Source organism: Lepidochelys olivacea (assembly GCF_965140295.1).
Source record: "Lepidochelys olivacea isolate rLepOli2 genome assembly, chromosome: 2".
Classification (NCBI taxonomy): domain Eukaryota; kingdom Metazoa; phylum Chordata; order Testudines; family Cheloniidae; genus Lepidochelys; species Lepidochelys olivacea.
The window spans coordinates 219,089,855-219,161,943 of NC_140412.1; the positions used below are offsets into that span (position 1 = coordinate 219,089,855).

The window sequence follows — 72,089 nt, forward strand, 5'->3', positions numbered from 1 at the left end:
TGTAGAAGCTGTGGCGTATACATGATGCTGGAGGGGGTACCTGAAAAGAGTTTAGTCTGCATGAAGTGCCGCCCAATAGAGCAGATGGAAAAAAATATCCGAGGATTGGAGATGCAGGTGTAAACTCTGGTTGTGTTTAAAAGGCGGTTCGAGCGGATGATGGAGCAAAGACATGAGGCGGCTGAAGGCAAAAGCTCAGACTTGCACATGGAAGCAGGACTGAAGAACTCTGAGGGGATACTGCTGGGTGAGGAAAGTGGACAATGGAAGCATGTGACTAAGAGAACCAGGCAGAGGAAAAGACAGGCCAGTGAAGGAAAAATAGAGCTCAGGAACAGGTTTGCAGTGTTGGAAAATGAAGAAGGGGCACAGCAGGTGGTCATTGAAGGTGAGAGGGCAAGGAAGAAGAGAAGAGCAGCTAGTCCTCTCTTTAGGGGGGAGGGATAGCTCAATGGTTTGAGCATTGGCCTGCTAAACCCAGGGTTGTGAGTTCAATCCTTGAGGGGGCCATTTTGGGATCTGGGGCAAAAACTGGGGATTGGTCCTGCTTCAAGCAGGGGGTTGGACTAGATGACCTCCTGAGGTCCCTTCCAACCCTAACCTTCTATGATTCTAAGAGGGCAAGAGACAGTGGAGATAACAACACCAAATATGAGCCCCAGGATGGATTGCAGAGGATTGCAAGGGACAGTAGGAATCGAGAGGACTTGCAGCTAGAGGGAACGGGGATAGACTGGAGAATTGCGCCATAGCCAGGAAAAGGCAGGTCTAAGTGACTGGGGACTCCTTACTGAGAAGCATACACAGGCCTGTAACTAGAGCTGATTCAGAGAACAGAAGGGTGTGCTGTCTGCTGGGTGCTAAGATACGGGATGTGGACCTGAGGCTGAAGAGGATCCTAACAGGAGCGGGAAAGCGTCCACTGATTGCCCTTCATGTGGGAACAAACGATACAGCTAGATTCTCGCTGGAATGTATCAAGGGAGACTATGCCAGGCTGGGGAAGACACTTAAGGAAATCGAGGCTCAAGTGATCTTCAGTGGGATTCTGCCTGTTCCTAGAGAAGGGCAACAAAGGTGTGACAAGATTATGATGCTCAACAGATGGCTCAGGCACTGGTGCTATAAGGAGGGCTTATGTATAAGGATGTATGGCCACTGGGAAGCATTCATGGACAGAGGACTGTTCTCTTGGGATGGACTTCATCTGAGTAAGGAGGGAAATAGACTTCTTGGATGGAGGATGGCACAACTGATCAAGAGAGCTTTAAACTAGGAATCTGGGGGAGACGGTTGGGAGATGTCCAGGTAATCTCCATTCCAGATGTTAACATTGAGAGGGAAGAAAATGAAGTAAGAAAGGATACAGCTGTGGGTAGGAGAATGGACATAAGGAGGAAGGGTAGTGTATATACCAGTCTAATAGGTGATACCGGCGGTAGAATGTCTGTACCTAATCGGGTAAAGAATGTGAGCAAGGCCAAACAGCAAAAATTAAGATGTTTGTACACTAATGCGAGGAGCCTAGGTAACAAAATGAACTAGAATTACTGGTGCATGAAGTGAAACTAGATATGATAGGGATAACAGAAACATGGTGGAATAGTAGTCATGACTGAACTACAAGTATTGAAGGACAGAAAAGGAGTACTTGTGGCACCTTAGAGACTAACCAATTTATTTGAGCATGAGCTTGAAAGCTCATGCTCAAATAAATTGGTTAGTCTCTAAGGTGCCACAAGTACTCCTTTTCTTTTTGCGAAGACAGACTAACACGGCTGTTACTCTGAAAAGTATTGAAGGGTATGTGCTGTTTAGGAAAGACAGAAATAAAGGCAAAGGTGGTGGAGTAGCATTGTATATCAATGATGAGGTAGACTGTAAAGAAATAAGAATTAATGGAATGGATAAGATAGAGTTTGTCTGGATAAAAATCACATTGGGGAAGAAAGCTACTAGGTCCTCCAAGGGTTTCATTTTCTTCTGACAGGTTTCAGAGTAGCAGCCGTGTTAGTCTGTATCAAAAAGAACTAGAGTACTTGTGGCACCTTAGAGACTAAAATTTATTTGAGCATAAGCTTTCGTGGACTACAGCCCACTTCATCGGATGCATAGAATGGAACATATAGTAAGAAGATATTTATACATACAGAGAACATGAAAAGGTGGAAGTACCCATACCAACTGTAAGAGGCTAATGAAGAGGAGCTATCATCAGCAGGGGGAAAAAAACGTTAGAAGGGATAATCAAGATGGCCCATTTCAGATAGTTGACATGAAGGTATGAGGATACTTTTCATGTTCTCTGTATGTGGGAGTGTGCTAATAAAGTTTGTGGATGACACAAAGCTGGGAGGTATTGCCAATACAGAGAAGGACTGGGATATCATACAGGAAGATCTGGATGACTTTGTAAACTGGAGTAATAGTAATAGGATGAAATTTAAGAGTGAAAAATGCAAGTTACATTTCAGAGTAACAGCCGTGTTAGTCTGTCTTCGCAATTAGGGATTAATAACAAGAATTTCTGTTATAAACTGGAGACGCATCACTTGGAAGTAACAGAGGAGGAGAAGGATCTCGGAGTATTGATTGATCACAGGTTGACTATGAGCCGCCAATGTGATATGGCTGTGAAAAAAGGTAATACGGTCTTGGGATGCATCAGGTGAGCTATTTCCAGTAGAGATAAGGAGCTGTTAGTACCGTTATACAAGGCACTGGTGAGACCTCATCTGGAATACTGTGTGCACTTCTGGTCTCCCATGTTTAAGAAAGATGAATTCAAACTGGAACACGTACAGAGAAAGGCTACTAGGATGATCTGAGGAATGGAAAACCTGTTTTATGAAAGGAGACTCAAAGAGCTTGGCTTGTTTAGCCTAACCAAAAGAAGGATTAGGGGAGATATGTTTCAGAGTAGCAGCCGTGTTAGTCTGTATTCGCAATAAGAAAAGGAGTACTAGTGGCACTTTAGAGACTAACCAATTTATTTGAGCATGAGCTTTCGTGAGCTACAGCTCACTTCACTGGATATGATTGTTGTCTATAAATATATCAGAGGGAGAAGAATTATTTAAGCTCAGTACTAATGTGGACACAAGAACAAATGGATATAAACTGGCCATCAGGAAGTTTAGACTTGAAATCAGATGAAGGTTTCTAACCATCAGATGAGTGAAGTTCTGGAACAGCCTTCCAAGGGAAGCAGGGGGAGCAAAAGACATATCTGGCTTCAAGACTAAGCTTGACAAGTTTATGGAAGAGATGATATAATGGGATAGCCTAATTTTGGCAATTAATTTATCTTCAACTATTAGCGGTAGATATGCCCAGTGGCCTGTGATGGGATGTTAGATGGGTGGGATCTGAGTTACTACAGAGAATTCTTTCCTGGGTGTCTGGCTGGTGAGTCTTGCCCACATGCTCAGGGTTTAGCTGATTGCCGTATTTGGGGTCGGGAAGGAATTTTCCTCCAGGGCAGATTGGCAGAGGCCCTGGGGGTTTTTCGCCTTCTTCTGCAGCGTGGGGCACGGGTCACTTGCTGGAGGATTCTCTGCACCTCAAAGTCTTTAAACCATGATTTGAGGACTTCAATAGCTCAGACATAGGTTAGAGGTTTGTTACAGGAGTCAGTGGGTGGGATTCTGTGGCCTGTGTTGTGCAAGAGGTCAGACTAGATGATCATAATGGTCCCTTCTGACCTTAAAGTCTATGATTCTATGATTTCTGCATCTGCAAACTGACTGTACAGTATGTGCTTATAAAGGAGAAATACGCATCTCTGCAGAATACAGCAGTTTTAAACAACTTCTATTCAGAACCAATAGCTTGTTAAAAGATACCTTAATCTATTGTGCTACTGTTCTTTTAATTCTGTGCAAAGATATGCTTTGAAATTGTAACAAATAGAAACAAAAATTTTTCTGTTCATCTGATATTGATATCTTACGCTCTGTGTATGCTCCCTTTCTGATAGTTTCTTTTTTGTGTTATTCTGCCTTCCACTACAGAGAATGTTACAATTTTGGTATGACTCATAAGAATTTAGAAATGCATTTTCACCTCCTTCCCAGGGGGCATTGTTATCTGTTAACAACTCAATTGTCTGATCTAGCAGAAGGAAGCTTACCACATTTATCTTTTGATGTGGATCCCATTTAAAGCAGAACAAAGTATCAACCTAGTGATCCACAGTTGCAAAGAATCAAATACAAACAGCACATTTTCAAAAGAATGTTCATGGATTCTGCTTCAAAGGAAGAATACACATTCACTGCAAAAGGACAGAAAAATAACATGATATTGAATCTGTTGATGGGTTTGTTAAAAATTAGTGATATAAATGACAGCAAAATTAATGGTCTGTTTCCCACTATTATAATTTAGATTTACTTCAAGTAGAAAAAAATAAAGCAAGAAATTTTGGAAGAATGTCCAGAGAAGCTAATCTACTTCAGTTTAACTTTGGAAGAGGAAGATGACAAGGTAGTGGAAGGTAGAATGCTGTGGTTGATGCTTCATTAGCAGGAGTCATTAGACCATTTTAATTTGCATATGATGAATCTTTTTCTTCTCTTTTAATTGAGGCATTTTTAGTAAATCATATTTCACAGTAGTCGTCTTTAGTTCAGCACCTGAATTCAAAGTCTCCTGGCTGAAATTACTTTGGTTGTTCTGGCTTAGTCTCATGTGGACCCAAAGTTACATGAGACACTATTACCACAGATTTTGGCACAATTGTGATGAAACCCTTTTATGTAGAAAGGCCAGAATTAGCATAGGTGCCAGTGAAGAGTGAAATGCTTTCTTTCTGGGAGAAGATGCTTTGGCATCGTGACGCTCACCCTTATGCCTTGCTTGGAGACGGTAGTAAAAAGCTTGGCTTCTGAGAATGCTCACCTATACTTCAACCTGAAAGGAAAAACTTTGTTTGAAGGGAAGTTGCTAAATGAAATAGAAATGTGCTTCTTAAGAGATTTGCTACAAAAATTATTATGTTTGACGTACAAATCAGTGAGGTATTAAGCATTACATGTTGTGCCACAGCTTCAATATTATGTCAGACTCCAAAGAAGTTTCTGAAAACTGATTTTGATCAAGAGCTTGTTAATACTTCTCGGCCTTTCAAGGCTTCCTCACCCTTTCAGCCTACTCAGCAGGAGGGCTTTTTGCAGCTAATTCCATGGAAGCCTTTGGTTGAGAATCAAAAGAGAAGGAGACTCCATTGTAATACGACTCCCCCGCAGAGTGCTAATCCCAAGTCACTAGAGCCAAAATCGCATGCCATGTAAAATATGCATTCATTTCCCTAAATGAATCCAGTTCAGAGCTGTAGTGATGGCATATCGCCTTAGCCATAGGCATAGGAGTTGAGAACAAGCTGCTGATGTGATGTTCCTGGCTGGGACTCCAACACTTAGAATACGCATTAGCTACTCAGATACAGTCTTTTGGCTGCTTACATTCATACCCATCTGTCAGGATGGCACTACGCCTGCTAACATTGTGATGTGTCAGTTTTAGTGGGTCTCAGGGTAAATCAAAGATGCACTTACGTGGACAGCTTGAATATGGCAGAAAGCGTAATCTCTTCTGAAGAGTCTCCTTTCTCCAGGATGGTGACATATGCCTCTACATTTGATCACACCTATTGACACTAATGTGCAAAAGACATGGTACCTGAAGAGATTAAGAATTAAAACACAGGGTTTGGGGACACTTGTCGCTGCAAAAAAGAAAAAAAAAGGTTATATTTTGCTGGGCCCCTAAGAGATCACATGGATATCAAGACATATGTTATACCAGGCCTGGAGTAACAATTCACGGACTCTCCTCTTTGCAAAGGGAAATAAAAAACAAGTGCTTTTATGAAGAGGTCATGGTGACAGAATTGAGGACACAATCTCAGAGATTAATAATCTAGACTAGTCCATCTCCAATTGCTCAGTGCCCTTTCGTGCAGTTAAAAATTTGAGCTACACAATTTGCTTTTCCCTCTTCACAAAATGTGGCTTGAATAGAGACTGGGAGTGGATGGGTCATTACACAAAGTAAAACTATTTCCCCATGTTTATTCCCCCCCCCCAACTGTTCCTCAGACGTTCTTGTCAACTGCTGGAAATGGCCCACCTTGATTATCACTACAAAAGGTGTCCCTTCCCCTCCGCCCCCCCGCTCTCCTGCTGGTAATAGCTCACCTTATCTGATCACTCTCGTTACAGTGTGTATGGTAACACCCATTGTTTCATGTTCTCTGTGTATATAAATCTCCCCACTGTATTTTCCACTGAATGCATCCGATGAAGTGAGCTGTAGCTCATGTAAGCTTATGCTCAAACAAATTTGTTAGTCTCTAAGGTGCCACAAGTACTCCTTTTCTTTTTGCGGATACAGACTAACACGGCTGCTACTCTGAAACCTGTCATTGTCAGAGTGTGATTTTTACAAATTTGTTTTGCTATTCAACATTTAATGATTAATGTTTTATATAAACAAACCTATGGACTGCTCATGAGCTGTTCGCTTTGAGTGGTGTGACTGGTCCTCTACGTCAACCTGTGTAAACTATGTCTGTGGTTTCATCAGAAAATGAGCATATTGTGATCTTGCCCTAGGCAGCCATGAATAAGAAGCCTCTTTCCCTTATACAGATCATACAAGGGAGACCTGGAATCAGTGCAAGGGAGCATAGGGACCAATACTAGGGGTTTCCCAGGCACATATTACCAAAGAAGGTTGGGAAGAAGTGGAGCCATGGACCTTGCTTCATTATGTGTTGAACAGTGGAGCTGGATGGCTATGTGGGAGGAAGTGTGATTTACCCTAGAACAAGGTGACACAAATGAGATGACCTGCTGAGGTCCCTTCCAACCCTGATATTCTATGATTCTATTCTATGAAATTACTCCCTAAACCAACACAGCTGGAGACCTCCAGGGGGCATTGTCCCTCCTATGGTTTCCATTGTCCTCAGTGCAGGGTTATAACAACACATCTCAATCCTAATCCTTTGTGATTAAATGAATCTTGTCTATTGGCTAGAAACCTATTGACTGAAAACTCATTCAAACAAGGTTTCTTTTGGACAAATTTTTGTGAGACATGAATAAAAAGGCATGGTGAACACAGCTGAAGCAACGTTCTCTATGTTTGCTGAGCGCTAGGCAAAATATATATGATTTGGGCATCTCCCTTCAGTGTGCGCAACTGCCCTTTGTATGTGCAGCTGGAGCAAAGCTAAAGATAAGAGCATCAGAAATGGTTCAAACTGTTCTTAATCCAAAGGTCAAGGGTAGAAGGATGACATAGTAAATTGCAGCCAAGGGGAGGTCTATTAGGTTTAATTTTTTTTTTTAAAGTTGCAGATTTCTCTTTTGAGACAATTGTTATGGAGATAGTATCAGTCTGTTCGTGTTAGCCTCTCTTCTACACAGGCTCATTGGTGTATTCTCACATATGACTGAGCTGCATATACACTCATCTTTTAATGCATGCTTAGTTGAAGGATCATCAGTGAGGCTGTGTAGTGGGTCAGGGCTCACCCCTGCAGCTCCTCCTGCTGGTCATCCAGGGAATTAGCATTCCCACCTCTGGAGCGCCCTCTGTAGGCCCATGTCCTGCTTGCTGCTGGGCCCCGAGTCCCTCCTAGACCCCAGTGCCCCCTTTCACACCAGGGTGCTGCCACCTGCAGTACCCCACACAAATCTGGGTCTCCCCTCCCCAGAGAATCCTCACCTCACCTCAGGCTATGGCCACTGCCAGTCATCCCCTAGCCCCCATTTCCTGGGGCTGACTGCAGTGTAAGCACCACTCATCATGGCAAGAGGGGTTTGGACCTGCTGTCTTTGCCTACCTTTGGCTGCCCCCTACAACCCCAGTATCTATTTGGCCTTACTCTAGGCCTGCAGTCTGTGGGGTTTCTAGGCCGGAGTTCCCCAGCTCTACTCCACCTCAGGTACCTTGGTACACTCCCAGCAGCCAGGTCCCTCCCTCTCAACAGGCTAGAGAGAGTCCTTCTGCTTCTGGCTTCCCTGGCTTTTATAGGGACAGCTGGGTCTGTTTGGGGCATGGCCACAGCTGAGGCTGCCTCCCAATCAGCCCAGCTTTTCCCCTGCCCCAGCCCCTTCCCAGGGCTGTTTTAAGCCCTTCCAGGCAGAAGCAGGTGACCACCCTACTACCCTCTGGTTTCCAGATACAGCCATAAAGAATGACAGGGAAGAGGGTAGTATTAGCTTTCTTGTGGTAGCTGAAAATGTGTTTCTGTTGAGCTCTTAGCTACTTATATAGTTCCACTATTGTAATATCTGAGCACCTAACAATCTTTACTGTATTTATTCTCAGAACATCCCTCTGCAGTAGGGCAGTCCTATAACCCCTGTGTTTAAAACCTGGAGTCTGATCTGCTTGGAATATCTGCTGAGAGAATTTTATTTTGGAATCAGGCTCTGCAGTGATTTCCCAGAAATATTTTTAATGAAATAAGCGAGGAGGGAAATGGAATTCCTGTCTGAATTGTTCATGAAATTGAGTTCTGCCACTCCAACTATTATTGAACTGTTCTGGCACCATTACTTGGAAGTAACCAATGTATCTGACAGGAAATACTCTCCCTGAAATTGTATGTGATCCTAACTCCTCCTACCATAAGGTGCTCCGGAATATTCATTGGATATAAAGGGCATCACCCTGTAGTTTTCAATAACGCTATTTCCTTTTTATTTATGCAGTGGATAGATTAGTATACAATTGCAGTAACTTCACATATATTTTTCTACCTCTCTTTAGATCCAATATTGCCTCCTTAGTCAAAATTTCCATTGTCTCCTATGGGAGTTTTGCTTAAGCAGTGGCTCTGTAAGCCAAAACCTGCTGACCTTAACTCACACAAATTCTTGCTGAAATCATTGGGAGTTTTGCATGAATAAGCCTGAGCATGATTTGTGTCTCTATGTTTAGATATATGGCCTTTGACATCAACAAGATAATTAAATGTGTCATGTAAAGAAGTGAAACAGAGCTTTACAAACAATGTATGTTTACAATTCTATACAACTCCAATCAAAAGAGTGACAAAGAAGTTTGTCTTGATTTTGGCTTTCTTAAACAAAAATATACAGCTTAGTTAGTAGCTTCCATCAAAGTGATACAACTAATCAAAATCATAACAGGATCTTTACATGCTTTAAAAAAAGAATACCTTGAATTCTCTTTCAAAGTACAATGGGCATAATGCAAATGCAGTGACACAGATAATATTTTTATCTTCCTTTTACTACAAAGTTTTCTATTTTGCATTTTCAAAAGCATGGTTTAAAAATATCCTTGTAAACTATAACATTAAAAATAAATAGGATCAGGTAGGCTTTCAACTGTTTTTTATGTCAACACTACAAAAAAAAAATCAAACTACATTTCCAAAGGAACACCAGAGAGCTTTCTGTGGAAGTTGGCAGACACATAAAGGTATTGTTTTGCAGATATTGTTGTTGATAGGTTTGATCTACAGCATGGTTTGTCTGAGCCAATGGGATATTGTCTTTTTAACAAATCTCATCATGCCAGCAGTGTTGCTTCTTTAGGATGGCTTATCAGCTCCAGCCAGAGTCTGCCACTCTTGCACTTGCCTTCATCGCCTGAGAGGAAAATAAATTGTACCCAAGCAGTTAATAAGAAAGAATTATTGTGAGTGAGATGCATGACATTATGAGAAAGCATGGTGTTTTATGGACTAAATATTGCTCTGCAACCCTACCCCTCCTGGAAAAACACAGACAAACAAAAAACCCAGGTTTGGCATAAATGAAATGAGCATTTCATTCGAGAAATAGATTCACTTTAAGTACTGTTACTGATGTGCTATTCTCTTTCAAGAAGTATACTTATGACATTTCTCCCCTATATTAAAATGCATTTTAATATAGACATTGGAAAAGGCTATAAAAGGCTTGTAATAGCTTCTCTGCTGTGACAACATGCATCTTCTTTTCTATATATTTGTGCAGCTTGATAAATAAAGATACTTATATATATATATAAATGTGACATGTAGCATATGAATAAAGAGAGGTGAATATATCTATCGTTTTCTGTGGGACAGCTGAGCCTTCTCTAAAACTGAATGAGCTAAGGTACTGACGGTGCGCAGTTTATGTGCCAAAACCTGCTCACCTTACACATACAGGTTTAACAGGACCGCACTTGTGAGAAAGGTGACAGGGATTTGGCCCTATATACAATTCTCCAGAACCCTGCTGCTTGAAAATCTCAAGAAACGGCTGCATATATGGATAGTGAGCACACACTGGCTAATATATGCAATGGGAAACTTGGGCACGATGCCACACAGCTTTTACTAGCTTTGATGTGTGGTATGTGTTTAAGGTCCTGATTCAGCAAAGCAGTTAAGCATGTGTTTAACATTAAGCTGGGAGGTAAGTCCCTTTGAAATGAAGCACATGTGTAAGTGCTTTGGTGAACTGGGGCCTTTGTCCTCAACAACTCTGAAAATGTAGGTGTAAATATTTCATTGTGAGTTGTATTTTATTTAAATTTTGTTTCTTCATAATTCACAAGCAATATCCATCTGGCATCTGCACTATGGTGATGGGTGCCCCAGAAATGCATGTGATGCCTTTAGTTCAGACTATGGAAAGCACACATAAGGGAATTACTCAGTATTTTATTAGCAAAGAGCTGAAGTACTGGTGAAGGGCAAACTAACAGTCAAGATCAAAGAACAAGAGAGAGAGAGAAATTGGTAAGTGCAATTCTGTTGTGACTAAATACTCTGTGATTTTCTAGTGTCTTTAATCCTGAGGATCTCAAGACATTTTGCAAATAGTAATTAAACCTCACAACATCCCTGGAAGGTTTATAAACGCTATTCCGCACAGTTTACAGATAAGTAACCTTCAGGGGACCAGGGACAAATTGGCTACTGGGCTGCTTGTGGGCTAAGACTGCTGCCTATTATGCTGACCAGTATTCTCTCATTGTTTCCCTGGGCTCCCCCATAGGTCTGTCTTTTTCCTTATGTTGTCTCTTGCCTTATATTTAGATTGTAAGCTCATTGGGGCAGGGTCTGTCTTTTTTTTTTTTTTGCTTGTGTTTGTACGTGGCTATCCTACTGGGGTATTGGTCCATGACTGGGGCTCCTAGGTGATACAATAATACAAATACTAAATAACAATACTTGCCTGAGATCACAAGGAAGCCAATGACTCATCTGGGAATTGAATTTAGAAACCTCCATTCCAACCACAAGACCAGATGCTCTCCCAAACTAAACCCTGTTTTCCTTTCTCTTGTCTCATTACCTCTTATTTTCTGTTTCAGACTTAGAGCCTATCCACACAAAAGCTTGCAGCAAAATAACAAAAGGTGCACATTAAAACTGATTTAGTTATTTTGGTGCAAGTCCATGTGTTGATATTCTTATCAGAATAAAAGTGGTTAATATGAATTAAATGTGGATAGGGTGCTAACCTGAGATGGGGAAGACTTCAAGTTTCCTCTCTGCCTGACTGGGAGAAGAGATTTGAACAGGCTATCTTTCAGGTAAGTACCCTAACCACTAGGTTAAAAGTTATGAGGGGGTCCTCCTCCTCTTCTTCCCTTACCCCATAGCTTCTTGTTAAAATGGTGTAGGTGCTTAATGCCAGGGGAGGGTTTGGAGCTCAGAAGCAGAGATGCTGTAGGTGCCTCCCTCCAGCCCAGATGGGTGCCTGTCTCCAGAGTGAAGCAGCACTCAGCACATAGCTAGTGGTGGATTAGACACTGGGCCAATGGGGTCTGTGCTCGGCGGCCCTGGAAAAATGGACATCCTCGCACCCTGACCCGCCTGCCCAGCGCTGCTGCTGGGGACCGGGGTCAGGGCACAGGGGCTTGCCCTGCTCCACCCGCCTGGTGCTCCTGTGGGGGAAAGCCCCTGCACCCCGCTCCCACTCCCTGGCAGGATCGCCGAGTGGGGCAGGGCACACCCCCATGCCCTGACCCCCTGTCCCCCACAGGAGTGCCTGGGGGTAAGGGGGGACTTCAGGCAGAAGGGGTGAGGAGGGCCCCCCACTTGCTCTGGCACAGGGCCCCACAAAATGGTAATCCGCCACTGCACATACCCCTCTGTTTGGCACTTCCCTCGCTTAGGCGAGGAGCCCCCCAGCACTGTGGCTTTTGTGAGTCCCATTCTGGGGTGCCTGTATTTATTGTACAGGGAGCCTAGGCATCAAAGTCAGGCTTTGGAAATCACAGTGATTTTCTAAGCACCTAAACATTAGGTGTGGCACCGCTCAGTGTCACCACACCTAAGTTCCTTTGTGAATCTAGCCCCTGAAGGAGTAGTTAGTGGTGTTAACAGAGGTGGGAGTCCAATGCTGCAAACAAAGACGTGGGGTCTTAGTCATATAATATAGAGAAAATTGTGGCTTAAATGAAAGAGAATAGAAACAATTTGAGTGCCCTAACAGTACTGAGAGTCCTGCCACTGCCCTCAGGAATTGACAGGGAGGATGCCTTTGGTATGAACCTAGAGCAGGTGGAAAAAAAGCCGTAGTCATGTACCTGCAACTTCCAGTCATAACAAGATAATCTATTAAAAGCTTATGTCCAAGTCCTGGAGTTCTGTTCAGATTTTATTTTGTCCTCAGGCAAAACTCTCATCGACTTCTATTGAATTCTATAAAATATTTCAAGACCCCATTTCCAATAAAGCAATATACATACAGAACATGGAGCTAGTTGCACCGAACATACATAAGAAAAGGGAATCTGATTGTTTAAGTACATTTTTCTTATGAAAGTAGTTGACCTTTTATATCTTCTTTCAGTATTTGTAAGAAAGAATGAAACAGGTTTCATAAGGAGGTTTTCACAATGTAGTCATACACAGTATATCAAATCTGTATGTGTTGGTGAAAACAGTCAGAACAAAAATGCATTTTGCAGAATAACCAATTGGTTTAATTCCTATGCAAAATAGAGAATGAGTAGGAGGATTTTTTTCCCTTTTATTATTCTGTTGCATGGCTCTTTAGACTAAGTAATTGGAGCCAGGAGTAAGGGATAAACTGAATCCAAATCAAGATGCAGAAAAGCAACATTCAGACCCATGCTGTTCCACTGAAGCCACACAACTACCTGATTTGAGTTGTGCTCCATCTCATATCCAGGCTATCTTCCACACAGTCCCATACACCTGGAATTCCCACCTTGCTCATCATGTTTCCACCCTCTCATTACTTAGCCCTCATTAAGGTCTTCTGAAAGGTCTATGAGCCCTAGTTCTCACCTCATGAAGTATTAACAACATATTCATAAGTGTGAACAAGAATTGTAGGATGGAAAAGAGTGCTCCATCACTTTGCTGTTGTTGCACCCCCTAGCTGCTGAAAATCAGCATATCGCTATTGAAATATGAACATCTGTAGAAAGAATGCAGGGGTTTGTGCTATAAATGGCCTGTTGTATGTAGTTGGAGGAGATGATGGTTCCTGTAACTTGTCAACACTGGACTATTATAACCCAACAACTGATAAATGGACACTTGTGTCATCTTGTAGGAGTACAGGAAGCAAGGAGCTATGCAGGTGTTACTGTTATTTACAAACCATTATGAACAACGAAAAGATTTTCAACTTAATTATGCACTATGGGCTGGCTTCAACAAGTGTTTTTGAAATGACTGAGAATCAAAGCACTTCTCTACTGGTAGCTCTTCATTGAGTCACAGTGGAAGAGGTGATGGTCTGCAATTACGTATGATAGATAATGAAGATTGCTCCAGGTAGAAGCAATGTGGAAAAAAAAAATCCAAGGAGCTATGCTGATTTTCTGAGAAGAGCATCTGGTTCTGTCTATTTAGACTGTAAGTTTTGGAGGCAGGGATCTTGTGTTCCTATATGACAGTAAAGTGCCTGACATACTATATAAATCATAAAAAAAAAGATGATGATTTTTTAGCATCCCTATGTTCAGCTCATAAGCACTGGGAACTCACCAGCACAACCTCATGAGGCCATTCTCATACAGAGAAACAAATGGTGCACTGCAACTGAGTCATAAAGATTTACAACCTGGCAGCAAACAATCAGGAAGGTTAAAGACAGGTGGGAGTCCATTTACACAGGTTAACAGTGCCTGTGCACGGGGACATTTTTGACAATAACTCTGGATAGGGATCAACTCCCCATTGGAGGTCTTTGGAGATAAAGCTGAAAATGACCTTTGCCCACAACAGATTACAAACAACTAGGCTCTCTGACAGAGAAGTAGTTGCAAGAAGGAAAGGAGAGACCCCCAGAGAAGGCTGGTGTTGCAAGTATGGAGAAAGGGAAAGAAACAACACCAAGTGCTGGGTGCAGATGGGCTGGTGCTGGGGGATAACTTTGGAATGAGCTACTTGCAGATGCCCTTGCCTAGAGAAATCATTGCCTGTGGTAGCCAGCACAAAATGTTTTGGCAGCAGCATCAGAATCACCAGGCAGGCTTTTTCTTTCATATCATACTCTTGGGGCTGGAACATTGAGGCACTGTCATTTTGATGTTCATAGAAAACAAAGAAGAATATGGTTTTTATTTCACTAAAGCCAGTCCAAACCTTCCTGAAAAACAAACAGCACCCAGAGATGCCATGCAGTTTGCATTTGAATTATGAAGAAATAAAATCCAATACAATATAAAAGAAAACAATATTGAAATTTCCTATATTTTTAGGGTTGCTGGGGATAAAGGCATGGATTTAGCAAAACACATATGATCAACTTCTAGGGGACTTATGCATGTGCTTAAAGTTAAACAGATGCTTAACTACTGTGAAGAACTGGAGCTTTAAACATACAGCATCCCATTACAGAGAGTGGGTTTGGAGGCTCGAGGTAGGCAAGGGAAGGGGCAGAGTGGCATGGGGATAGGAGGGTAGCACAATAGGAGCACAGGCTACTACAGCCCTATGTGATGATTCCATCTCCCTGTCACTCTCAGTCAACACATGGGCCAGTACATTTAAGCATGTACTTAAGTCCACTCCTATTCATGGCATTCCCAAAACACAAGCTTAATATAGAATATACTATACTTTAGAATATACTAAGTGCTGTCATGAATAAGGATTCTTTCCTGAATCAGGGCCTAGAGCTGTGCTTTCGGACTGGTTGTAGGTACCCCTAAGTGAATAAAGTACATTCTCCATGTATTAAATATTTTTTCTTATGACAAGCTTATTGCCTGAGCCCTGTCTCACAATAGAAGATGCAGAGTTGCTGGTTTGAAATCACTTAATTTCAAAAATTTATATTCATTTACCCTAACAAAGGAACCATGCAAATTAAAAGAACACCAACCAAAAAACACAACAGAAGCAATCAGTTACAAAGGTTACAAAATCACTTCCCCCTTACCTAAAATATAGGAATTTTATAGACAAAAACACCGATTCGTAATGTATGGCAAAAGCACATTTCACATTCATGTATTCTTAGCGTGACAGCAAGACAAGGTGGGTGAGGTAATATCTTTTATTGCGGCAACTTCTGTTGGTGAGAGAGACCAGCTTTCAAGCCACGCAGAGCTCTTTGGGTCTTAGCAATCTATAACAATTACTGTGTTCTCTTAGTAAAAAGAATTTATAAATTTATAAAAGGTTTTAAAAAGTGATTTGAGAGTAAGTCACAAAAGTTTGCCCAAGTGAGACTGTTTCATTTTCTAGCTTCTAATTGGACCCACCAACCACTTTCACTTGTATCGCATCATTTCCTACTGCTATCACCTCCATCCTTACTTCTATATCAGCAATTGCAGCAACCACCTGAGTCACCTGAGTTAATTGTACAGATGGAAAACAGAGGTAGGTTCCCAACAGGAACAATCAGAATTGTTAGTGATCAATGTTAAAATCCATTTGTGATAAATGTTGCAGGCTCTATGGGTCCTGGGATTATTGATAAACTTGGATATTTATAAATGTTAGATATATCTTTGGAGGTAGGAATTATAGGCTAGTCCATGGGAGTGTTTGCTGAGCTCCCACCAGGAACTAAATCAGGTGGGGGTATTTACTGCAAATCCCAGGACAGATAGCTCCAGAGAAGTACCACCTTTGGGGAGGAAGGAATTGCATATATCAGTTCAGGCTGGGTTCAAGAGGTCTGGTAAAGAAAAAAATGTGAGCCTGAATTGGCTCAGGGTCCTTCATTTGATTCTCAAGCTGACCTGAATTGGTAAGCAAAAGGGCTAAACCCTTCTTGAAGAGTTTGAAGGACTGTGGGAACCTAGCAGATCTTCATGTGGAAGAGGAGTGATGTCTAGTAAACTTAGCTTACATGTAGACTGTTTGTTATTTTGTGACATGTTGTTTTCTGTGGTGCATTAGTCCTAAAATAAGTGTACTGTGCTTTGCGAAAGTTGGCTAGTCACTGGTAACCCTGTCATTATCCCTTGAGAGGGAGAAAGCTGCAGGTGCTGATGAAGGTCAAACCTGCTGTGATAGTCACAGTGAACGGCAGGGGGACAACAATCCCAAATGCCTACTCTGGGGAGAGAGTTGTAGGTCTCCACCCATAGAGAGATGACAACTGTAGGCCTGAGACCTAAAGGGCTGTCCTCAGCCAGACCATGGAAGGTGCAGGTCATTCTGACATAGCTATGCTGCTATTGTCACTGTGGTTCTGTGTTTTGCACCTTTAAATCTCAAAGGACTTCTCTGTCTATCTACTGAGACTGGTAGCCATAATATCTTAATTTAATTGCAGACTGTTACACCGGAGACAGGCACGTTGTGCGCTAGCATGGATAATTTACTCCCCCCTCTCCCCCCTTTGTTTTGCTGTTGTTTTAATTTAATACACTAGCCAGGGAGCTGCTATCTGTTTGCTCTTTGTATGGAGAAACATAACCATTTCCAGGAAAGATAATAGAGGAAATACACAAACTGTGCTTATTTACACCAGCCGAGGGTCTGGCACAGTGAGTCTGTGTATATTTTCCTCAAGACCCTTGTCTCATTCAGTACATGGTATGGACGATGCTCAGGGAAGCAGCAGCTATTCAATAGTCATTCAATTAGTGACAACCACATTTTTCACAGGTGTATGTGACGTACCTAGAATCACCCAGGTGGCACAGACAGAATTGGAATATCAGAATTTGACTGCCTTAACAATGCCCTTTCTCTTCCTTCAATCCTCTGCCTCATTCATGCCTCAACATCTGCAACAAATAAGGCAGAAGTGCTACAGAAAACAGCCTTCTTCAATACACAACCCTGATTCATTCCCAGAACACTGTCCAACCTGTGCACTGACTGAAGCAGGGATCCTGTGGAAAAAATAGTACGTGATCGTGTAGTTAATGGCTGTATCATCATGCATATGCATGAGGAGGCCAAATTAAGATTGCACAGGCTACCTTAACTCTGGCTTTTCCTAACTTTTGAGTGTTTGACTTTGCAACTTTTTAACAGAGTATTTTAGGATTTAACACCATTCATATTATCTCCTGTTGCCTTAATGGGCTAACCTGCTGCAGTTATTAGTCATCATTGATAACAACATCATTTGGTTGCTAGGTGTGTGCATTTGGGTTTTGAGAGCATTGACATCAATGGAGCTATGTCAATTTACATATGCTGAGAATCTGACCAACTATTATAATCTACTTATTCATTTTATGTTGGAGTTCTTCTTTGCTGAATAATATCCATGGCTCATAATACAAACCCACCATCTCAAAACATGTTGAAGCAGAAAAAGTTAGTCGGAAACCCCCTTGCTCCCATCCTTCAACTACTTCCAGTTTTCACTCACGTTTGGAGTCTAATCCACATGATCTTATAACATCACTCATGGGTTTTGGATAAAACTAGATTCCAAGCTTCTCTCAAAGCCCCATATTTACAAAGTCCCACTTTCCTTAGTGGAGGCCAATAAAAAGAAAAAAGCGGCCAATAAAATATGAGAGAGGATAAAGAAGATAATGATAAAGAAAAGCAATAAGTTAAATGACTAGTGAAAGAGAGAAGTGAGATTAGAGGAGGGCGAAAATAAAATAAAGACAAGAAGGAAGAAAACAACAATAATTATTAATTGTGCCACTGAATTTCTTGCATAGAATTTAAAGTTCAAGACTGAATGTGTTTGAAAGATTATGAAATTAACATTGGAATGGATATTTATGTATTTAGTACATTGTTCCAATACCCTGGGAGCTGGAAATGTGGAGTGATTATTAGCTTGGTTTCTGTTTTTGTTGAGCAGGTATATTTTTTTCCTCTATTACTTTGTTCCACTATATGATCACACTTCTTGGCATAATTTAGATCGGCTATATGCATGTGCCTCCATTTTGAAGAGCATAAGGAGAGCTCCATGAGTGCCCAGGGAACCAGAAGTATGCAGTGATTAACCGTGGTTTCTGTTATTTGTTGAGCAGATGAAAAGAGCTGTGAAATAAAAGGCAATGCATGATGGTTTCGATGTCCTTCTGCTGTCCTTTGTTTGCTTATGCTGCATCAAGAGTGGAAGAAATAATAGTTCTGATATAGTAAAGGAAATCAGGTAGCTGCTCACTGCATCAAAAATCAGAAACCCAGAAAAAGAAGATGCAGAGCACTACAGTAGCTCAGTGCTGACAAACAAAAGAGAAATACACACATTTTTAAAGATGTAAAAATTTAAAAGAATGTTAGGGGTTTTGGGAAAATGGCTAACTACTTCTAAGGTTTAATACCTGTAAATATGTTGGTTTTCTCTTCTTTCTCAGTTAATATGGACTATAAATATATCCTACCCTTACCCTAATTAGTCTTTTAGAAAGATTTGTCAGAAATATAAAGGTGTAGAATTCCTGACTCATACGATATAATTTAACATAGCAGTGTCTGGGCAAATAGGGGTAATGATTCCACAAGGCCTTATTTTTAGCATACCCAGGAAACATGTAGTTGTTAACATGGTGGGTCTGTTCATTCCTGGGGAATCTGTAGGGCCAATGTGGTCTTAAATGCTCCAGTAGCTCCATGAGAGAGCAGAGAATAAGTAACTAAACTCCTGCTCTCTCTGGAGAGGCTTCAGGGGATCAGATTCTCCTGGGTAACCCAGCTATGAGGCCTACTGCTGTGTGGATAGAGGTCTGGCTGGTGCTAAATACTATCACACTAATGTGGGCTAGCTTTTCAAACAAACTCTTATTAGCTGAAAATGTGGCAAGATTACAAGATGTTGAGCAGATGTGTGAGCGTGGGAGATTGGGAAAAGTCAGTTATTGTGGCTGCCATTTAGAAACTGGAGACAAAAGAGAGCGAGAGGGAAAAACCTAAGAATATCAGAAGCACACAAGAGGCTATTAAAGAAGCATTATAAATATGGGATGAGCATGAAAATGCTGTCAGTTGGTTAACAGACAGGAAAAAAGAATAGGAATAACTGGCCAATTCTCAGTAGGGAGAGAGAGATGTAGAAGTGGGTTGTTCCAGAGCCCAGTACTAGGTCTGATGAGCAGGAAGTTTATTAATTAGTGAAGTGGCAAAAATTGAGGTTGTTTAAACATTATTTAAGTTGATCAAGACAAAGGAGTTAGTGGGGAACAAAGAGGGACCTTGCAAAACTAAGAAATCATGCAGATGAACCTGAGATAGACCCGTACAATAATGCATATTAGAAGGAGCAATTTAAACAGTGATGTACCGTGAGTTAGTTGTAATCTCTCTGGAACAAGATCTAAACTCAGTGGGAGCAGCTGGGCCCTCAATACTTTGAAAATGAGGCCACTTATTTAGGGCCTAAATAAGTACCTAGGAACCCAACCTTAGGCACCCACTTTTGTAAATGCTCGGGTCACTTTTGAAAATCTTACCCCATGTATCCACCGATTTTTTTTGTTGTTGTTGCCTCAATCTTTGTTTGTTCAGCTTGCATCTATTAGATGTACAGCAATGATGAATGGAACAAAGCAAAAAGGCGCAGATCCTTCTCCTTCTCTCCACCGCAGCTGTGTGTGTGCAGGTAGGTGGACTCTGAACATGCCAACTGGATTGGGCCCCATGCAGAAGTTAAGCAGAGGAGCACCTATCTTTCCTCAGTTCATGGATCACACTGGGGCTTCGGCAGGAGACAGGCTTGGATTCCCAGAGTGAGGCAGCAGTGTGCATGCTCCGAGGCAGAAACATGGACACCTTGGGGTACTTTTTACTGCAACAACTTAGGTGCCAAGTGAGTTTAACAGGGTTAGGCAACAGTCAAACAGAGGTTTGGGATCACAGTGACTCCTAAAAATGGAACTTAGGTGCCTAACTACCTTTGTGGAGCTGGGCCAAAGAGATCATGCTTTCAGCTGATACTCTGGATTTGTATGGTGCAAATTCTAATGGGGGTTAGACAGTGCAATTCTTCAGTTTGTGAGAGCTTCCCTGTGTTTAAAATAGAGAATACTGATAGAACTGGTAATATCTCTCAAATTCTTTGTGAGCCCAATGTATAACATAATTCTAGGCACTGAATGTGCATCATACAGCATCATCATCCATTTTGGATCTGGTGTTAACCAACAGGGATGAATTATTTGCAAATATGAAGGTGGTTGGGAACTTGGGAGGAAGTGATCATGATCTGATAGAATTCAAGATCGTAAGGAAAGGAAGGCATAAGAACAGCAAAACAAGGACACTGGACTTCAGAAAGGCAGATTTCAACCAATCCAGAGAAATAGTAGGCAAGATCCTATGGAAAGACCAATTAGGAAGAAAAGGAGTCAAAGGAGGCTAGCAGTTCCAAAAAGATGTAATAATAGAGGATCAGCATCAAGCTATTTGGATGCAGAGGAAAGATAAGAACCACAGGAAGCCTATGTGACTGTACAAGTAACATTTTAGCCATCTAAAAAACAAAAGGGATACATACAGGAAATGGAAGGAGGGCATGTCACCAAGGAAGTATACATGGGAATAGCACAAAAGTGTAGAGACAAAATCAGAAAAGCCAACTCGTGTTACAGCTGGCAAGAAATGTTAGAGACAGCAAGAAGAGGTTCTACAAATAAGTCAGACAAAAAAGAAAGTTCAGGGCTGGTGTGGGTGGGCATCTCAATGGAGAAGGTGAGCTCGTAACGGAAGATGATAGAAAGGCAGAGCTGCTCAGCTCAATGTTGTGTTTTAGAGGACTAAAGCAAAGTAGACAAACATATGTGACTAGTGAAGTTACCATAGACAATAAAGGAGAAGGGATGCGGTCAAGGCTGATTCCCCACTCTGGCACTTTGAGTGCAGAAGTGGGGCCCACAAGGATTATAAAAATTAATACTGGCCACTCCAGGCTTGTATTAAACTCCCAACATTACAGCTTTCCTCTGATGTTGGATGGGTAGATACTGCCTTTGAGAACCCAGGAAGGCGCACTTGGGAGCCCCTTCCTGTGGGGTACCCTCAAGTCCTTTCAGTCCCCCCTCCGGGGAAGATGTAAGAAAGAAAAACAAAGGAAATCAGCTGTTGCCACCAGCTAATTAAACAACGTGCACAAACCTCTTAGGACACACAAATCCAATCCTGTTTTTAAAAAAGGTAAATTTTATTTAAAAACAAAAAGAAAGAAAATACATCTGGAAACTCAGGCTATTGCTAGACTGGGGGAAAAAAAACTTACAAGGATTAAGCATTAAGAGTAACTTTCTTGAAGTCCAGCTTAAAGGTTACAAGCAAAACAAAAGCATTTGGGATTAGCGCAGAGGAATCCACAAGCCTTAAAGAAATAAAAAGAGATAAACCTAATTGCATCTTCCTAGACATTTCCTGATCTACTTACATATCTGGGGGGTTTCAAATGAGTAGTTTCTAGGTATGATTCCAATGATTTTTCATACCTCACCCAAAGCTTTTTACTGCATAGTTACTGCCCTGTTCCCTCTCTCCAGAGGATGGCAACAGACAGACAAAGGGGAAGTTTTTTCCTAATTTTAAAAAAAGTTCTAGCATTCCCATTGGCTCTTTGGGTCAAGTGCTCACTCCCTTCCTTTTACCTATACATCACAGAGAGACTTTTTAACCCTTTACAGGTAAAGCAAGTAGAGAATCACTACTAAGAGGGATTTTATAGCTAAATGGCTGGCTGGGTGTCTATAAAAGGGAGCTACCCCCCTTTCATTTATCACAGATGCAGATAAGGATAAGTAAAGATCATGTCAGAGATCTTCTCACTAATTTGAATGAATTCAAGTCAGCAGAGTTTGATGGTATTTACCTCAGGAAATCTCAGAGCTACTGGCAATAATATTCACACAACTCACGGATGACAGGAGAGGTCCTTGAAGAGGTCCTACAGGAGAAGGGCTAAGGTAGTGCCCATCTTTAAAAAGGGGGTGGGGGAGGAGAAGCCAGAGAACTATAGACCAGTCAGCCTGACATCAATACCTGGGGCGCTACTAGGGCAATATATAAAACATTCAATCTGCAAATACCTGGAGGATGAAGGGGTGATCACTTGCAGCGAGCATGGATTTACCAAGCACAAATCATGCCAAACCAGCTTGATTTCCTTCTTTGACAGGGTAACTGATTTGGTGGATAGGGGGAATGTGGTGGACATAATATACCTGGACTTCAGCAAGGCTTTTGACACAGTCCCCCGTGACACTCTGATAAGTAAGCTGGAGAAATGGAGGCTTAGGGGATCAACCATTAAGTGGATACATAATTAGTTACAACAACCACACACAAAGCACAGTTATTAATGGAATGAAGTCAGATTGGAGGGAGGTCTGAAGTGGGGTTCCACACGGATCTGTTCTGAGTCCAGTGTTGTTTAACATCTGTATTAATGACGTGGATGTAGATATACAGAGCATACTGCTGAAGCTTGCAGATGACATAAAGCTAGGGGGCTTTGCAAACACTTTGGAGGATAGAGTTAAAATTAAAAGCAATCTTGATAAATTGGAGAATGGGGTTATTGACAACAAAATGAAATTGAACAAAGACAAATATAAGGTGCTACGTTTAGGGAAGAAAAAACAAATGCACAAATACAGGTTGGGGGATAACTGGCTTGGCAGCAGCACTGCTGAGAAAGATCCAGGAGTTGTGGTGGATCACAGCCTCAACAAGAGTCAGCAATGCAATGCTGTTGTGAAAAAAAGCAAATACAATTTTAGGTTGCCTTAACAGAGGCATAGCATGCAAGTCACAGGAGGTGATAGTACCGTTCTACTCGGTGCTGCTTAGGCCTCAGCTGGAGTACTGTGTCCAATTTTGGTCACCAATATATAGAAAGGATGTAGAGAAACTGAAAAGGATCCAGAGGAGAGCAACAAAGACGATCAAAGGGATGGAATGCAAGCCACACGAGCAAATGTACTGGGTAGATTTAGTTTTGAAAAGAGAACATTAAGGTGGGACATGATAGAGATCTTCAAATATTTGGAAGGCTGCCATAAAAAAGATGGAGAAAAGTTATATTCTCTTGCTACAGAGGGCAGGACAAAAGGTTTAAACTACAGCATAGCAGATGTAGATTAAATCTCAGGAAAAACTTCCTAACTGTAAGAGCTGTAGGACAATGGAACAGACTGCCTAGGGAGGTCGTGGACAGGACCGGATTAAGGCAGGGGCTTTAGGGGCTGTATCCCAGGGCCCTAGCTCAAGGGGGGCCCAGCAAAAATAAATCACAGGCAGCGATCTCTGGGCCACTAAAAGGGGTGCACAGGCAGGCTGCCTGCATGCCATGGCCCCACGCTGCTCCCAGAAGTGGCTGGCTGCTGGCATGTCTTGCAGCGCCTGGTGGGGTCGGGGGCAGGAGGCGGCTCTGCACACTGCCCCCGCCCCCAGCACCATCATCACATCTCCCATTGCTCAGAAACCGGCCAATGAGAGCTACATGGGTGGCGCTTGTGGGCGGGGGCAGCGCACGAGACACGTTGTCCTCCTTCCCTCAGGAGCCACAGAGACGTGCTAGGAGACAGTCGCTTCCGGGAGTGGCATGGGGCTGTGGCACGCAGGCGGGCAGCCTGCCTGAGCCCTGCTGCATCGCTGGCCGGGAGCTGCCAGTGGTAAATTCCTCCCGGATGGAGCTTGCATCTCGCACCCTGTCATAAATATAAAGGGAAGTAAGTATAAATATAAAGTGCTATAAAATCCCTCCTGGCCAGAGGCAAAACCCTTTTACCTGTAAAGGGTTAAAAAGCTAAGATAACCTTGCTGGCACCTGATCAAAATGACCAATGAGGAGACAAGAAACTTTCAAATCTGGAGGGTGGGGGTGGGGAAAGGGTCTGTCTGTCTGTGTGATACTTTTGCCGGGGACAGATCAGGAATGCAGGCTCACAACTTCTGTTAAGTTAGTAAGTAATCTAGCTAGAAATGCGTTAGATTTCCTTTTGTTTAATGGCTGGTAAAATAAGCTGTGCTGAATGGAATGTATATTCCTGCTTTTGTGTCTTTTTGTAACTTAAGGTTTTGCCTGGAGGGATTCTCTGTTTTGAATCTGATTACCCTGTAAGGTATTTACCATCCTGATGTTACAGAGGTGATTCTTTTACCTTTTCTTTCATTAAAATTCTTCTTTTAAGAAGCTGATTGCTTTTTCATTGTTCTTAAGATCCAAGGGTTTGGGTCTGTGTTCACCTGTACAAATTGATGAGGATTCTTATCAAGTCTTCCCCAGGAAAGGGGGTGTAGGGCTTGGGGGGATGTTTTGGGGGAAGACGTCTCCAAGTGGGCTCTTTCCCTGGTCTTTGTTTAAGACGCTTGGTGGTGGCAGCATAGGGTTCAAGGACAAGGCAAAGTTTGTACCTTGAGGAAGTTTTTAACCTAAGCTGGTGGGAATAAACCTAGGGGGTCTTTCATGCAGGTCCCCACATCTGTACCCTAGAATTCAGAGTGGGGAAGGACCCTTGACATACCCCCTCCTTTACCCCAACCCCCTACCCTAGATCAGAATCGCCCTCCTGCACCAAACTCCCTCCCAGGAAAAAGATTTGTATACAGGGGCCCCACAAAATGTAATAGCCCTGGGCACACAGGAGAGTTAATCCAGGCCTGGTCATGTAAGCTCCTTCACTCAAGATTTTTCAAATGGAGGCTGGCAGCCATCTATCTTGGTTGATTTAGACACAACAAATCCTGCATCTTGGCAGGGGATTAGAATAGATGACCCTTGTGGTTCCTTCTAGCCCTATGGTTCAATGCTTCTATGAAAAAGCAACAAAGGAGGTTAAATTGAAATATTTCTCCCCTTAATAGTTATACTAGAATCAATAAGGCTGTTAACACTGAAGACAAGATTTTTAGGCCTAAATTTTCAAATTTGTAACTGTTCAACTATTGTCATTGCATACACAATAGCAGTAACTGAGTGTGCAAATGACTAGTAACTATACATCCAGATAACCACTTAGATATCTTATCATGAATGTACATATGGGTATACTTCTGTAGACTATTGCACAGGATTAAACACTTTACATGTATTGCAAATGATAGGTTGAAAATCTAGGAATCACTTAGTCAAAAAGGCAAACAACCATGATTCCCTTCCCAATAAACAGGATGCATCACTTTCATTAAGATACCAATATGGTATAGAGATGGTCTTTATCTTGAGGAAACTAAACTTTGTAAGATATTCATGTTTTATAAAAAGACCTGATCCTGTAAAGAATATAAGGATGTTCTTTATTCAGGCCATTACAAAGAGGAATAATGCTTAGGATTTGCTGTCAGAGCTAATAAACTAAGTGATAAAAGTGGGTTTAATTTACTCATTCTCTTTACAGAGAGAAAAATCTATAGTTTTAAGTTTTACAAAATAGCCTTATTGAAACGCATTTCTATTATAAACACTGTAAAGTCCTCATTCCTCAAAAGTTAAAAGAACATTTATGATTGGGAAATCTTTTGTAGTAGATATTGGTTACTTCTAATTCATGTTTCTATTTAAATGTGAACGTTTTGGTTGTCCCTCAGATACTAAAGATGGCATTAGCTTCTTTTGAGATGTATATTTGCAAATGATTCATATGTAAATGCAAGCCTTCATATAATATATTATTGTTATGTGACTAGTAAGATTTCTTATGTACAGCTATAGCAGGTCATTTGATGCTATAGCTGGTTACTAATGTAAGAAGTCATTTGAGTATAGAAATATTTATATTAATTGGGAATTAATTAGTTTTGTGGCAATGCTTACATAACTCTTCACCAGACTCAGGAAGACAAGAAGAACCTCTCCAAAGATGGGTAAAAAGAAAAAATAACATTTTCTTTGAAAGCCATTTAAGTTTAAAGACTATATTAAGAGCTGAGAGACTTTTATATAGGAAATAGGAGTCTTTGGACTTGTTTGAAACAGAATTTCAACTCCAATTAAACCCCGATAGAACTAAAGGGATATCTCAGAAAATGAAATTGAATAAAAAAGTTTAAAACTCTCACATTAAAGATGTTTTGAGCATTACCTGCAACAAAGAAAACAATAATTACAACCCTGTTGCATATTCATTACCAGAATAGATATTCATGAGCTGAAGATGCTGTCAAAATGCCAACTGCCTGCCTCAATGATGGGAAACATGATGAAACTTGCAGTGATTGGGACAACCCCATTAGAAAAGAGGGGGAAGTATATGCTTTTGGAGACTCTATCCTCCCATGGGTCAGGTGGAGGAGGAGGGGAGCTGACTGGTCCCTCATTCTTCCCTTTTGCTTATGTAAACCTTAGTCCTTTTAATTAATGTAAATCTTAGCCCAGGTGCTTAGGAGGCTTATCTTGCTCCATTTCAGCATCAGTAGGACTTCTTAGTTCCCAGATCCAGGATGCAAGATCCATGAACTGAAGATGTTACTAAATCCATTCCACAAAGGCTTTGAGCCAATGAAAGATGACCATGGCTGATACATGAATTCAGCCAATTCAGCCTGAGTTCCCAGATGTATTTTCTTTCTTTTTTTTAAAATTTACCTTTTTAAAGAACAGAATTGGATTTGTGTGTCTTAAGAGGTTTGTGCACGTTACTTAATTAGCTGGGGGCAACAGCTGATTTCCTTTTTTTTTGCTTTCTCAGCTCTTCCCTGGAAGGGGTGTGAAAGAGCTTGAGGATACCCCACAGGAAGGAATTCCCAAGTGTGCCTTTCTGGGCTCTCAAAGGGGTTCTGCACTTGGGTGGTGAGAGCATCTACCAATCCAGGGTCAGAGAAAAGCTGTAACCTTGGGAGTTAAATACAAGCCTGGAGTGGTCAGTATTAATTTTTAGAATCTATGCGGGCCCCCACCTTCTGCACTCAAAGTGCCAGAGTGGGGAATCAGCGTGACAGAGTCGTATTCTGGCTAAAACGTCCACAGGAAAACCCATCAGGTGGGGATAAGCTTCTTCCATGGTCCATTGTTTGTCGATTGACCATCAACTTGAACTGTCCATTCACAATGTGCTTTCCTGACTGGAGGCAAACTAACTACCTCCTCGAGCAAACACTGTTTGAGATACTGGTACATAGTCAATATTCATAACTTTAGATTCAAATATGACACATGCATACAAATAGGTTATTCATATTCAGCAAATCACAAGTTTTCCATTGACACCTTACATGGCATACTTTGTATAAGATTTGTTGCAATTCTGTAACGGTGATAACTCTACATGGTCATATTTTAGTCATATAATGTCACACCATGAGAAATCAAATATCATTCATCAACAGTTATATGAAATTCTTTGCCCAGCTATAAGTGTCTTTTTTATTTTGATTATTTGTGATACACTAAGATGGGTCATTATGGATTTTGGAAATAATATAGTCTGGTCTTAACTTATCAGTAGAACTGCATCCCATCAGGGTAGATGCACTCTTAAAGGTATAATCCCCATTGAAAGCTCCCACAGTGAGACATACAGAAGAGATTGTAATTGAAGTGACCATTATTTATTGCAAGTGTTCAGTTTTGGTTTTGATTTTTCCTTTTTTAATTTCCTTTCTTTTAATAATAAAATAGTCATAGTTAATAATTGATTATTTTGCTTGTTAATTGTGATGTCCCATAAGGCATGAGAAGCACCCCATGTAACTAAAATAGTGGGACTTGCATCCCTGACTTGGCAGTGAGAGACAAATATTAGGAAAAAGAAAAGGAGTACTTGTGGCACTTTAGAGACCTAACCAATTTATTTGATGAAAGCTTATGCTCAAATAAATTGGTTAGTCTCTAAGGTGCCACAAGTACTCCTTTTCTTTTTGCGAATACAGACTAACACGGCTGTTACTCTGAAACAAATGTTAGGATTTCACTCCACCGTCTCTGATTTCTCTGGACTCCAAAAGTTTAATAACTGTTTTGTAATAAAATTACTTGGCACTCATGAATGTAAAACACCCATTTCTACCTTACAGTATAACTTTTAATAATATTTTGCAGCTATGCAAGCTAAAAATGATATCCAGATCTCATGCTCCAGGCTTCTATGCCATTAGAATTGGGAAGGAATTTCTTAATCTTGCAGAGCACTACCCAACTGGTTTAGGGTAACTTTCTTCTAAAAGCATCCAGTATTGGCAGTGATAGAGGCAAAACATCAAACTTTGTGAGCCAACATTCTGTTCTACAATGGCACTGCTTATGCCCATTCCACAGCTCAAAGTCACTTAAGGAGACATATGTCTGGTATTGCGCTCTCTCTCTTCCAAGGATATGTGAAGCAGAAAGACTACAGTTCTTGTGAGCTATGACACTCTCTAATGTGTCTTGGTCAGATCATATGATCTTAATAGTGTCCATATAGTTTCTTACACAGGAAAGACTCCCGTTCATCCCAATGTAAAGACAAAGTGATAATCCCAATGACCTGTTCCTAAATAGGCATTTGTTTACTCAGTGTTATATAACCTGAAATTGTCAGGAGTCCTTAAAGAAAGAAATATGCAGCCCTTCTAAAACTCCATTAGCCACTTTTATGTGTGCAGGATTTAAAGTCATTGTGCAACCAATTAGATAAATTATCTGCCATTGGGAGACAAGAGTCTAAAAGCTGAAGGGAAATGCTATCTCTCAAAGACATTTGTCCAAAACCAGCTCTCGTGTAAACTGGTGCAACCCCATTGACTTGTGCCAGTTTACACCAGAATTGAATTAGGCCAAATATAGTAATCCTTACTCAGGCAAAATACTCATTGTTCTAATAAAAGACTATAGGGTGGGGCTGTAAGGAAGGTGACTCAGAGCCTCATGTCTGTTAGCTCTAAAAAGGGAAGTTGGAAATCATTTCCTCTTTGATGGTGACGTCAAAGGGGTGACTACCTCTTGGCACAACAGAAAATGGAAATGATAAATAATGGGCCAAATCAGAACTGGTATATGTTGATGCAATTCCACTTACGCTAGGTCTGAATTTAGCCTATGGTCTCTTGACAGATGTGAGATTGTCACTGGTGACATAATTTTGGAAGCGTCTCTATAGCACAACTGTGTCCAGGTAGCATGCATAAAGCAAAATAGCACCAAACCTGTTGGGGATAGCAGAGGGATTTGAGTATACCAGTGTTCTAGCCACACATTTTAACCACCTCCTGTTCTGATATTTGTGAAGCTGCAGTATATTTGACCTTTTAAATCTCAGCAAGGAGGCTGTCAAAACAAACAGAATTGCTCTGTTTCAGTTGACTCCTCTGGCTTTTTGGTTTAAGCACCTTTCAGTGTTGCCAACTCTTATGATCTGATAAGTTTTGCAATATTAGGTGTTTTTCTTAAAGTCCCAGCTCCTCATGTCTTGTGAGCACATGAGAATCATTTTTAGTAACTCTCTCACCTTTGCGGTTGGAGAGAAAAGCTTGAAAAGAATAAACTGGGTGCACCCTCAAGGCTGAGGAACCAGTAGGTAAATAAAAAGAACCAAGTTTATTATTTCTTAAAATCTTGAGGTTTTTAAAGCAATCTCATGCTTTCTTTGGGCCTGACTTATGATTTTTGAATGCTTGGGGTTGGCAATTCTGCTATCTAGCAACGGTTACTAGGGAGAACAAGCTTTTCTCACCAGCAATGGGCCGGTGTTCAGGGAGCAGTAGGTATGCAGTCTCCCAGCTGGTTTTGCTGTGGATTATTTATCAATGACAGAGGCTTTGCAGAAGCCCAGGTTGCTGTCCTGCTTGTAAGTATTTCAGTGAATAATTTCATTTAGAATGTTGTTTCAGGGTGATAATGTAATTAATGTTGAAGGGAGATGAGAAATCTCACACATTGTATTTGGAAGCTTCTCCTCAGAAAATCCTTGTAGCTCATTGTTTCTGTCAAGCAGGGTAATGTGCCTGTAAACCTGCACTGACAGAAAACATATCACTGCATCAGCAGAACCAGAAAGTGGCAAAATAACCGCAGTGTGGAAGAGTGACTGCCAAATATCTTAACACCACTCAGACTACACCAGAAAAACACATTCATACAAGAAAAATAAACCCAAATCAGTTGGAAGCCTGGAATGGTCATTGAAGAAACAGCCTGAGTCAGCCCCAGCCTCAAGAAGTTCCAGTAGCTCTCCTAGTGAGCAAGGGAGCCACTCTGAATAAACAAAAAAACTCCAATGTCAGACACAACAAGCACTTACTTTGAACAGAAGATGCCACACCAGCAGCAGCAGAGGTAACAACACTCCACAGGGGTTTTTCTGGTGCTGTAAAAGGAGCTGCCAATCTACAATGAAAAATCAAGAGAAGTTGTGGGGCAGAAATACCAAGGCTGTCCTAGCAGAAATTCATGTAAAGTTGTTTACTGTATTCCCAAACCTAAATATTCAACAGTCATGAATCAGGCCTCAAACAAGTCATGCAATTGTGTTTAAAAATAATACTTTAGGGTGATTTTATTTGCCTTCTGGTTTCTGAGCCTTTAGAGCACTTTCAGTTCACATTTTCAAGCTTTTCTATTGAAACACAGGAGCCAGAAACTTGCTTAAAAGGAAAAAAAACCCCAAAGCTGAGATTCTCGGCTCACTACTAAATCCTCACCCAAATAAACTGAAACACTACCAAAATTAAACACTCAGCTACACACATACCCCTCTCAGGATGGGAAATAAAACAAACAACATGTGGCAGATATGAGTCACGTTGCTTAATGCCCTACTACTGCCCTAGTGCTCTGATATTACTGTGATGAAGGTGATGTAAGAACTTATATAGAATAGAAATGGACTTCAGAAACTGCAGCTTTAAATAAAAACTGCAAATATTGTGAAACTTCTGATTTAAAACCCATGAGAGTTGGCAACACTTGATGAACGTGCTCTGCTACATTAGCTTGATTGCTGCTGATCAGAGTCTAACTCGACTGCTGCTGAAGCAGAAGAAAGGTCAGTCAGCAATGTGATGAATGTGCAACTAAACTGATCCTCAGTGAGGGCTAGTTGCATGCTTAGTTAGGGGGTTTAGTGTGAAGCCAATTTTGATTTATTTGAGCAACGAAAAATATTTTCTCCCTTAAACTCAGTATTTACCCTAAAAAAAAAACCCTAGATTTTTTTTGGTCAATTTTGACACAAATAGTTCTCAGATAGAAATCAGTGACAGACACTTTTAGCTAGAAAGATTACTAGTTTTGTTTTGAAAACTGGCCTCCCCTTTTACCCATGCAAATCAGACCCAGTAAAAATTGTGCATTTGCAGAAAGGAAAATAGCTCACACCAAAATATCAAAAGTAACAGTAAAATATTGGGAATCTTCACTAAAACTGTGTTACTTTTATTACAACTTTTCTAGTCTGCATTTAAAAAAACAAACCATTTTGTGTTACTGTAAAATATAACCAAACGATAACTTCTATAGAACCATACAGTGTCTCTAAGACATCACTTGCTCTTTTCCTTCAAGCAGGACATTAAAAGAAAACTTACAAAAATAACAAATAATAAAAAATGGATTTTTCTTGTTTCATGTTTTGAAAACAACGACAGATCATATTTTTTGCTAAGTAAAAATAATCCCATTTACCTCATGGATACTACAGTATTAGCCTTCTGCTGGCTAGTTTTAGTATAGGGACTTGCGTATATGATTTACTAGCATAGTTCTCTATATGCTTGATATACTGTTGTATCTTCCTGGGCTTCAAGAAGAGAATATATCCCTATATCATCCATTGTTCTGTTTCATGGCTCCTCCATACAGTAAAAAGGAGCAAAAAAATGTTAAATGAGATCACATATTATTTTAAACAGAAACCTTATAAAATGTATTTGAGTGAGTCATTTAATTTAACACATAGTAGTAGTAATGGTAATAATACTTAGCACTTATATTATGCTGGCAGTGTATATTAAGTTAAATATTGTCAGAGCTGTCTTGCAACATTCCTAATTTGTATAACCAAAAGATGGCAGCACTTCATGCAGTATACATTGCCTGTCATATCCATTTTTTAGCAAAGTTCCACTTTTAATGTTCTATTTTAAAGTGCTTCCTAAAATGTGCACTACTATTTAGGAAGCTTTCAAACTATAACAATGTTTAAAAGTTAGGCTGGACCAAAATGATTTGGAAAGGTTAAGGTAGTAACTAGCCAGGAGCTAGTTACCCGTTCACCAGTTGTTTAAGTAAGGGTGGTTTGTGCCAAGCTAGAGGCTACGTTAGGGGAAAAAAAAACACTGGAAACACTCAATTTCTTCTTTTTTGGAGGGTTAAACAGCAGAAAACTCACAGCTGGTATACAGAGCTGATCATGGGGAAGAGAGGGAGATGTGAAAATAAAATAAAGAGTTATTACCTGGGGAGAGGCTGAGAAATGAATGCCAGGAATTCTGCCCCAGGGACTAGAATAACTGCTTAGGGTTTCCACGATATGCATCTGAGGAAGTGAGCTGTAGCTCACGAAAGCTTATGCTCTAATAAATTGGTTAGTCTCTAAGGTGCCACAAGTCCTCCTTTTCTTTTTGCGAATACAGACTAACACGGCTGTTACTCTGAAACCTGTCATGATAATAAGTCTATCCAAGGTAATCCCAGAAGTAGGTGGGGCAGGGGTGGGGGTGGGGGTAGGAGTGGGGGTGGGGAGAGAGAGAGACCAATCCAAAACATGATCCATTATGAAAGCAGTGGAAAGTTTTACAAGTGGTAGAAAGAAATATGCCCAGATTATGAACAAAGGTGCAAGAAATGCAGGGAGCAGAAACACTTCAAGATTGCTGCTTCCACTGCGGCTATCCCATGGAGAAAAGGGAGCACTGCATGCAGTGACAGTGTGGGAGACTTCAGCTAACTTGAGGAATATTGCTGGTCAGAAAACTGAAAACATTTCTTATGATTTCCCTCTTTTCCTCCCCCCTGCCCCATTTTTGTTCATTTTCCTCAAACTGTAATGAGAGAAAGTTCTGTTCTAAGTTCAGTTATTTGTACTACACCTATCCCCATGGTGTCTGAGAGCCTTCCAGGAGTGCACTAAGCAAGGAGATGAGCTGCTGTTGTGTGCAGTGTCTTTCTTGCTTTCTTTTGCAATAGGAAAATTGTGTGCAGCTTTTTTTAAAAAATGTGTATCTGACATGTTTTGTGTTTTTTTATTAACATTGTCAAAGAAGTATGCCTTGCATATATGATGAGGGCTTATCTACTTTGGATTTCATTCCCTTAGTTTGAAACAGCTCAAAGTTTTTGACTTTCAGAGTATGCTGCAAGGCTCATTGATTTTCTCAGGCTTTTGGGGATGGGGGAAATGGCCTAAAGTGGGTATGGTTTGGACTAGATGACCTCCTGAGGTCCCTTCCAACCCTGATATTCTATGTTTCAAGAGCAGGGGGAGGGGGGTGTATTTTTAATTTACATGTTCTTGGTTGGTTTCTTTGCTATATGGAGAGTGTCAGGATTCCTTCTGAGACTCTTTCCACTTGGCTTATCTGGAACACCTTACTGAGTCCTGGGAGAACACTTCATCCAGTTCTCCGGGGTCCAAAAATTCAGCTTGACTCCAGCTCGTCACTCAGATTACTTTATTAGGCATGTAACAGCTCTATGCACATGCTGGCCAGGCCTAGACGCAGGGGGTTTAGATACAGGGTGATACCACAATTCCAAATAATGTCACACACTACACAGTTTATATGCATTTTTCTTATCTACAACCATCTATATTTCTTGAATCAAATTGGTTTGGACATTGTATGGATCACATAAGGACCAGCCATTTTGCAGATCCTGTAAAAAACAATCCCTTATGTCCTCACCTTATTTACATTTCAAGCTTATCAGTTCAGGATGTTCCCACTTATTACTACTAGCCTGAAACGAGTGTCTCCAGCACACAGCCTTGTTTACAGTTTAACCTTGCACTCAAATCAAGCTGCCTGTCACTGTCTTGTTTACAGTGTAACCTTGCACTCAAATCAAGCTACATGCAAGTTCACTCATGCCCAGCAAGATCTATGCCTATGGAGGGGAGAAGCTGTGACTTTATGTATTATGTCACTTTTTGTAAAAGGTATTAAGAGTAAGGGATAAAGGCAGCTGCAGCACTTATTTTTTTTATTTTAGTTATTTAGATATTGCTGATAGATTATTTAATTATTGTTATTATTAATTTTAATCTATGTATTTCCCAGTGGATTGTGTGGCCAGTCGTAATGTAACACCTGCACTAATAATAAGTAACAAATTCAGTCTGCCAGCCTAGACAAATGTGATCTAATGCTGATGATCTATAATAAAAGCCTTTAGAAGTCAGTGCTTAGACACAAGCTAAATAAAAGACATAAGAAACAATAGCACATGGGATTTATCATTGGCACAGAGGTATCCCACATAGCAAGGCAGTTCAGTCAGTGGATTTGATGGTGATATATCCTCCAAGAATGGGGACCAAGAAGAACATGTCACCCACTGACCATACTTGGCAAATACAGTGAGATATTTTCAAGAGACAGAAACTTGGAGAATAGGACAAAACTTGGAGCTAGATCTCTCTGTGTGTTCCAGGTGAGATTTCCAAAATGTAGGGTTCTATTAGTTCTAAAGGGGCTGTTAAAAGAAGGAAACAGGAAAGACTACAAGGAAAGGTTAGTATTTCACCAGTTGAAACTAGCAGAGTACATCAGCAATTATGGGAAAATTACCAGGTCACTGGAGAAGTTGCAGTAGTCCCAAAAGACTGAGAGCATCTTCTTATTGCCGTCTATTGATGATGTATTATTTGATCTGCCCACTGCAAAGGTATTTACATCTGCAGTTTTAAGAACAGATCTGGGTACACAGAGCTGGATGAAAAACCTGACAACATTTGCCATAGCTTTTGGCAACGAGAGCTGGGGTGAATGCCCATGGGAATCAATCCAGCCCTAGAAATTTTCCACTACAAATGGAACCAGCCACTTCAGAAACCTCCAAGACTTCTTTAGGTGACATCCTGATGGTAGGAGTAAAAAATGTCAAGGAATCAAATGAAGCAGCAACATGCTCTGGTCATGCACCATGTAATGATGACCTCTGGCCCTCTGAATGATCAACTCCCACCATCCTGAACTCTCACATTCTCCGATAATGTCCATAAAAAGTAAGATGCAGGAAGCTACATGGAGCCCAGAAGGTGGAATACCTTTTAAATATGTCTTTAGGAAGTATACCAGGAAATAAAAAGAAGCCAGAGAGCAGATTGTGACGAGAGAAATGGAAAAGTCAGCTCTATTTACAGATCATTGGTTTATAATTACATAAAATAAAAGCACAGTTTAATTTTTAATCAATGCTGATCCCTCTCTCTATTGTAATCCAGCCCGTGATAGATGAAACAACAATTATATAGTAAAGTGATCCTTTCTTGAAAAGACAATTGTTCATATAAATCCTTAAGTACATATTATGTAAACCAACCTCATTCCTGAATGGCTTCAGCCCTTATATACTTTCTGTAGTATATTCTTTACTAACTTTGCCACAGTATTCAACAGAGACAGGTTCTTGTAAAGAAATGACTAGAGATAATAAAATAGGGTTTAACAAACATTCATTAGTGCAGGGAATTGTGATATCTTTTTGTAATCCCTGCAGGATCTTTCTACCTGCTGCTGTGCTTCATTTCAGAATGCAGAGGTATCATTAAAAGCCGAATCTGTTTGCTTTAGTCTGCACACCAGTTTTCACCAAATTACTATTACAAATCCCCAATATAGTTACTAGAGGAGCACGGCTCCCTAGAATTTCTAACTTCAGTGTAATTTTAGTTCTTTGCAAGGACAGATTCTTCCTCTTCCACCTCTTTCTTCCTCTGAATCTGAATGAATGATGGAAATAAGGAGACTTCATAAAATGAATTTGTTTTTATTAGTTTCTGGATCCTTTCTGGGAGAATCAGAACAAATTCCTAAAAGAGATTAGAACATTAAAGAAATGCTGGTAAAGCTGTATTGCGATTTTTTGATCTCAGTCACTTATGAGTCTCACATGGTTAGTGCTCAGGGAGCCCCGTTGTTACTTATACTGACACTTATCTGTATTTAGCTTGATAGTTAGCTCAGACAGATGAGGTGGTTTTACAGGTGGTTCTTTATTTGGGTAATTATTTGAGGAAGCTTTGACTCTGACTTCATTAATTCATCTCCTGTCTTTCGTACTCGTTTTCTTTTTTGTGCAAATAAGATTTCTACAGAGAGGCAGGATGATCTTGGCATAGTTAGGAATGGAAATTTGGGTGGGCCTCAACTTATGGTGGCTGGGCAATGCACCTCCCACTGCCCTCTCTGTGTCAATACGGGGCACCTAACCTGGCCCCACTCCTGTGATCCAGTGCAGAGAGCAAGGCTCTGCTTCCCCACACTGGCCACCGTGTGCCTCACCACTTCCTGCAGGGACATGGAGAGAAGCCCAGACACCCCCACCACAGCAGGAAGGCAGCAACTGGCACGGACATCCCACACTGTGAGTGTCTTGCGGGGGCAGGAGTAAACCTCCGGGGAAAGGGGGATGCTTCATGTGACTGCTGAGCCGGGGGGGGGGGGGGGAGGTTGTGTGGCATATTGAGGTCACTGGCCCTGCAATGACACTGGCCAGGCCTGATGGCACAAACTGCAATGCCACAAGAGGGCTATTACTGCATGGTGGGGAGGCATCACTGATGTTGGAGCTGGGCTATGCAGCTCCCTCCACTGAAGCTGGTGCCTAACAGGGCAGGGGAGAAACACCATGGTGGCATGGGTGGAATTGCTGGAACATAAGGAGTTTGGAAATAAGGCATACGTTTTAACAGTGACAGTAATTAACCAGTGGGGCAATTTACCAAGGGTCATGGTGGCACTTTTAAAATTAAGATTGGATGTTTTTCTGAAAGATAGGCTCTCTGAGTTATTTTGGGGAAGTTCTATGTATAGAGAATAAGATCACAATGGTCCCTTCTGGCCTTGGAAACTATGTGATCTGGGCTGGCGGCAGAACTCCTCTCCTTTGAGAGCCTTGACACAGGCTCTGATTTGGGCAGGCCTGGGGGCTAAGTGTGGCTATACCCCGGGTATGTACAGTGCTAACCACAATGGGGCCCTCGTCTCAAATAAAACATCTAGGTGCTGCTATAATACAACCAATAAAATAATGCTGTGAGTTGTGGGCAAAGCGTCATTGAGGCTGGAAGGCATGGCCACTGCCCGTCATTTAAGATAGCTGCAAGCCACTGTTAAGCTGCCCCCACCTAAAAAAAGTCTAGCCAGGAATTCAAACTATGTGTGGGAAGAGGGCTTTGACTGGGCATTGTTTTGGTTAAGGGTGTGTATGTATAAGAGAAGCAGGAGACAGCACATAGATAAAAAAACAGAGACAGATACAGCCTGGACAAGCATGGTGTATGTTCCTGGGAGAAGCCAAGAGAAGGGACTTCTGGGTCTGGACAAGCTGTTTAAAGAGGCTGCAGGCTGCAAGCAAAGAAACTATTTCCTATTATTGGTTCATCCCTTGTTTGGGGAAACAAAACTTTGTATGTACTTTGTAAATAAATAAGATTGCATCAAAGAAAATATCTGACGTTATCATCAATTTCTCCTCCTAAATGGAACAATTCTCAATGCCCCGAAGCTAGCTAACCACACAAAATGGCAACAGCAATAATCTTCAGATTTTGTGGTAAAAGGTACATAGTCAATAAGTCAAGACAAATTATGCATTGACATCTATCGCCTTTGGATTGTGCCCTCAGAACAGCTTTTGGCTCACTGGTTAATTTTGGAGGCACATGGAGTGAGTCAACAAGAAAGGTCAACAGAGTCAAAAGCCTTTTGCATTCAGTCTGTGCTTCGGAATGGGTGCACTTCTTTTTGCCTCATTTCAGATCTGCTGCAGCAGGTGGGTTTGATAGGATGACTTGAACGTGAATGGTATTGGTTCAAGCTATGCTTAGGAGAATCCACTTAGGAGTGAAAAACAAATTCAGAGAGAGAGAGTGAGAGACTGTGAGAAAAGGAACAGAGAAAAGGAGGGGAGAACAAAATCCTTATGTGAAAGTAAATATATTGTAGACATCGTCGGTTTGCCCCCTCAGATGTGTACAAGCACCAGTGACTTCAGTGGGAGAAGTGCACAGACCTCTGTGAAGTTGGTTGGGTCCATTGATCACTCTGGCTTTTTGCAGGTGAAATGAGCTTTATCCACAAGTGACTTAAACATCTATAGAAGGACAAAGTAGTTCCTAGAAAATCCATTACTTAACTATGCTATCTCCCCTGTAATTAATTCAGCATTTACAGGAGGTCTTCTCTCGAGGCCATTTCCAAACATAAGGGAGAATATCATTATGCTGTCGATGATGCACAACTATATACTGTATCTTTTGGTTGGAGGATATTGCAAGATGGAAGCATCAGAACAATCCTGTCCTCAGCCCTGGGCAAACAGATATTTTACTGGTGGGTAGATATCATTGTTATGCTCTCTCTCCTTTTTGTGCCCTTACTCATTGTGGGAACTTGCTCTGAAGTAGGAATCAAGGTTAAGAGTTTTGGCACTGCTTCTGACCAAGCCTTTCCCATGAAAAAACATGCATCAGTTGTTTATCAAAGCAGTTTTTTTTCCAGTAGGTCAGTTGGCACAGACCAATTCTGTCTTTATTTATTCCACATTTAACCTCACAACAGCAATACATGCCCTTGTGATCATCAGGCATGTTTACTGTAATTCTCTATTAGCAGGGCTTCTCTGTTGCCTGCAGCTTGTTTGGAATGCAACAGCATGTTCACTTACTTGTTTGAGCAACAGTGATCATATTACCCCTTCCCTGCATTCTTTACATTGGTTGCTCACAATGGCAGAATGATTTTAAAATGGCACTGTTAGTTTTTAAATGGTGCCTCTATCTGAGATCTCTTTAGTGATGGGTATGTATGCCTACCCCCCTCATCAGATATAAGAGTCCGGGCTTAATCCTGAGTGGGAACCTCTGCACTGCTATTTTAAGTCCCATATTGCGATCCTGAGTTGTTGACCCAGGCTCTAAGACTTTCAGCTGCATGTGTGTTTCCCCCTTACCCCCCCCATAGTGTAGACATAGGGTATGATTCTATACCAGGGGGTTCTTTTTGTTCAGTGTAGATGGTAGGGTATGACTTGCTGCCACGGGGCTTCTTTTGCAGTATAGATCTAGGGTGTATCTCTTGGATCTCTCTTGTTTTCTCTTATGTTAGCAGGGGATCCTGCCTAAGTGTGGTGCACATGAAACTTACATTTCTTTGACATCTGTCTCACTTCATTTCCTCCTACTTTAAAAAAAAAAACAACACGTGGAGAATTTTTCATTTCAAAAGTGTTTTTTAAGAATGGTTCCTTTGCCCCATATTTATTTACCCACACACACACTTCAAACATTTGCATTCCAAATCTCTCCCCACCACTTCTTTTTGTATGAGACTGTTGATTAATTTTCTTCATGTTGTAGGATGTTTTTATTTTCTCACTCTGTACAAAACAGGACATGTTAAAATCTTTTTTTCCCCTTGTAGATTGCTCCAACTGAGTGTGGTGGGGAGTTGCTTTCTAAATAACATTACTATGTCTACAATTCAACTCAACTCTGAAAAGCACCTTTCATAAACATGGCAACAGTCATCATTGGTTCCATCCCACCTACTGAAGGATACGTGGTTTATATTCTGAGCTTAATGTTGGCTGTATCTATGAGAGCTGATCATAAACACCAAAGAAAAGAAATATTTCTTTGTTGGAATGCATCAGTACATTTTCATACCATTATGATGACAGAAGAGCAGTATCCCCTCTGCATGAAATAGATGGTTGTGATTATATTTTTAAACAAATTTTAAACTAAGTAGCAGATGTTTTTGCATAATTTGAATTTGCACTTGAGAATATGGAAACACTTGGTTAAATGTGCAAAACAATGCATATTGATTTTAATATTAATATTTGCGAAGAGGGGGATATCTGAGCAGCAATTAATTGACATTCAATTAATTGAAGCAATTAATTTAAGCAGCCACCTGGGCATGTCAGTATCTACTCTAGTCTTTTAAAAGACATTCCTCTGAAACCTGGAAGCATTCTTCATGATAGTCTCATAAATGACAGCCTCAGCAATTATTAATGTGTGGGACATCAGGCAATGTATTCCCCAATTGAACCCAGGACTAGATGCAAAAGAACAACAGCAATGCCACTTTGCATCAATTTTTAATGGTCAGTTTTGCTAATGAAGTGCACATTTATTCCATATACTCATCTTGACAATGAGAAATCTACCTATAGCATATAGGGTTAGCAACTGAACCAACCCAGGAAGGGCAAGATAAATATAATGGGCCAAATTTTTCTCAGTTACCATCAGACACTGAAGTCAATGTAGTTGCTTGGGTATAAGTGAGAACAAATTTTGACCTTCTGTAGTTTGTGCTGCTTCATCCCTGTTTTCACATGCTTTCACTTGGTCGGTAAACTGCATTCAAGTTAGCCCTGCTGACAAAATGATCGTTGGAAATGCTTATAGTATATTATCTTCTGCCACCTTAGCAAAATGAGAATGTGTAGACTATGTAAATATCTGAGTGAAAGCGAAGGTAGGGTATGGGGAAAGGAAGGCATAGAGAGACAGTTTTTTTACAATATGTGGTGCAGGATGATTAGGCATACATATTTTGAATCCTCTCTACTGCGGTACATGGAATGTGCTGTGACTAGCAGATTTCTGGATAGCTGACCCTGATTTACTGATAAGTAGAGAAAAAACCCTTCATTCTGTCAGAGCCGTCTTTTTAAGAGAAGTGCAGCTTACTTTAAAATTGAAGTACCCAAACTGTGGCCTGCAGACCCCTTCCACAGAGAGCTGTGGATTGCTGTTGGCTCCACCCCCTTATGTACAGCTGGTTGAAAATGCTGAAATTTTAATGAGATTTTGAATTTTATAATTTCTGAATAAAAAAAAAAGTTTGTGTTTCCCAGGCCTGCATCCTTCCAGCCTTCCCACTGCTGCTTGAGCAGCTTTAGTGCTGCTCCAGCCAGGAAGTCATGGATCTGGAGCTAACACTAGAGGTAGTTACTCCATAAAAAGAATAGTCTCCCCCTCTACATCACCCAGAAGCAACTATGATTCCTGGAACAGGAGGAAGCTGGCATCAGATGAAGTTGCCACGGCCACGAGAAGGATCTACACTGGAGGGAACTGTCTCTTGAGAGACAACTAATGACACTACAGAAAGAGCCACCACTGCTGAGGAAAACATCAATGCAGTGAACTATAGGAGTAGAGTGACCAGATGTCCCGATATTATTGAGACCATCTTGATATTAGGGGCTTTGACTTACATAGACAACTACAACACCCCCACCCCAATTTTATTTTTCACACTTGCTATCTGGTCACCCGATGCTGGAGGGAACTGTCAATGGAGGTGACCATGGAGAGATTACCACAGGAGCCACCAAGAGGGAGCCCCTAGGGAGACTGCCACTTGGGTGAGCCACTGAGACCGGCCCACAAGGAGCTGGGTAGGATGGAGAAGGAGCTGGGGGATAAGTGGGAAGGAAAGCTGGAGCCAGGAAGAAATGAATGAAGGCTAATGCTGAGAACCTTGAAACAGCAGGGAGAAATAGAAGGCTGCAGCTGGAGACCCTGAAGCAGAATGGAAGAAAAAAACCAGGTGATTCAAAGTAACAGGAGAAAGTGGGAAATACAAACCTTGAAGGAGATGGTGTAAGGGAGACAAGGAGCAGGCATGAGGGATCCAGGCCCCCAAAGGGGCTAAAAGTAGGAGGATGTGATGGAAATGGATTGTGTAAAGTGAAGAGTCCTGAATTCCAGTATGTGTGGGTGAAAGTGGTTGTGATTCTGGGAGGAAAGTGATTTTGAATACGTGTGTTAGGGTGCAATACTTTTGATTGTGAGCGTGTGTGTGTGTGCATTAGAATAGAACTTTTATTGAATATATAACACTGCATCTCTTTGTTTCATGTGGTGGTTACCTTAACATTTATTGCAAACAAATCTGGTCTCTGTTTTTGTTTACCCTTATAGTCTGTCTTTATGCCATGCTGTGCCGTTTTAATTAGATGCACTTCAGTACTTTCACTGCTTGCTTGCTTTCACTTCATTTGTGAAGCACAGTTTTTACTAGCCCTACAAATGTCTACTGCTTCCCACAATCTTGCTTTCCTCCACTTATTGGTCGTACCACAAATTAGTCTCTAATGAGTCCATTTTTTAATGGTTCAGCTTCACGTGACTGAACTTTTCATTACAGAAGTATATCACATAGCGGTCAACAGTCTGGTCTCACCAGGCAGCAGACTTCTTGGTGTTTTTTTTTTTTAAAGGTGCCTTTCCCAAGTGACATTAGGAAGTCTTGAAATTTTTGAATTATTTTGTGTAGCTGTTTGCAATCTGTGTCATACTCCCACTGGAATGTACTGTAGCTCTCTAATCCCCAAAGGGTTAACTATGATTATTCTGCAACAGGGAGTAGAGTGGAGGATTTAACTCTCTCCCAGTTCTCTTCAGCACTATTTCCCCTCAGAAATATTTGGAAGTGCTGGACCATCTCCTTCAGTTCTCTGTGAGGGTTCAAAGTGACTTCATTTACTTCATTTTTTGCCAAACATTTAGTTTACTTCTTTCACCATGTAATGCAGGTGTGAAACACTGACATGCTGGTTAGAGAGACAGAACTGTATTCCCTGGCTACAACCATTTGTACATGGGTCAGGATTACAAACGGTTAATCCCTCATCACATGACATTATTCTAAAATGGAATGTAGATATTTTATGAACTAGACTATCCTAATCATTAATGCTATAGTTAGTTTAATCACTGTGTAGTTGGTGCAAGTTTTATCACCAATACTTATATGGCTTCCCTTTGGCTTCTCTAAAGATATGGTTGATAACCTATTCTAGCAACGATTTACCTGTTTTCAGATGTCTGAATGTTTATGATGGCATAAGCTTTCCACTCCAATTCTATGTTGTTATTCAATCTGGTGCTCTTTCATTTACTATGGATCTGATGTTGCTCTTCAATTACAGATTTCAGGGAATTGGGGTTTATCTTCTAATGTGACTCAGCAATTCATGAATACATAACCCTGTCAGAACAGTCAGAGCATGTCTCTTACCTGCTCTGGGGGAATCTGCTAAAGACTTTGTTCGTAAAATAAGGAATTGTCAAAGTGTGACTCCAGTACAGTAAAAATGCCCCCGGAAGTGCTAGTTCATCACAAATCATTTAATGATTACTACAATTTATGGAAGCATTTATCCCTGTGGTTGGGTCCAGGATTAAGCCCATCTAAAATAGGATAAGATAGAAATCAAAAGGAGCTAAGTATTCAGCTGCTTTTGGAAACCCCACAAAGAAACTATCTATCTGCATCTTTAGGTACCTAAATGCCATTAAAAATCTGGCCTTTCTCTCTTTCATTTTTGTGTTCCTTCTGTTTGTTTTTGTAGTTAAATCTTAATTTTGACATCACAGTATCGAAGTATAAATGTTTGTGATGTCCCTAATCAGCATGAGGTAATTACAGTTTGATGCAGACGGCATATATGAGACCAAATATCTGGGATAATCAGCAAAAGTGGCCAGGGCACCTGAAAGGCAAATGGCTCCAAGTTAGAAGTAAAATAAATTTTAACATTTTCCTTGGTATGAAAGCTCTCTTCAGTTGAAGTGATGCTAGTAAGTGCTGCTGTAATATGTTTTTATACTGTATATACTCTATCAGACAAGATAAATGGAAAATCTCCTTTTATTCATTGACAATATTGTCTCTTGTGACTGAAACATTTTGTTCAAGCTTGAAGTTTTAGCCCAGCTGATATGAAATCACAGTTTTCTGTCATTGTGCCATTGACTCATATTAACACTGTAAAAGTGTTGGAGAACAGCAGCACCTGAGTACTAGGTTTTGTAAAATAAACCTTCTTTATGGAAAATGGAGCAATAACATACATTTAGTAAGGGCTTCTCTATTAATGCCTTATCAGAAAAATGCAGTGGTGAAAGTATGCTCCACGCCACAGAGTCAAATTGTGTGCCATCTGAGAGAACTCATTTTATACAACAAAATTCTAGGGTAACTGCAAATAATGGAGGGCACACGAAGGAAACCAGTTTAAATTTTTAAATAATTCCTTAAGCAGCTTAGCTGAACGTTTTCACAGAGCTACTTTATGATGAATCACAATGAAAAATTAACAGGGGACCTCTTGCATTTATTTGGTATGGCAGCTCATGGTGGGCCTGATTGTGACACCTTCTACCCTTATGGAGTAGTTCTGTGAGTAGTTCAATTGGAGTCCAGGGGCCACTTATATGAGTCCAGTGCTATGGAATGTAAATAAGATTGGTGGAACTGTAAAGGTTCAATTCTGCATTTGTTTTATACTGAAGACATGGGAGGCAAGGAATTCAGGATTAAAACCTAATTTTGAACAGCTTCATATCATCTGTGACTTATGACTTATAGTACTTTGCATTCTGCAATTTTTATTTTTCAAACTCAGATGTATGTAGACATTGAAATGCAACCTGCTTTTTTTGGGGCTTTTTTAGTATGGTTGATAGAAATTAAAAACATATTGTACATGACATTTTAATTATCCCCACAGTGGTGCTGGAACAATTTGTATAGTGAGGGTCCTGAAAGTCACTGATGAAGTGAGCTGTAGCTCACGAAAGCTTATGCTCAAATAAATTGGTTAGTCTCTAAGGTGCCACAAGTCCTCCTTTTCTTTTTGCGGATACAGACTAACACGGCTGCTACTCTGAACCACACTGTAAACCCTGTATATGATGAAATCACTTCAAGCCAGGGGGTGCAGCAGCACCCCTAGTTCCAGTACCTATGAATCACCATGCACAAGGAAGAGTTTATTATGTGTGCTTTATTTCTTATGATCCAGTTACCTCAAAGAAAAATGTGTCTCAAATTATGCTCCCTCCTCTGCTCTTTGTCAAAAAGGCTTCTCTATTGTTAAGACAATTAACTTGCAGTGGTATCATCGGTAATTCAGATGACACATTCTTGAAGAAATGCTATGTATCTACAGTCGCTAATGTATCTGTTTAACACGTTATTATTGCTAGTGAAGTTCTGACAACATAAAAATGAAATAAACCAGAAAAATGAAGATACTATATTTAGAATGTTCTCTTTCCCACCATCCCCTAAATGTAATGTTTCCTCATCATCAGAGTCAGCAGTAGACCGTTATGGCGTTAATCTACTGGTAATAGAGTTTAGAGAAAGCGAGGGTGGTCAGATTCAGAGAAGCAGTGAAACAATTGCCTCATCTATTTTGTATCTCAGGACTGCCCTCGCCTGTGTCATGAGCCAAACTGGTCCTCAGCTGCTCCTGAATGAGGGAGATACATACTGTCTCGTGTCAGCATAGGGTGAATGCAGCTCAATGTCTGCAGAAGCTGAGCTTCCCTTAGATGGCACAGTATGCACTCCACTCTACTGCTAGCCAGCACTGCAGACTGGTGTGGAAGAGTGGGGCTAAGGCCTCTCCGCCTCCTTTGCAAAGACGAGTGCCTTCAGAATCCTTGTGTTTCCTGAATGGGGAGTTCTCTTGTGTGCCTATTTTTCTAATCCTTGTAGAGGCTGGGCACAATCTATCCCAAACTCCTTTATGCTCTCGAATAAAACTGAAACTAAAATCCAATAGAAAGACAATGAGGTCTTTAGGATAGAAAGGATAAGATAAAAATATATAGAGCCAGATCCTTTGCTGGTGTAAACTGGTGCAGCTCCATGAATACCAATGGATTCAGTTATTCAACTGAAGTACACGGAAATACTTTGGTTTAGCCGGCTGAGGATCTGATTCATGATTTTGTTTTCCAAGCAGAAGGATTAGCTAGTGGCATTTCTTTATTACCACTGTCATTGTTCTTGATGTTTCTTCTACTTTGGTTATTTTCATAAAACACTATAAATGTTTTTAAATTAACCTCTTTTAAACATTACACTGTGCATTAGGGCTCATGAACACATAGGATCTGTTAAGGATTCAAATTCCTTTTAAAAATTAATCTCACTAATTTAGTTATAAAATAATACACTACAGATGATTATAATGGCTTTATGCATGTACACATATATATTCAGTTCCTTAAATATACAGAGTGGGATAATTATACATAAATTGATACGTAAAGAACCAGGTTAATAAATAGTTAAGGAAATTGGGTCCACGTCCTGCATATGCATTCTACCTGCACTTAGGGTATTGGTGTTACTTTGAACTGGTACTGATGTAAGCAGAATTTAGCTCATGGCAAGGTAAATTCTTTGATGATAAAATATCTGTAGCATGTGGCATCCAGAGAAAAGGATCTTTTCCATTGTTATAACAAGTCATTCTCCAAATGAAATTGAAACAGGGAGATAATCAGAAGGCAGAACACAGCTGTGTTTAGTAAATGGATAATCCAAGAAGGAAGGTGTTTACTTGAATTCTCATCCTATTGTCCTATAAAAAATTATCCCAACCAGCTGACAATCTCAACATTTGGCTTCTGAGTACGGAAATCAAGGGAAAGGGGAAAAAAGAAAATGGAAAGATTTGTCACTACAAAATTACCACTACATCTCAGAGAAAAATGGAGGATGCTAAGAAACAATTTATTTTCTCAACTTATGTTTCAATTTTTTTAAAAAGACAGCTTATTAGCTTTATTCATCAGTACTACTTGTTATCTGAGCAAGGTCAAAATATATCACATGTGGTTTTATTCACCTTTAAAATATACACTTTTTCATATCAGTGAATGTAATTCTAGAAATTTAGAGACTTATGGCACTGATTATCTTTGTCCTGGTTATTCTACACAATGAACAAGTGGATAATGATAATACCAGTCTTATCCGTTCTGCAAATCCCTCTCAACTTATTATTATTCAAACTGGAAATGCGCTGCTTTCTACCTATAAGGTTTTCCGTTAAAGGATCTAGGGCTAAATGTCCCCAAATCCATAAGCAGTTGTGTGTACAGAACAGAATCTGTGAGTGTGCTTGTTTCCCCTTCGGTTTTCAAAAAGCAACCCAAAATGTTCAGAAATAAGGAGATGCATCTGCCAGAAAACATGGATGAAATTGGTGGGGGAGGGGAATCAAAAGAGAAATGTGCAGAGCTCTGCACATTTGTTATGTGGCCAGTAGCTGTTTGTGCCACTGACATTGTAAAGCATGTGGATGTATAGGACTAGGTGGGTCAGATAGAAATAGGGGCCCCAATATGGAGTAGCAAGATTTAGTCACAGAAGACTTTACAGCTGTCATGCACATGTTCTATATAATATTACTGGTTCTGTTCCATCCTGAGTATCTGAACACCATACTGTCATTACCATGCCTTCCTGTAGTGCATTAACCAATATGACTAACATCTGCCATGGAGAGAAATGAGAGATGAGATCAAATTTCACATGACAGATGTTAGTTACATGGCTTATAGTGGCGGCGCTCATATACTGCAGCGGAAAGAGCAGTACAAGGATACTATAAGTAGAAGTTACCTGATGTTATCCTCTTGGCTCTCCCCAGGGAGCATCTCCTTTCACGGCCAATAGTAAGATGGAGTCTGGACCCCCACTGAATAGAGAGCGAGTAGAAGGTAGACTTCTAAGGAAAGATAAGCAAAAGAGCTGAGCCTGACTTGTCATCTGTCCTGGTCCCTTTCCTTTCTACCCTCCCTGAGACCTGCCCACGTTCAGTAGGTTGCTCTCAGTTCCACTGCTTGGTAGAAAAGTATCAACTGACGCAACATAGCAAACACGCACATGCAGGGGAGTTACCAAAACTGTGATGATTTGTATTAAACAGCAAGGCGCACAGCAAAAGCAATGGGACATCCTTTTCTGTTGACTGGTTTTAGGCTGGCCATCTGGCTGATTCATCTCCCTACCTGCTACTATCATCGGGGTTTAAGATTGCCCAAAATAAAAACCAACAAGGGAGTGTAGGAGTAAAACTCAGGTATGTTTATTAGAAACAAGATAAGTAAAAGGGGTATGCTATAAAGGACTCCCAATACAGGTAAGCAAGGTAAACAGGTAAAGGTGACACTATAACTATACTGACTGTGACCAAAAAGGGTTTACTCCCTTCCCAAGGTGGGTCCCAGATAAGGGGTATGGAAGACTTAAAAGGTCTCTACCATTTCTTGCAGCTTGTGTCTGGAGCCTCCTGACCTCACAACACAGATCAGATCCGGATACAGTGTATAGTGAGCAGGGCGAGGAGTGGACCTCAGCAACAGGTAGATGGTAACTCTGCTTGATGCAGGTGATTCTTCTTTCTTCTTCCCTGCGTCATCGTGGGTGCAAGTAAGATCCAGGTGAGAGGGTGGCAGCTAGCAGTGTGTTAAACCCTCCCGCAACCCTAAGGCGCGGTGCTCTGGCTTACACACCTGAGTAGAACACACTGCTGTGGTCCAGCATTCTGCCACTCAGCTGGGCAGCAGCTTCCCTCTGATGTGCTAACCTTTATATGCCCTGCTGTTACTGTGCAAATCACATGTCACATGGTTGCCCGCCTTTCGGTAGAAAGGGCAGGAAACTATACCGGAGGAGGGGGAAGAAGGCCAGCCAAGATGGATTCCTAGTTGTTGTTGCCAGAAATTCAAGATGGCATGTGGGCATTAATGCCAAAACAGAAATTCAGAAAATTCTCCCCCTACATTTCCATAGGATGATGTGGAAGGTCATGAATGGAGTGAACCAGGAGTGGGTCATCAAAAGAGCCATGTTATTCATAGGGCAGGGAATTGTGCAGTAGTCCTGTGCTCTAGCTGTTGGCAATGGATTTCACCTGCCGACTTCCTCTGCACTCATCCATACAGAACCCAATTACTAGGGCTGTATTTAGGTGGTGTGTATTTCACCTAGAGAAGGGAAGAGTCCAAGAGAAGAAGAATAGGAGAGAATCCATGTGGCAAACCTGTATCTCAGGCAACTTCATCAACCTCACGTATATGGTACTTTGATGCTGCAATGAAAAACAAAACCACAGACAGCATACAACATAGAGACAAACATTGTAACACCTCTCCTTCTCTCCCCACCAAGTAAGAGAATACCATATGCTGGACCAGTGGCTAGGGACCTAGCCTGGGAGTCCTTAGACCTAGGTTTTAATTCTGGGTCTATTACTAATAGGGTGTCCAGACAGCAAGTGTGAAAAATCAGGACAGGGGGTGGGGGGTCATAGGAGCCTATATAAGAAAAATACCCCCAAATCAGGACTGTCCCTATAAAATCAGGACATCTGGTCACCCTAACTACTAATCTGCTGTGTAACTCTATATGAGTCACTCTGCCTCTCTTTCACCTCCTGCCCATTGCCTGTCTTCACTGTAAACGCTTCGTAGCAGGGACCGTTTCTCACTGTGTATAGCAGAATGGGGCCCTGATCCTGGTTGGGGTCTTTAAATATGGCTGTAATATAAATTAATGTACAATAATCATTTTCCAGTCCTAGACACAATCTCACTCTCATCGAGGCTGTCTGCTGCACTTGGTATTAACGTATGATGCTAATTGCCATCAAAATTGGACCGATATTATGTGAAAGGTAAAATGCCAGGCACTAGTTTCTACTTGCAGGTGAATAACAATGTTGCCTATTCTCCATCCAATAATCCAATCTCCTAATTACCTGCAGGTCAGGGGCCTGATTCTTCTCTTATTCAAACTAGTTTTATACCAGTCAGATTTCATCGATGGAAGTGGAGTTATTCCTGTTTGACTCTGGTTTAAGTGAGAGGTGGAGAAGGTTCCCAGTGGTCAGGAGCTAGGCAATTAGTCTGGAACAGCGCTTCTCAAACTGTGGGTTGGGACCCCAAAGTGGGTCACGACCCCCTTTGAATGGGGTTGCCAGGGCTGGTTTAAACTTGCTGGGACCTGGGGCTGAAGTCCGAGCCCCACTGCCCAGGGCCGAAGCCAAAGCCTGAGGGCTTCAACCCTGGGCTGCAGGGCTCAGGTTGCAGGCCCCCTGCCTGGGGTTGAAGCCCTTGATCTTCAGCTTTGGCCCCGCTGTCTGGAGTGGTGGGACTTGGGCTTTTCCCCCCGCCACCTGGGACAGTGGGGCATGGGTGGACTCAGGCTTCAGTCCCCGCTCCTGGGGTCGTGAAGTAATTTTTGCTGGCAGAAGGGAGTCGCGGTGTGATGAAATTTGAGAACCCTGGTTTGGAACAAACATGTTGCCTTGGTGGCACTGCAGTGCAGAAGGCCTGGTGTTTGCTCAATGAAATTAGAATGATACAGTAGTTTGGCTTGGCAGAGACTTCTAGAGGGTCAACTAGCCTGTGAACCTGCAACATGGCAGGATATGACACTGGTCTCCCATAGTCTGTGTGGAAAAGCTGCATGAGAAAGGGATGTGGGGAAGTGTGGCAGAGTGCCTCTCTTTGCACAGAGCCAAGAAGTACAGTGGTGGTACTTAAAAACTTGTCATTTGCTTTAGATCATTAAATAAGATTTGCATTTGCAGAAGTTAGCCTCATTACCTGCAATATTCAAAGTACTGTAATGAACATTCTGGCTCATTAGTGGGAACGGTTACCACCCAGATCAGTAGTCAGCCAGTAGGTTGGTCCATAATCCCTCTAGCACAGGAAAGGTAGGTGTTGCCAGAGGTGACAGGGATCTGGCACAGGAAGTAAGTAGCTAGAGGATATGTGGGTGGGCAGAAGCAGAAGGTGAAAGGGAGAAGTCTGGGAGCTGATTGTGGAGAGAAGGCTGAGCAGCTTGGGAGCTGGGTTTGAAAGGCTGAGAGGTGGGCTGCAACACTTGGGAGCAGCATGTAGTTGGGGAGAGGCTAGGAGAGGTGGAGAAATGTGAAAATGGATTCAAACAAGATGAACAAAAGAACTGAACTCTGGCCAGGGGATCTGCAGGCCAGTGCATGATTTTCTCATGGAAAGAGTATCCCTGACACTTGGCTTGAGCAGCCCCACCTTTAGGGTCTGGGTTGGAAACTGTAATTTAGTTTGTTTACAGAAACTCTTAAAGAAATTGTAACTGGGATAATTGCACTTTTCTTTCTGGAAGCCCTAGTAAAGGAGTCCTTTGTTTTGTCACCAGAATCTATGAGTATCTATGGGAACCCCCTGAGGTTGAGAATCTGAAGAGCCTACCACTTGGTGCACCCCCAGCATTTCCCTGTAAGCATGTTGTACGCTCAGCACAAGAGGACTTGTTTATGCCAGCATGCACAGTGACTCCCTGCAGTGGGGCCGGTTATGGTACTTTCTGCAGTAACACAGGAAAGTGCAAGACAATGCTGCAGATACTGAAGTAATGGTATCTATTTGTCTTAGGTAAAATTGCAAGTTGTCAGTACCTCCACCTCCATTAATGTTCTTCCAAGAGAAGCAGAGCTTGAAAAATGTGTTAAACATTTTTTGCTGCACTGTAAAATGTCTTAGCTCCCATTTAATTTTCTTCATGATTATTTACAATAAAGCAACTTTCATCTGCCCATAAATCCTTACCTGGTACATTCTTCTTCCAAATTGCTTTATTAATCCTTAGTTATTATTAATTAGAAATGGCACAAACAGCACAATCATTTCCTTAACTCTGTCTGACAGCTGGGCTTTAGTAGAGTACAAAGCGTGACTTTGGTTACTGGAATTTATTTTTCTCTTGCATTAACTATGTCGCATGGCAGTGCCAGCCATGAAAAGGAGAAAATATTTTCAATGTGTCATTTTTAACTGTAGAGACAATGCTTTATTATAACTGTAATGGATCAGGATCCATGGTCGGTGCTTAAATAATGCAGACAGTCAAAACAGCTTTGTATTCACAATTACTCAGCTTTTCCTCTTCACATTCTCTTCCTTCGCTATCAGTTTGCTCCTCTGCTGCAGACTAAATTGGTCCTTCTCCCCTGATATATGTTGCGGCACCCACTGCTTAGACCATGTGTGCCACAAATCAAACCATTTCCCTGCACTGGCTATTGATCTGGCAGGATGTGCACACTTAACACTGCAAGATCTTGGATAATTGCTTAGTTCAGAGAGAACCCTCTCTTTCTCTTGACTGGTTCTCTTGATCATGTTCAGTGCACTTACTAACAATGCTCAGCCCGCTTCATTTTAGTCATCTGCCTTGGGTCTAGTTGCTGATCTGAAAGGCATGCAAATAACTAGTGAGGATTAATGATGTGGAGTAGCTTTTCGCTGTTGTGTCTTAATTGTAACTTGACCCTGTGGAAATGGTGATAATACTATAGGAAACTATATTTGAAATCTTTGCATCGGCACTGGAGTCCCGATTGAACTTCTGTGGGCATCCTTTTTCCTCTGAACAACACATTGTTTTTATTACTTCTAATGATCAGCTTCGTCTGATCAGTTAGTTAGTGGTGTGAAAATTTAACTGATTTGCCGACCCTCACTACTTACTTTTACTCTCACACCTGTCATAAATCATGCTTCAAAACACAGAACAATTATAGGATTCCAATGTTATTCTCTGTCCAAATTCTTCATAAAGCTAGGCACAGAGATTTGAAAATGCCACCACTTTCTGAAGCAAAGAATATGTTTTATAATTGGATCTTGGCTTTTTCTAACACAGTTTGGACAAGGGATATCAAATTGTTCTAAAATATAGAAAGTTGTTAATTAGAAATGAAAATGAAAGAAATATGACCCAAGAATTAAGAGAATGCTCTAATGAAAGAGTTCTACTAGAATGTTCTAAAAAGAGGTTTGTTCTGATGGAATCTTCTTGATCATTCAGAGTAGTGAATACTGAGGGAATGGAAAGCATCATGGGCAGCGGGCGAACACCCTCTGTGGGGAGGCTAGCCCCTGCCCCGCCAATTCTGTCCAAGGACCCACTCCACACCTGCCAGAGCTCCAAGCGCCTCCTGCGGCCAGAGCCCTGAGCTTCTTCCTGGCTGGAGCCACGAGCCCCCTTCTCCCTGGCCGGAGGAGTCCTGGATGGCTTGTCCCAGCCACCCCAGCTGGCCCAAGCCACCCCAGCTGGCCCTAGCTGCCCACGCTGTGCTGGCTGGCCCAACCACCAGGCCGGACCAACCCGCTGGATCAACCCCAAGGCCTGTCCAAGCACCGGCCCGAGCCTCCCCTTGGCCTAGCCAGCCCCTGGCCGCGGGCTAGCCTGAACCCCGAGCTCCAGGCCACTGGCTGGAGCTGAGTCCCCGCCAGCTTTAGGGAAGAGGGGGGGTGAAAGTAGGGCCTTGGGGCGGAGCATGGACAGAGCTGTGGCCTGGGTTAGTGGAGGTTTAGCATTCCCTGGCCTTGGATACCGGCCGTCCATAGAAAGCATATGTTAGGAAAGGGCACATACAGCCGTGGGTAGATGGTCAAGCAGCACACGAAGTAGATGCAGATAAAGGGCATGTGGGAAGATTAGGAGAACAAGGAAGAGAAAAAGAGATGTGGGAGAGAGTGGTGTGGTCTAGTGGTCTGAGCATATGATGGAAAACCATGAACGTAGGTTTTCTAGCCTGTATTCTTTCAAAATATTGCAAAATAATATTTGTGAATATTTTATTTAATGATTTTCTCCCTCCTCATTGATTAATGCATAACATTCCCCGTATCTGACCAGGAAGTATGGTTTCATGGTTTAAACTGGGTTTAGGAGTAGACTCTTTTTGGGTGAAACATTTGTCGCTCAGAAATGCATACTGAAGTTGGCTGAAACATTTTGTGAATTTCTGTCAAATTTGCCAAATTATTTTGGTTGAAAAAAAAATTAGAAAAAGTCAAAATTACTTTTTGATTTGAAGTTTCCTTCAATTTTATTTTTTTTAAAAAGGTAAAAAACCCTCAAAAATGAAACAAAACATTTCATTTTGGATTGGGTAAAATGTTAGTTTGACCCAAAATGAACCTTTTTTTTAACTTGTTTGTTTTGCTAAAAAAATGTGTTTCAGGTCTATCTGAAGCAAAAATGTTTTTCAGTGTCGTGCCTTGGACACCAAAGTGAAAAATTGGTTCTTTGCATAACTCTACTCAACAGATCTCATCTCTACCCCAAACTTCCTATGTGATGATTGGTAAATTGCTTAACTCAGAGCTTAAGCTTTGTGTCCCTAAAAGATGGACACTAAACTTCCATAGCTCTGTTGGGTGGATTGAAGATAAATTAATTAATGCTTCTGAGGTGTTCAAATGCTAAGGTCAGGGAGCCTGTGTAAGTACATCGACCAATAACCCAGTTCTTCAAATATGCGATTACGATCCATCAAATAACTTATTTATGATCTTTTAAAAATCGGCATTTAATTCATTCACTAATAAATCTGTCACTCTTTGGTCAGATCTACCTCTGTGGTTTTGGGCAAGTAATCTCCTTAAAACCTACCTCTTCTGTGAGCTCTACAAATCATTACTGTCTGGTCGTGATTAGGTAATTGGCATGCCAAGATTTCTATTTTTCTGCTACATTTGTTCAGTTTTTTACCTCTTCCTCCCAACCTCACTCACTCTGTTATCCATTTTGTCCATCTATTGTGTCCTGTCTGACCAGCGGATTGTCTGTTCTCTGAGGCAGGGACTGTATTCTTTGTTATTTGTGTATACAAAACTTAGCACAATGGGGCCCTGACCCATGACTGGGATTTTAGGTGCTAATTTAACACAAATAAGTAACAATAACAATAAATAATACTAATATATATAATAACCTCTATAGCCCCATTTCTCTCTCTCTAAAATGGGGCCAACAAGATTTGCCCACATCTCAGGTTGGGTTTGTGAAGATTAAATAGATAATGCTAGTAAAGTGACTTGAAACTGTTCATAGAATTCCCTTTCAATACATGATGGAACTCAGTAGAAGATTTTGCAAACTGGGAATGAGTCTCACATTTTCAGCCAATTACCACTGAGACAACAGTTGGAAACAGTTTTTTCCCCCCTTGTATTATTAAATCCACCTCCAGCTACATAGAGAAGAGTATCTTCTTTCTACATACAGCATTATATTGCACACTGTCAACTGCCAGAAACACTTAACTTCATGCTGAAAATGTTTTATTTCTACACAGTTCCCCTTTTGGAATGTGCTGTTGTTAAAAGAAAGGACAACTAAGGCAGTTGAAGGTTACACTTGCACGGCACCACAAAATCTGGAATCTTTTCAATTAAAATAGTGAATTCTATGAAACAGCTGCAACACTTTTCTGTATTCTTTGTTTTTGACTGCTTTCCCTTCATGCCTTGAGCAACCAAAAGGATTAATTCCGGGTAGTTATTTAAATATAGTAACTAGCTAAAAATCCTCTGTCAAGATCAGAGAAAAGGGATTAGGATTAAACTGCTAATCAGAATTTTTTTTTCCCTTATAGAGACTCCTGTACTTCAAGAAACAAGAATTAACACTGTAGGGATGGCAGCATTGTATTATATTTTTATCCGTGCCGACAAATGTTTTCCTTTTAAAATATAGGCAAAGATTTATCTACAACTTTTGTTTATAGGTGCCATGCAGATGACTAAGAATGGCACTAAATAGCTCACTTCCAAAACCATCTGTGTTTCTCTTTTACCAGTGTGTAGAACAGGACTGTCTTTCACTCTGTTTGCATAGTGACTAGCACAGGGTGGCTCCCAATCTCAGTTGGATTCTACCCAACCCACCTTCCTTAGGTGCCCTCGTAATTCGAATCATTAATAAAAATAATATTTTCTGGTCACTCATAGGTGCAACCCTTATGTGGCAGATGAGGTTCAGTACTTTTTAAAGGATGATCATATCTGCAGATGGTTCCTTAAAACCACAGTAATCCTTTGGATACTGATTGGTTAAAAATATTTCATATTGTATCTTTTACTCCTGAAAAATGGATTCTGGTGGAGCTATTCTGACAGAATTATTGTTGTTGTATTCAAATCATAGACAGACATTTAGATAACCTGCATATGTGTATGAAAACTGGGGCTCACTAAAAACAAATTCTGTTTTGTGAAAAAAATCAAGTTTTAAAGTGTTTTCACATCAGAGTCAATTTTTTTGAGGTGTGTGAGAAAAAACATGATGGAGATAGTAAGCTTCCCCTGAATAGCCAATAGCCCAATGGTTGGGGTATTCATGGGGGGTGGAGGACACCCAGGTACAAATTGCTGCTCTTTCTGATTTGGAGTAGGGACTCTAACCTTGGTCTCCCACCTCACAGGTGAAGGGGCTATTCCAGGTACTCTGTAGTTCTGACCAGAAATAACCATTGGGCTACACTATACTCTTTGGTTTTGACCCAAAATCCCATCTGTTGGATTCCCTTTGAGACCTTTTCCATTCAGCTTTTCCAGAACACCTGGCCAGGTTCTGGGAGAACACTCCATCCAGTTCTCCTGGACCCCCAAAAACTCAATTCAACTCTAGCTCATCACTCAGGTTACTTTATTAGGCATGTAACAGCACTTTGCCCACACTGGGTAGGCCCAGACGAGGGGGTTTAGGTACAGGGTGTGTCATAAATATAAAGGGAAGGGTAAACCCCTTTGAAATCCCTCCTGGTCAGGGGAAAGCTCCTCTCACCTGTAAAGGGTTAAGAAGCTAAAGGTAACCTCGCTGGCACCTGACCAAAATGACCAATGAGGAGACAAGATACTTTCAAAAGCTGGGAGGAGGGAGAGAAACAAAGGGTCTGTGTCTGTCTGTAGTCGTCTTGGCCGGGGATAGACCAGGAATGGAGTCTTAAAACTTTTAGTAAGTAATCTAGCTAGGTATGTGTTAGATTATGATTTCTTTAAATGGCTGAGAAAAGAATTGTGCTGAATAGAATAACTATTTCTGTCTGTGCATCTTTTTTGTAACTTAAGGTTTTGCCTAGAGGGGTTCTCTATGTTTTTGAATCTAATTACCCTGTAAGATATCTACCATCCTGATTTTACAGGGGGGATTTCTTTATTTCTATTTACTTCTATTTTTTATTAAAAGTCTTCTTGTAAAAACTGAATGCTTTTTCATTGTTCTCAGATCCAAGGGTTTGGGTCTGTGGTCACCTATGCAAATTGGTGAGGCTTTTTATCCAACACTTCCCAGGAAAGGGGGGGTGCAAGTGTTGGGAGGATTGTTCATTGTTCTTAAGATCCAAGGGTCTGGGTCTGTAGTCACCTAGGCAAATTGGTGAGGCTTTTTACCAAACCTTGTCCAGGAAGTGGGGTGCAAGGTTTTGGGAAGTATTTTGGGGGGAAAGACGCGTCCAAACAGCTCTTCCCCAGTAACCAGTATTAGTTTGGTGGTGGTAGCGGCCAGTCCAAGGACAACGGGTGTAATATTTTGTACCTTGGGGAAGTTTTGACCTAAGCTGGTAAAGATAAGCTTAGGAGGGTTTTTTCATGCAGGTCCCCACATCTGTACCCTAGAGTTCAGAGTAGGGAGGAACCTTGACAGGGTGACACCAGAATTCCAATTCATGTTGCTCACCACACAGTTTATATACATCTTTCGGAGCTATACTTCTTACATGTAAATCCCAGTCATGTTGCAGACTGTGTAAAGCAAGCTTATCAGTTCAGAGTGTTTCTGCCTACTTTGTTTACTATGAAAATACCCACAATAGTTAGTTTCTGCCTCCCTTATTTAGTATAAACATATGCTCAATAGTTAGTTGTTTCAGCAGTTACTCGTTCAGGCCTGCCTACGTCAACTAAGCCAGCCCTACACCAATGTGAACCCAAGGAACCTTCCCAAGGGAACTGTTTTTGAAACCGATATGTTTCTGTGAAAAGTTTTGGTTTTGACAAATCAGCATTTTCTGAGGAAAGACGTGTAGTTGGAAAATTCCTGTCCAGCTCTAGTGAAAATAGATCTTTTGATGAAGGATAATGTAGACTCATTGGGCTAGGTCATGGCAGATATGCCACACCACTTCAGGAGGAGCATGGAGAGATTGCTCCTCAGGCAGGCTGGAGCATGTTAGGCACACACAAATTGTGTGGGCAGAATATTTTGCCTATGCTGCCCGACCCTGCCAATGCAGCATTGGGTGCACAATGTTATTATAGACTGGGAAAAAATGGTCAGTGTTCTGTTATATTTCACCTGTTCTTTCTGCTGTTTTTTAGTGGCTTATTCTGTGACTATGCCCCTTATGCCATTATGATCAGTGGAGACAACATTATGACAGAAACCTTGGATTAGCACTGAAAAGAAAACTGCTATGTTCAGTTAAACCGTGTAGCATCTTCTTTTTATAATATATTTCTCATTTTTAATGTAATTTTTAATTCATACTTGTTTTTTTCAGCTTTTATAAGCTGTTTATTACATTCTGGCTACTTTTTTCTCCTTTATCCTTTTTCTTGGATCTACTTTAGCACTTTCCATATGTTTTAGATGCTAGTTTGAAGCTGCTATGAACATTTATTACAGATAGGCTTAAGGGGGTGGGTTTCAGTATTACTTCTGATAATCCCTCAATCGTCATGTTTTGGTTTTAAAAGATAGAAATCTAAAAGCACCCCTGACTTTGTTTGGTAGATCTGTAGGAATACCGAGTATTTTATACTTTCTGGGCTAGAGTCTCAGCTATGCTGATTTACACCAGTTGAGAAGCCGACTTTTTAAATTTAACCCAATCAGTCATGCCAGACTCAAACTAAAATAACTTTCCTTTTCTCCTGTAAATAATTCTCACCTTGTTTCTATGAATATAAGGGAAAATAAAAACCAAACAAACATGCAAATGCTACTGTCAGCATCATCACAATACAGATAGGCTTGTGCAAATTTTTACCACTAGGTGTTGCCCATATAGATAGAGGAGCACGCAAAATTGATCCCATAACATTGCCTAGAGGACTATATGATAGCAGCATGCAAAATTCCACCCCTCCTTTGCCTAAATGGCCATAGCAGCATGGGGGGATCGACTAACCTTTGAAGTGTTGTGGGAGTACCTCCAAATCTAGTATCACAGCTCCTCTGGTTTAAGGCTCCCCAGCTTCCATTCTTTGTAGAGGGAGAAAATAAGAGGCAATGAGTGATGGAATATTTTTCCTCCATGCCTTAATGCAGTGAGTTCTCAACAGGGAGATTAGAGATGATTTAGAATTTAAGCTCTTTGGGGAAAGGACTGTCTCTCACTATATGTTTGCTTAGCATAATGGGGCTCTGATCATGCTTGGATCCTTTACTGTAATAATCATCATAATAAATATAATATGGTCACAGATTGCTCCATCACTTGCGTCGCAGGGGCTTGATAGTTGGGGAGAGTTCACATTGCAAGGTGACCAACCCTTGCCTGATCCTTGCTTTCCTAATGCCTCCCTGCTCTGTTCCCTCTATACCAGAAGGCATAAAAGGAGCCAAGTCCTCCTTTTTGGGACTGGGGCTCAAACATCTCCCTCACTTTCCTCTTCCTGCAACATTGTGTGCATGTGTCTGTGGGGCGAGGTTAATCTATGCCAGCATCCTGTGTGAGGAATACCTAGGATATAGTGTAGCTATTTTTGAATATCTTTGACGTTACTGAGTGAGTCATAACCCACCAGTGATGATCTGCTTCCTGGACACAATTCTGTCAACAGAGGAGAGATTCAGGAAAGGTTGGATTCTCTTCTGGTTCAACTGTCAGTGCCTGGTGCATATCACTAATAGGAAGCCAGGTAAATCTCCCAGGCTCATGAGGCTTAAGTATGCAGTTTTACTGACTTACCTCAAAGTTAACATTATTTTAATGCTGAGCACATCCTGGGTATTAACAAAGACTTTGTTTCGTTCTTGGACGGACAGATGTCTGAGCCTTAGTGTCGTTTGCCTGGAGCCAGATGGAATCCTGCCAAGATGCCACTAGTCCTGTGTAGCCTTGACACCTGCCTGCTCTTACGCTGTCAGAAACATCAGCAGCTCACAGGACTTTGAGAACTTACATTGCTGGGTTTTCTGACTTCTTGTCATTCTGTTCTGTCCCTGATGTGGCCTGTGCCTGAGGAGTAGGTTTCTGTTTTTCTAGAGTGCTGGTATAACCAGGGATCTCCCCATCAATGGTGTTCAAGTGCTTTGCTGATGTCTCATTTTGGGACCAAATGATGTATTTTCCCAAACCTGGCAGTCTTTTTAGTGTGCAGACTTCTGCAGGGTTTGGCAGGATCTGAAGTCTTCATATGGATCAGTGCCTACCAATTACTGTACAGACTGATGGTCTTTGCTTATAGCTTTTCAGAATACTGATGGCTCTGAACATTTGATCTTTTAAGGTAGCATTAGCAGTAGCCTTCTTTGGAGTTTTTTGGGTTTGAAAACATGTAGCATTGTCCCTGCTTTGGAACCTGGTTTTGTGACTGAAGAGGTGGGTAGGTGGTCCAAAATAGTATGTGGGGAGGCAGGAAACTGGATGTTTGTTTGGTTAAAGCTCTCCTCATTACCTTCCTACTTATTTATCCGTACCAATCATGCACATGGAGTATGCAAGTTCATCAAGCTGTGCCCAAAGTGTTCGGGTATCATACCTTTAGCATCAGAGTAGTCACTTCTCTGATCATGGTAGGGTTAGGGTCCCATACAATACATCAGTACTCTGAATGTAAGTCCCTTCAATTTACAGGGAGAGCCGATTGGGATAGCAATAGGTCGGGGGTGGGGGGGGCTGTACTCTTTCTTTTCTTTTGTCTTATTTGTTTATACCTGCGTTTTCTTCATCAGAGTGTGTGGACTGGTGGCCAGTGGAAGGAGTGGATTTTGTGGCAGAGAAAGACTAGCACTGAAATAAGGAAAGATCAGTTAATACTGTGCCTCTGCTCCCTAGAGTCAGGTGCTGGGTCTTCCACAGACCCTAATTCTTCAGGGTAGGCTTCCTGATTAAGGCTAAAAGGGAATGTAACTTGTATAGTCATTTCTTCACCCCTCCCTGGTTTGGTCTGAAATATTCCTAAAGTGTGTTTGGCAGGAAACCAACAGGCCAACTAGGATTGATGAAGTGAATAGGGAGGCAGCCACACAGGCAGTGAAGATGGGAGTGATCATCTAAAGCTGTGACAGTTTGTTTTGAGATGACAGTGTTCCCTCTGTGACACAGGTTTGAACAGGGTTTTTTTTTTTATTAGACATTCAGACTTGGGTAAAGAAATTTCAGAATAGTTGGCAGGGTGCCTAGGGATCATCCAAGCTAATCATTAGCATTCCCTATGATAGGAGGCTCTGGGGCCATAAATAGCATACTCTGAGTCTAAGCAAAGAGTTCAGAGTATGTAAAGAGTGGTAGCATATGGGGTTGAACCTTTAATGCTCCATGCAAATTTAAAGCACCTTTTGTCAGAGCTTATGTTACTTATGTTGGCGCTACATTGGTCCTGTGCAGGAAAAATTCTTCCCTGGTTCCTTGAAGCTCGCTAATAGCACCTTTATGCTGCTTGAGCAGAAGATACGGGCTAGAATGGAGCCAGAATTGGCTTTCTAGGGTTTAGGTTTAGGCACCACTGCAGTCCTTATTTAGGATAAAACTTCCAATGAAATGAATGGGAGTTTTGTCTGAGTAAGGACGTGGGATTTGGTTTCTGCCAGGCAACGGTTAACTGTTTTCAGCTCCACCTACTGTATCTGTACCACCTTGAAGTGCTGTCAACAAAATTGCATATTTGTCTGTTATATGTTGTCAGTGATCGAAAACAGCCCAGTCAAGTATGTTTTTATAATATTGTCATTTTGCAAAGAAATGCTCACCCTACATGTCAGGACAGATGACTGCTCAGCTCACCTCTGAACCCGTGACTAGCAGAGTATTCTAGTGTAACTGCTACAGAAACTGCCTGTCAGAAAAGAGGCAAAGACTCACTGATCTAGCAAAGTGCTTACAGTAAGTTAAGCGTCTGTACTACTAACCATTCTGCTCACAAACCCAAGGGCAAACTGAGTGTCCCATCACTTATAGTTACAGAAGAAATATGTATTTAGTTGTATCAATAGTTCAGCTGCAGTGAAGCTTTTAAACAAATGTGTTTATAGTTTTATAACAAATGAGGTTTGAACCATAAATATGACAGATGCCCTGGAACAATACCAACTTACAACACTGACCTCAAAACCACAAACTAAAGGGATTTAGGGCCCAATCCTGGGCAGAGGTTAGCATCTCTGGTAATATAATCAGCACATTCAATCCCCAAAGGAGCCAATAGGGGTGAAGGATATAGAGGCCCCCACAGGAGATCCTCAGCTCTTTGCAGGACGAGGTCTTAAAGTGACAAATGTTGCTTAGATCAAACCTTAAAACTTATAGCACACACTTTCCCTGCTGTCTTCATGGCAAAACTTTCTTGTCACATTCTCATGAAGAAAGAAAAAAAGAAAAGAAAGAAAGGTTAATGAAGAAACATAATTTATATTAAAACCTTTTCAACTTGTGGTGGTCTCTTGTAACCTGAAGTTTGCATCCTTTTCCTTCGTGCATTAAAGAAAAGAAAAGAAAAATAATGACAGCAAACAGGAATTTTTTTGTTTGTACTTTTGTGTGAATTGGCACAGGAAGTATGATGAAGTTAAAATGCAGAGGTTAATTGAAAAATGAGATAAACAAAGCCCCTTGAAGGTTTCAGAATAATTTTGCCTGGCAGCATTGACAGCCGACTACCAGCAGGCACTAAAATCTACTCCAAACTGTTGGAGATAAAAAATTAAAAAAAAAAAAGGAAAAAAACCCAACACCCCCTAAAGTTAATTGTCTTTCTGTTCCTTCCACCTCATTTCAGCCCAATTATAACTGGGAAAAGTCATTCTGTCTAATTTGCATTAATGCACCTCCATGGAAAAAATAGTTTAGCTGGTGAATTTGATCTTTTTGTAGGTTATTATGGACATATTTAAAATAAAAAGGAAACCCAGCAGAGCAAATTGCTTTGGAAAATTCATTGATAACAATCTTGATTTCCCCTCATTCCCTGCCCCAGTTTTTCTTCTGCCACAGAAAATTCTAAGATTCAGTGTTAGACAAGAGTATTTTTCTTCAATATACATTCTTTAATCACAGGATAAAAGATATGGAAATACCTGTTGGAACTCCACTGCATCAGGTCTGGCTAACCACCAGTACTGATTAAGAAAGAAGAAAATATTCTGTGAATCGTGATATCTGTAGCTCTTTCACTGTACTTATGTGTTTTTCACAGTAACCTTTATAAAAACTCCATAAATCCTCCATTGTTTTGTGTTATTGGAAATAAGTCAAATGCCAGTTCAGCTTCAAATACTGTAAACATTTTAGTGGTGTAAAAGAACTCAAATGATCAGAGAAACCTTAAGTATTTTTATCTTTAGCTCCCTGTTTAAAAGCAATGTAGTGTTTTCACAGAAGTGTTTCCATTCATGTTTTAATAAACATGTCCAAGGCGCTCCCTTGTCATTGAACCCATTTTACATCTCTTTTCTTATAGAGACAGTGGAGAAAAATAATGTGTTATGCTCTAAATGGTCAGTTCATGCACTTGGGCTGCCTCTGCTCAGTGCCATTTATATTAATAGGTACGATTATCCACGCAGGCCTTTGTTTTCAATGCACTGTTTATAGTCCCCATTTGTGCATCTTTCTGGAGTTAAAGTGTTTATAACGATATGGAGCAGCTGGTCACAAACTATTGTTTCTCATTAAAAAGACATGTTTCCTGAGCTTTTGGGGATTCTTTATGCTAAATAGTACATACTGTTGACATTTTGCCCTTTCTGTTTTCCTTTAGTTCTTTGCTACTGAATACTGATGGTTCAGGGTTAAGCTACCAAGTTCTAAAACAAGGCCTGGGAAGCTTGCTGAGACATAAAACCAAGGGCGTAGCCACTTTGGGGCACTCTTTGCAAGAGAAAAGGGGTGTTACTCCTTGTGCTCCTGACCAATTCCAGCTAGAGTAGTTGCATTTTGTCCTCCTGAACTCTCTGTTTTTTCAGCTGGATAAATTATTGTTCATTTCTCCTCCTATCAAGCTGTTGTTTTGCTGGCCCAGAATGGCCACTGTGTTCTGCTCCAGATGTGGCTGCATTCCAGGGATGGGTGAGGTAACCCCTAAACTAATACGTCGTGCAACGCCTAGATACTTCTGTGGGACAGTGAAGGCCAATAAATAATGATGTACAAGAGTTACTGTGGGAAGCTTGGCTCTAATGTGTACTGGTCAGCATTACCAGGTGGGTGCTGCAGAATAATAATGTTTTTGGTTAATGAAAAGGAAACTTTTTATACTGGTTTAAAGCTATAATACTTGTGAAGTAATAGTCTTGACGGTTATCTAGGAACCTAACATGGCTGGTTCTTTCTCTCTCTCTTATAGGACTGTAAAACACACATATCTAAATTAGAAAGCATCTTCTGTGTGAGTGACCATATTTCCCTAAACTGAAAATGAGACACCGGGAGTAGATATAGACCCACCTGTCCCAGTCCTTCTCCCTCTTATTTTTCCCATTTCATCCTCTCTGTCCCTCTCCCTGTCCCACTCTGCTCCTATTTCTCTCCTCCCCTGCCCTCTCCTCATCTCTTTGCATTGAGAGAATATGAGTTGCCAGGCATTGCCGCTCACCCAAGCCCCGCTGTGCATGACTGGCCTGAGCCTCCTGGTGTTGCCACTCACCTTAGCCGATGTCACGGACGCAGTGCTTAATTTGTGAAGGGTCTTGCCTGGGCTGAGTCCTGGCACCCCTAGGTTTGGCAGTTCATAGCCCTGGCTCCTCTGGGCTCCTGGCCAGGAGCCACCGCTCTCTGGCTGCCCAGCTCTGAAGGCAGAACTGCCATCAGTAGCAGTGTAGAAGTGAGGGTGGCAATACACCATACCATGCCACCCTTATTTCCACGCTGCTGCTGGCAGTGGTGCTGCCTTCAGAGCTGGGCACCTAGCCAGCCAGTGCTTAATTTGTGCCAGGGCTTGCCAGGCTGAACCCTGGCACCTCTTTCATTACAGATTACGCAGTGCATGAACATCGTGACTTTTTTGGCAAAACTGGGCATTTGTCCCGTATGCTCTTGCCCAAACATTCCTCTGTGCCCCCATAGGGCAAGAGCAAACGGGACAAATGCCCAGCTTTGCCAAAACAGTCATGATGTGCGGGGCAGAGCTCAAAAAGGGGACTGTCCTGGTCAAAACGGGACGTATGGTCACCCTACTTCTGTGCAATTTGAAGGTGAAAGAAAGACAGCTTTAATGCAACAGAGGACTTGTACAAGGACTGTGCAGCAGCCGATAAGAATCAGTTGCTAGTTCACAATCTGGACATTATGAGGCTACACGCAAAAGCTGTTTGGAAGCTAACGTTGATTCCGAATGCAGCAGCTTTCTTGAGAAGTGCATCTAGCTGTGAATGCATTACACTCATGTTCTGGGATCTGCATTGCCTCCTAGTCCATTTCTAGACAGAGTTTAAGGTATGGGGTTTGGCCTATACATTCCTAAGATATAGACTAGACCTTGAGTAAAGGGCAGATAAATCATTGTTCATTTCTCCTTCTAACGAGCTGCTGTGCTGCTGGCCCGGAATGGCCACTGCCTTCTGCCATGCTATCCCAGGAACAATCCTGGGAAGGAATTGTAACTCAAAGTCTCAGTTCCACTCCTGCTCCGCTCATGCTCTGGGGGAGGGGAAGTAACTTAATTCTTGAAAGAGTGCAGTTTACTTCTCCCCATCGCACCTGGCCTGCCACCCTGACCAGCAAGTAGGAGGCAGAAACAAAGCTCTGCTCATTCCTTCCATCTCTCTCCCCACTTTTATACAGAGTACTCAGCGATCAGAGGTACACTCCTTACTAGACTCCAACCCAAGACCTGGGTAGGATTAATTAGCTAAATGTGTATGTGTATGTGGTGGTGGTGTCAGAAGTTGTATCTGACTTGTATTGAGCAGGGCCCTGGGCCATATTCCCTTCCTTAACTGAGCATGACAAGTGACATATTAACAGGAGTGTTTGTATGTCAGACTGGGATGTAATTGTTCTGCCCTATTTGGCACTGGTGAGGCCTCAGCTGGAGTACTGTGTCCAGTTTTGGGCACCGCTCTTTAAGAAAGATGTAAACAAATTGGAGAGAGTCCAGAGGAGAGCATAAAAAAATAAGAAGTTTAGAAAACCTGACCTATGAGGAAAGGTTGAAAGATTTGGGGCATGTTTAATCTACAGAAGAGAAGGCTGAGGGGAAACTTGATAACAGTCTTCAAACATGTAAAAGATTGTTATAAAGGGGACAGTGGTCAATTGTTCTCCAGGCCCACTGAGAGTAGCATAAGGAATAATAAGTTTTGTTTGCAGCAAGAGAGATTTGGGTTTGATATTAGGAAAAACTTTCTAACAATAAAGGGTAGTTAAGCCCTGGAATAGGCTACCTAGGGAGGTTATGGAATTCATGTCACTGGAGGTTTTAAAGAGCAGGTTAGACAAACACCTGTCAGGGGTGGTCTAGGTTTACTTGGTCCTTCCTCAACATGGGGTGGTGGGGCCTGGATTAGATGACCTCTCAAGGTCCCTTCCACCCTACATTTCTCTTGTTCTATGATCAAGCCCAACACACTTTGGGATATTCTTTCCCCCTGCTGTATTGCCACAGTTGTGGTAAGCAGAGGTACTTGAGCTGGAGCTCCTTCAGCTCATAAAAGAGGGAGTTGTTGGCAGGGAGTACTCCATGAGGGCTCCTCAACTCAGGAATCCACTCCCTTCTTAATTCACAATGGTCTTAATTGTCTGGCCTTCAGAACATGCTGCAATTTCGTCTGGTTTCTGAGGAAGATTGAAGCACCGGGGTAATGAACTTGGACAATTTTTGGGGGAGGAGATTGGAATATTTTTCCAACCATGGCTTGTGTCATGCTGCCTGGAGTGGCTCATGACTATGAATGATTTCCTCAGGGAAGACACCCCAAACTTGAGGTATGTTCTATAATTAGATTTCACCAAGCCAGTATCAAATGTGAACTCCCAAAGTACTATGATAGTCTTATACTGGAGTCACAGACAGTCCCCTTATACACCCCAGTCTATCTTGCCATCTGGGCAAACTGGACTATGTCATAAACTGTCACAGCAAAAATCACAAATATTCCAGGTTACTCCCAATCCCAAGAGAACAGACACTCACCCAGGTTGATTTGCGTACTAGATCTCACATCCAAGACAACATTGGTAGCCAGTTCTACAGTAAACCAACTGAAGGTTTATTAACTAAGAAAAAGGAATTAGAGTTATTGAGAGGTTAAAGCAGGTAAAATATATGTACAGGTGAGTCACAGTCTATAATTCCAAATAGTAGCAGAGATGTAATAATCTGCCCATTTCACAAAAGTCTCTCAGAGCTACCAGAATAATTCTGGGAATCCCATCTTCTTGTTCAGTTATTCTGCTCTGTTAGAATCCAAACAGTGCAGAGATGAAGAATGTTTCCCTTGTGTCCACACTTCTTCTCACAGAAAACAAGCTGCCAGAATCACCACCCACAAGCTGACAGGGTCACCACCCATGTGGGGAGTGAGGAATGCATTTAGAGTCTTTAATCGCTGATTATCACACACAAGGACCACATGCCTTCAAATGTGAAAGAATAAGTACTTTCCTGTTAAAGATCTTCATTTGCATTCCACAAGGCTTCTTTCTCATTTGATGAGTTATTTAGCTACAGGGGTATACACAATGTAAATGTTTGCTAGTACATTATAACAGAATACAGATAAGTGAACACAATGCATATGCAGCATCCCATTAGTTTTCATGAAGTTTAAACACAAAGTCCATTCTTATACATTTAACTATCACTTTGATCTATATTAGTACACAAGAGAATTGGCCTGTCTTCCAGCTATGCATTTGTAAATATTCAGTGAGACCTGGGGCTTTGGCACCTGGTCTGCCAGCATCAAAGCTTGTTTACGGAATGCATTACTACCATAGGAGCTGAGTTATCGGCTGGAGTTATTATTCTCCTGAATGGATTTTAAAAAAATGGCAGGGTGCTTATAAAACTTGTGTTAGGCACTTTTGATATGTGTACAAATCAGAATTAATATGTGTCAATAAATTGAGGGACTTTGCTGTCATTATTATTTTAAATAAAGGACAACAAATGTCTTAGGTTTGTAGCACTATTCAAAATTCCCTCCCTTTTCATGATAAACATTTATCCTATGGGCACTTTTTAAATTAATGTTAAGTAACTGATTCATGTTAGAGTATTTGTATTGGAAGGATATTTGTTCTTTTAAGTATTCTGTTTTCCCACAGTTGGTCTCAGTTGCTGAAAATAACAATAGATTAACCTTCTTCTATGAAAATTCAGTTTATTGAATCTAATTACATTTTTTGTTGTTCTTTCCTCTTTGTTTTTTTACCAACAATTAATATCAAGCTGGTTAACTAAGTTTTGAAAAAAAGCCTAATATTATTGGCATATTTAAGGCCATTTTCATTTAACCATCAGCTCAAACAATCACAGATGCACTAGCCACAGCCCTCTGTGCTGCCCTACCCAGAGCCCTGCCCAGCTTTGTCTTGCTCACGGGGTTTTCCACTGCATTGAGAACTTTCCATGACCCTATGCTGCTGGGTGAATATTACTCTTTATTAACTTTCCTTACCAAAGCCCAACTTCTGCTCTCATTTATTTCAGATTTGGGACACAGCGCGATCCATGGTTAGAGCAGTAGACTAAGACTGAAGAGAGCTAGAGTCTCTTCCTGGTTCTGCTACTGATATGTGACCTTGGGCAAGTCATTTCACCTTCTTGTGCTTCTGTTTTCCCTTTGTCTACTTAGATCATAATCTCATTGAGGCAGGATTGTGTTTGTACAGTACTTAGCACAATGGGACCCCAATCTTGGGTGGGATCTTCAGAGATCATAATAATAATAAATTGCTCTGGAGTAACTGAGAGCAGAATGTCAAGCATCAGAGGGGTAGCCGTGTTAGTAATTACACACTGTAAATGATCAACTATATTCTAATCATACATTGCATGTATTTAACTGGATATAAAACAAATATATGTAAAATGTATTTCTGTGGGATAAATATAGAAAGTTTGTGCATTATGCCTAAGGGTGAGTGAAATTTGTAAGGTTGCTAAATCTCAGACAAGAATTTGTTGCTACCATTGCAATCTGCATAGTTTTGCACCCACCTACTTTGCGCTGAATGTGGATTTGACCAACTCTGAAATTCAAAACACTGAAATTCACTTGGTTGTTCTGTTTAAAAGTAAAATTAAAGCTGTTTGTGAGGCCACATCGTCAGCCGAATATCTGAACAGAGTGAGACATTACAAATAAACAGATTTAAAAGTTAAACACTGGGAACCAGTGTCTAGTATTTCTTGTTTTTCAGAGTTCTACAATTTCCCTGTTGTGCTTGATGATACAACAGCATTTCCAGAACAACAGGCAAATTTTGAGCCCAGGTACATTGGCAGCTTTGTTGGTGGGAAGGTAGGAATACTCTCTCCCTGCTTGCAGAGCTGCTGAAGAGATGGAGGTGGAGGCTAATCTAGTACAATGCCTGGAGGGGCTTAGTGGGACTTGATGCTTGCCTGGAAGGTGAAGAGTTGAATGATCCATACAACAGTAGATCCCCCCTGGACTTATCCCATCCCTGCACTGCTGCCTTTCATCCCCTGTATGTTGCCATGGAGGGAGTTTGTGTAGGAACAGGGATTTGTGGCATGCAGAAGTACACACTCTTATAATCCTCCACACTATTCAATCCTCCAACTACGTGAATCGAGACCACACCGATTCTGCTGCCAAAAATCCCTCCACAACCATGGAGGAGAGGGGATTATTGATGCTATTAGCTGTTGAAAGAGACACTTGGAACTCGGGATGGGCCCAAACAAAAACCTTGTATCCAAATGCTATTCCGTCCCCGCCTCCACTCTCCAACATTGGTGTATTCCAAAATCCAGATCTGGATCTGCATTTTAAAGCTTTGGCTTATCTTTACTTAGAAATCTGGACATGGGACTTGACAGGTAAGAAGCCATTCACTTCACTTTTACACACACATTATAAATTCTAGAAGAGAACATTTCAAATAACTCTGTTCTCACGTGACCTTGATAGTTCCAGGAACTAAGGTTAGATGATGCTATCCTATAATCTTCAGTATATGGCACATACTACCAATAAGGCAGTACAGAAGATCTTTTCTTTTTCATGTTTACTTTAGAATGCTCATGGGAGTCCACTATCATCATCAAAGGAAGATAAATTCCATGCACACGATCACTTCCTAATTAATAGTTGTCATGAAGCAGCACAGAAGGGCATTTTCCAAGTCCGGGTAATTCACCTGCACCAATTTTGTTGTCGGGGACATCCATATGGATGTCCATATGCAGGAGAGGGCAGGATTTGACCCTGGCATTCTATGAGCTACTATATCACTGAATCCTAAGGTATAACTCTGCCTCTAACATGAATGTATACTATGTGCTTTTCAAATTCTGACTATATTTTTGCTGCATTGCCTTTGGTTGCAAATGGTTTAACTTTACTTGCTGATTCAGTAACCCAGACCAGCCAAGTCTGCTGTTTTTTTCTGTAAACTGTAGGGTTTTGGCCTTTTCTACAAGGAACCTTGTAGGTTTTTTTTTATAATGCCAAGCTCAAGACTCAGTGATAAGAGATTTCATACGAAATCAGAGAGAGATTTGCATGTCTTAAGAAACAGTCCTGGCATTAAAATATTTCAAAGTCATCTGTTTTCCTAACTTTCATAGTTTAGATTATCTGAGTGCAGATAGTCCAGGCTCACTCAGAAGACAGAATTCTAAACAAATAATTATATACAAATTCTACAAGAAAATACTAAGCAAACATTTGTCTTTATTATTTTAATGGCCATGGTTTTCAGATTTCTCATTTTATCCTTTTCACGCTCTACACCTTTTTCTACTCCATGCATTTTCCGTCTCTGCTCGTAGGGGCACAGAATGCTACTCCCAAACAAACGTGTCAGACTGCTACCCTGTCAAATCCCTCCTCAAGGCCCACTTCTACTGTGGAGCCTTCAATATGTTGGTAACCTAAGAAATACAAGATAGGAGGACAAAAAAAACCCCAAAAAACACACAAAAGCTGTTCAGTATGTGGAGTTACTGCTAGGGCGCTGCATCAGATGTTTAACTTTTACATTAATTCAACACTGAAATTACTGTACATCAGCTTTTACAAGTAAACTTTCTGTGATTGTTCTAATTTGCTTGCAGAGTCACCTGAGATCTCAATTAGCCTTGAAACAAAGACATTGAGAAACTTGACACATTAGAAGTATTGTTGTAATGAGCAAGACTAGTCATTAAGTCATCTTCAGGTTAGCAGTGAAGGTGTGATATGCATAGTGACAGTAAGGTAGCAAGGAAAGCAATAGCTATAGGAACAATTAAACAATCCAAATTATATATGCTCTAGTGTACTCAATACAAATTTAAAGTTAGCAGTGATAAAAATGCATACAAGTATAAATAAGAAAAAATACAAAAGATATACAATAGTAATTGCAAGTTAATGCTGAAGGAAAGACACTGGGACTTGAGAGTGCTCAGAACCTTGCCGGGAATGTGCTGGGAAGAAGCTCTGTGTCATCAATGCTGGACCAGTCGGCCTTGTTGTGTAGTATGCATTATGCTGCTGCTCCAGTAAGGCCCTGCTACAAAGCCAGCTTTGAGTACCTGCTGCCAGTACCAGAGTCATTCCACACAGGGTTAAGAATCTCTCAGACAGA

At 41.2% G+C, this 72,089-nt stretch overlaps 1 long non-coding RNA gene across 1 annotated transcript; it reads right to left on the reverse strand.

The window, feature by feature from the left end:
• Positions 1 to 9,501: 9,501 nt before the first annotated feature.
• Positions 9,502 to 32,874, reverse strand: LOC311517138. The gene is made up of 3 exons (XR_014710613.1): positions 32,719 to 32,874; positions 30,565 to 30,650; positions 9,502 to 9,635 (listed from the first exon to the last, which is right to left on the reverse strand). It is a non-coding gene; the product is annotated as an uncharacterized lncRNA (long non-coding RNA).
• Between the last annotated feature and the right edge of the window lie 39,215 nt (positions 32,875 to 72,089).